The 72089-nt window shown below is 44.6% G+C and overlaps 1 protein-coding gene and 1 non-coding gene across 2 annotated transcripts; both read left to right on the top strand.

Moving 5' to 3' along the window:
- The first annotated feature begins 27364 nt into the window (after positions 1 to 27364).
- On the top strand, positions 27365 to 62384 carry BACE2 (beta-secretase 2). Its single transcript, XM_069946222.1, has 9 exons — positions 27365 to 27772; positions 48171 to 48259; positions 51660 to 51876; positions 52811 to 52939; positions 53247 to 53381; positions 53880 to 53981; positions 56025 to 56174; positions 57016 to 57184; positions 61065 to 62384. Exons 1-9 carry the CDS (start codon positions 27491 to 27493, stop codon positions 61310 to 61312), a joined length of 1521 nt encoding a protein of 506 aa, XP_069802323.1. The 5' UTR covers positions 27365 to 27490; the 3' UTR covers positions 61313 to 62384.
- Positions 62385 to 70555: 8171 nt separating this feature from the next.
- Positions 70556 to 70746, top strand: LOC138768223 (U2 spliceosomal RNA). The gene has a single exon (XR_011358954.1). It is a non-coding gene; the product is annotated as a U2 spliceosomal RNA (small nuclear RNA).
- The last annotated feature ends 1343 nt before the right edge of the window (positions 70747 to 72089 follow it).

Raw genomic sequence — 72089 nt, 5'->3', positions numbered from 1 at the left:
CACTAGGAGACAAACAGGGCGGTGCCTGTTTGTCTCCTAGCGTTCACCCTGTCCATGTCCGCACTATGTCCTATGTGTTTTTTCATCTGAGAAAATAAAGCTATGAAGACTACTCCGGTGAGTGCACTCCATTCTTCTTTCTGACTGTACTGTTGCAAAGTTGCTACTAGCCTACGTACTCTATCTCGCAGCACAGGTGTAACCAGGTAATTTGGCTCAACTCAGGTAACAAGGTCTGGGGCTTGTGTCACCCTAATAGGAGGGGTCACCCGACACTGTAGGGCAACAAGTGGTACAGCGGCAACAAAGTTTGAAACATGGGCACAAGTGTACTTCTATTTTCAAGTATTCTTCAGTAGTCTTCTTCTTCTTCTAAAGTTCTGGAAGAGCACACTTCTACCCTGGGTTCGGACTCTCAGCACAAACTCCTCTCGTCTACTCTGAACTTGCGGCACAAACTCCTCTCTACTGTTCTCAGCTCACTCTACTTCTCAGCACACACCAAGTCAGCTCTGCTCTTTTACTCTAAAGGCTCTTAGCGCAGATTCTGTTCTGTCATGTCTGTAGTCTATGATCAGCTGTTGTACAAAGTATTCTCACAGTAAATAAGATTTTATTTATGATAACAGGACTCAGCGATTATTGTTCCAGCACCTACACAGTCACTACTCCATCCTTGGGTCATCACCCCTTTCTGTGGGTGGAGGTACTGATAGTCCGGGTGGGTCACAGCTCCCCTCCAGACCACTGGGATAAGTACCCACGGGACCGCCTCACAGCCCGACAGGTCACCAACCACAGGGGAAAAGATATAGCCAGCCACCTTAAAATAAAAGCAGGTGTGGCTCCATACCTGTGTGCCCCACTGGCACTGGCGTCACGACAATTTACCACCTGTCTGCACTATATCGTGACCAACCACCACCGTAGTGGCGTCACTCAGCACCATCTGGCAAGTGACCGGTCGTCCACACGTGGGCACCACATATAGCTATAGTATACATACTTTATATATATTATACAGTATATACACTATATCTATACATACACCAGCCAGACCAGTGCTGTTAGAGCAGAGTAGTGGTAAGTAACCTAGACAACGAGCTGTCAATAAGAGAGAAAGTGCAGCATATCAGGAGAAGGAGACAAGTTTGCTGAATGATTATATGTGCAAAAATATTTGATTTGACGAGTCCTACAAGTATGAAATCTCTCCTAGGATTGAAGTTCCTATACAATCAACACTGCTTCTCTCCTAGGTCTAAGGGTGTCCCCCTGTCCACACAAAGCCTCTCCTTAAGGCCAAGGACACTTCACCACTGACATATTTCTCTGAACCCCCCATTTATTAGGCCCCCTCTTTGAGAATTCTGCTCAATTACAGGAAACCTCTGTTTGCCATGTGGATTCAGCCACACACTGATCCTCCTCTTATTACCAGCTTCTATACATAACATCCTACTTGTATCTGATATAACAGAGACATCTATTGGCAACAATTAGTATTACAGACAGTATGAATTTCACCTAGAATTAGGGACGGCCACAATAGACATGATGGTAAGGCTTACACCCCTTACACATAACTGAGCCAGAAATGCCCAATAAGCCCCCAACTACCATGTGTCCTGTGTAATGTGCTTGTTCTCATGTGTCCTGCACCTCCTATAGCTGATATATGGGGATTTATACCTAATACCTGGCTTTATGCTGTATAGTACACTACTATACATCTATAACATATAACACAATGTTCCCATATGATATAAGACATTATAATGTAGATCATGGGTTCAAAATGTATTCTGGTTCTGTAACTTCAGTAAGTAGCTTGCATGGCCCTCTTTCTGGTGTAAAAATCAGGTGGTCAGGGGATAGGAATACATGCAAGCAACCACCAGAGGACGTTATAATGTCCCAAGACCACACAGATCGGTATTGCATGTCCAATATATTCTGCAGGCCTCCGCCCCGTTTATTTGTGCTAGAATTACCAGACGGAGCATTGTCTGGAAGAAAATAATAAAAGAGTCATAAAGAAAATCATACTTCACTGGCAATTACCAGCGAGTGACGGTGCCACTCTGCCCACACATGTTCTGTACTGCGGAGCAATCAGTGGGCTGTGCTGCTATGAAGGGGAAGCAGTGCGGGTGTATAACGCTTATATAATTAACTTGTGCTTTCTTAACCCCGTAATGACCACCCTCTGTGCTTTGCTGGTGGTTAAGGTGCGTCCTCTGTCTTTTGGTATAGCTGCAGTAAAGGAGTCTCACTGTTCAACCTTGTCAACCAAAATCACTTTAAAGGTATGTTATTAAAAAATATAAATAAATATGTAGTGTTCTAGAGCAGGTGTACCACTACTGTTTTCTGCATACCTGTCATCAGGTCCCAGTATAAGGTATGCAAATATACATACCGTTCAAAAGTTTGGGGTCACCCAAACAATTTAGTGTTTTCCATGAAAAGTCACACTTATTCACCACCATAGGTTGTGAAATGAATAGAAAATAGAGTCGAGACATTAACAAGGTTAGAAATAATGATTTGTATTTAAAATAACATAGTTTTTACATCAAACTTTGCTTTCGTCAAAGAATCCTCCTTTTGCAGCAATTCCAGCATTGCACACCTTTGGCATTCTAGCTATTAATCTGTTGAGGTAAGCTGGAGAAATTGCACCCCACGCTTCTAGAAGCAGCTCCCACAAGTTGGATTGGTTGGATGGGCACTTCTGGCGTACCATACGGTCAAGCTGCTCCCACAACAGCTCAATGGGGTTCAGATCTGGTGACTGCGCTGGCCACTCCATTACCTATGATAGAATACCAGCTGCCTGCTTCTGCTGTAAATAGTTCTTGCACAATTTGGAGGTGTGTTTAGGGTCATTGTCCTGTTGTAGGAAGAAATTGGCTCCAATCAAGTGCTGTCCACTGGGTATGGCATGGCGGTGCAGAGTGATAGCCTTCCTTATTCAGAATCCCTTTTACCCTGTACAAATCTCCCACCTTACCAGCACCAAAGCAACCCCAGACCATCACATTACCTCCACCATGCTTAACCGATGGCGTCAGGCATTCTTCCAGCATCTTAACATTTGTTCTGCGTCTCACAAACGTTCTTCTTTGTGATCCAAACACCTCAAACTTGGATTCATCCGTCCACAAGACTTTTTTCCAGTCTTCCTCTGTCCAATGTCTGTGTTCTTTTGCCCATCTTAATCTTTTTCTTTTATTGGCCAGTCTCAGATATGGTTTTTTCTTTGCCACTCTGCCCTGAAGCCCAAAATCCTGCAGTCGCCTCTTCACTGTAGATGTTGACACTGGTGTTTTGGGGGTTCTATTTAATGAAGATGCCAGTTGGGGACCTGTGAGGCGTCTGTTTCTTATCTTCTTGCTTAGTTGTGCAACGCGGCCTCCCACTTCTTTTTCTACTCTGGTTAGAGCCTGTTTGTGCTGTCCTCTGAAGGGAGTATTACACACCTTTGTAGGAAATCTTCAATTTCTTAGCAATTTCTCGCATGGAATAGCCTTCATTTCTAAGAACAAGAATAGACTGTCGAGTTTCAGATGAAAGTTGTCTTTTATTGGCCATTTTGAGCGTTTAATTGACCCCACAAATGTGATGCTCCAGAAACACAATCTGCTCAAAGGAAGGTCAGTTTTGTAGCTTCTGTAACGAGCTAGACTGTTTTCAGATGTGTGAACATGATTGCACAAGGGTTTTCTCATCATCAATTAGCCTCTGAGCCAATGAGCAAACACATTGTACCATTAGAACACTGGAGTGATTGGAAATGGGCCTCTATACACCTATGTAGATATTGCACCAAAAACCAGACATTTGCAGCTAGAATAGTCATTTACCACATTAGCAATGTATAGAGTGTATTTGTTTAAAGTTAGGACTAGTTTAAAGTTATCTTCATTGAAATGTGACCCCAAACTTTTGAACGGTAGTGTAGGTGTGGAAAAGAATAAAAGTAAACCATGCTCACCTACCCCAGTCCCCTGCCACTCTCAGTCCCTCATGCCCTCTGCTTTTTCCTGTTTGAGCTCAGCCAATCATTGGCCACCACATTCCCTCCTTGTCAAACAGACATAGATCATAATGCAGTAACATACAGCAAGAATATAATATTGCACAATAAGTGTAAAAGGGCTAAACTAAAACTGTATAATCAAAATAAAATCCCCAGTTCTAGTATAATCCGAAAAGTTAATTCAATGTGAAACACAAACAGGATAAGAACGTGACAATGCAGAAGGTTGCATTTTTTATATTCACACCACAAACAAATTATTTAAATTGCACAGTAATTTACTTGTCTCCCCAAACTGTGCAAAAAAAGTAAAATTCCTGCCTCATAAAAAAGAGCCTCATGTAGTCAATGGAAAAAAAAAAAAAAGTTTTGACTGCCAAAAACCAGAGTTATTAAAAGGATAAAAAAAATTGTCTGGTCAAAATATTATAATCCCAGCACAAGAAATTGATCGCGCTGTAGACATATCAGTATTCAGCTGGTCAGCACTGTAGGCAATAAAGCAGGTTTAGTTTAAGTTTAGATTATTTTATTAACCGCTTCCAATTACATAGATTTTTGACTATGGTGTTTTCATCTTTTCCAGCTACAAAACCATTTGAGGGCTTGTTTTTTCGTGAGGCGAGTTTCATTTTTTTTTTATTGCATATTACCATATAGTATACAGAGAAACAAACTTTATTTACCTAGTTCTATTTTTTATTGGGTTTAACAGTTTCAGATAGGCAACATGGGACTTGGTGAGTGAGCAAATCAGAAATGACCAAGGTGTTGCAGGAAAGTAAACAATCTCTGCTTTGTCTCGATAGCCTCCTCTTTTTTGTGGCATGTACCTTTATGTGAAGCTGTTTATTATTGGCACGATGCACTACTGTGTTTCATCAGAGCGGATTAGTGGGGGATCTGTGAATAGCAGCGTACTATTAGACAAAAACAGGAAAAATACAGCAGGAAAAAAATCTTCTGTAAAATATAATTCATGGCATGTGATGCGAAATAACACGCAGTGGGTACTGCTTTATAATTTCCATTCTTATAATGAATTGAATGAAGCTTGGTAGATTATTTCAGAATACTGTATGTGGGAATTCTTCCCATGCGGGCTTCTCCAGTGAGAGGCTACAAAGAGTCTCACTCTGGAGGACCTTACATGTCCTTACATTACATGGACAGACACCAGTTTCTATCAGAATTGTGTAATGCTTAATTTCCCATTTGGGGTGGTGCTGCTGCAGGGGTTTTGAACAGTTGTCCAGCCCCCCAGTACTCCAGACTATACCAGGCCCAACAGTAGCCCAGACTATATCCAGTCCCCCAGTATTTTTAGACTATATCCAGTGCCCCAGCAGTCCAGACTATGTTCAGCCCCCCCAAGTAGTCCAGACTATCCATACAAACCCCCAGTAGTGCAGACTATATCCAGGCCTGTATTTGGAGTACATGCTGCCCTAGGCACCTTTGGGTGCTGACACCCCCGCATACATTGAGGGTGTGGTTTGTAGGGGTGTGGCCAATTAGGGGTGTGGTGTGGCTTGTCGCAGGGGGGAGGGGCGGAATTATCCCTATATTGTCCTATATTGTATAGACATTACAATTAGGACAATACAGAGGGAGCATTACACACACCAGTATCAGTGTCCCCAGTAGATTACCCCAGTATAGAGAGTGGTAACCCAGGTTCCCAACTGTGCCTACTCTTCAGCTCCCCCACCTCTGCTTATACTGAGGTGCCAATACCCTTGGGAAAGCTGGGTGACCTCCATCATACTTAGTATAAGATGCTGAGAAAGCTGGGTGACCACCATTGTACTGTCTACAGGATGCTGGGTAAGCTGGGTGACCTCCATCATACTGACTACAGGATACTGGGAAAGCTGGCTGACCTTCATTATACTGACTACAGGATGCTGGGAAAGCTGGGTGACCTCCAATATACTGACTACAAGATGCTGGGTGACCTCCATCAGGCTTACTACAGGATGTTGGGAAAGCTGGGTGACCACCATTATACTGACTACAAGATGCTGGGAAAGCTGGGTGACCACCATTATACTGACTACAAGATACTGGGAAAGCTGGGTGACCTCCATCATACTGACTACAGGATGCTAAGAAAACTGGGTGACCTCCATACTGAGTACCATACAAGATGCTGGAAAGCTGGGTGACCTCCATCATACTGACTACTATACAAGATGGTGGATGACCTCCATCATACTGACTACAGGATACTGGGAAAGCTGTGTGACCACCATTATACTGACTATAAGATGCTGGGAAAGCTAGGTGACCACCATTATACTGACTACAAGATGCTAGGAAAGCTGGGTGACCTCCATCATACTGACTACAGTATACTGGGAAACCTGGGTGACCACCATTATACTGACTACAAGATGCTGAGAAAGCTGGGTGACCTCCATCATACTGACTACAGGATACTGGGAAAGCTGGGTGACCTCCATCATACTGACTACAGGATGCTGGGAGAGCTGGGGGACCTCCATCAGACTGAGTACAAAATGCTGGGTAAGGATGCTGGGAAAGCTGGGTGACCTAAGTATACAGAGAGGGGGCAGGGGATCCTGTATAATATAGTACCCCCTTCACCCATGTACTGTTTAGGGCCTGGTGCCTATACAAAGCACCCCCTTCCCCCAGCCCCTGAACAGTACATGGGGGGTACAGGTACAGGATCCCTTCCCCCTCACCATACTGCTTACTAGGCCATGATGCAGATCCCACCCAGATTCTGCTCACGGCCTTGTGGATGCCCCGAACTCTGCGAGGCTCTGCCCCCGCAGCGTTTGCCCCGCCCCCTTACACCCGCGACCCCGCCCCCATTTTTCTCACCCAGGTAATGCCAGATGGTGGTGGTCTCCTTCAGGCCCAGGCAGGAGGCGGCGTCCATCTCCTCTTGCAGGGCAGGGGGAAGCTCTCACAGCTCCTTGCTTCAGTAGTGGAGCAGGTAAGCTATGAGTTGCACTCCCTGCTCCATCACTGAGGCAAGGAGCTGACACCATGGAGCGCTGCTCCACACCCTCTCCTGGCTATGACTGTGACTCCGCCTCCGCAATCAAGGCCCCGCCCACTCTCCCTAACGACCATGGACGGAAACGTTTTTTTCTCCCTTTTCTTTTTTTTTTTTTGCTCTTAACCGTGCCGCCCCCTGCAGGGTGCCGCCCTAGGCACCGGACCACGGGTGCCTAGTGGCAAATATGGCCCTGACTATATCCAGTCCCCTAGTAGTCTAGATTATACACAGACTCCCAGTTGTGTAATGTCCAGCCACCAGTATTGCAGACTATATTCAGCCCCAGTAATGCAGACTATACCCAGCCCTTCAGTAGTCCAGACTATACCCAACCCTCCAGCAGTGTAGACTATACCTAGACCCCAGTAGTGTAAACTATATCCAGTCCCCCAGTAGTGCAGACTATATCCAGTCTCCCAGTAGTCCAACTATACCCAGCCCTCCACTAGTGTACACTATACCCAGATGCCCAGTAGTCCAGACTATACCCAGCCCTCTTTCACAAGTGTAGACTATACCCAGCCCTCCACTAGTGTACACTATACCCAGATGCCCAGTAGTCCAGACTATACCCAGCCCTCCACTAGTGTACACTATACCCATATGCCCAGTAGTCCAGACTATACCCAGCCCTCCACTAGTGTACACTATACCCAGATGCCCAGTAGTCCAGACTATACCCAGCCCTCCACTAGTGTACACTATACCCAGATGCACAGTAGTCCAGACTATACCCAGCCCTCCACTAGTGTACACTATACCCAGATGCCCAGTAGTCCAGACTATACCCAGCCCTCCACTAGTGTACACTAGACCCAGATGCCAAGTAGTCCAGACTATACCCAGCCCTCCACTAGTGTACACTATACCCAGATGCCAAGTAGTCCAGACTATGTCCTGCCCCCCTGTTGCGCAGACTATATCTATCCCCTGTAGCCCAGACTATATCCAGCCCCCCTGAAGTGCAGACTATACCAAGCCCCCCAATAGTGCAGACTATAAGCAGCCCCCCAGTAGTGCAAACTGTTCTGGATTTTTAGAAGTTAAAAGGCAGATGATGGCAATGTTGTCCTTCAGGCCTTGCAGCAGGTGAGGATATAATGGTTGCGGGGGGGGATTGCTCTAATAACATAAGTATGCAGCCGCTGCTCTCAGTTGCTTAGTAACCAGAGGACCCATTCATATTTCCAAAGATCACGCAAATGTCAGAAAACAGATCTCAGTGACCTGGGAGCAGAGATGGGGGTGGGGGGTCACAGGCAGGCGGATGCTGGGTGCTGATTGACGACTGCCGGGCTCCTGTTTCACCTCTACCTTCAGAATATCCATCTTTGTATCTGTGACTCAGCACATAGATGTTATCTGCAAAAATAAACACCCCTTTACTCTTGGGCTGTGTTCACACATTCAGGTTTATAATTGCAATTACTGAATACAAAGCTGAAAACAGATCATAAGTAGGGGACAAGTATAAAGGATAGGCTTAGTATTGTCCCCTAAACTTCCTACAATCATCTACAGTATATAAATCAGAGCCAGGAAGCTCAGGATGAACAATGATATATGTTCCCCTTAGGCTGGGTTCACACTGTATTTTTGCAATCCGTTTTTTTCATCAGTTTTTTGCAAAAAACGGATTGCAAAAAACGGATGCATTTGTGTGCATCTGTTTTGATCCATTTTTCCATTGACTTCCAAAAAAAACCCGGATCCGTTTTTTTTGACGGACACAAAAACGTTGCTGACACAATTTTTTTGCCCGTTAAAAAAACACAGCCGTTAAACGTATGCTAAAAACGCAGTGTGAACCCACCCTTAGGCGGTTATTGTTAGGAAGCACAGAGTTACAGACCTGGGGGGTTATGGTAACATACATGTGTGCACTAAAGGATTTAGGTGGTTAGTCTGCATATTTGATGGTCTAATGGTGCGTTTACACAGAGAGATTTATCTGACAGATTTCAGAAGCCAAAGCCAGGAATGGATTCGGAAAGAGGAGATATCTTAATCTTTCCTTCATGACCTGTTCCCTGTTTATAGTCTATTCCTGGCTTTGGCTTTAAAAATCTGTCAGATAAATCTCTCTGTGTAAACACACCATAATGCTAAGTTTACACGAGGCGATTATTGGCCCGATCGCACGATTAACGATTTCGAAGTAACAATTTTTTTTATAACGATCAGCATTTAGACGGTATGATATATCATACGGAAAAAATCGTTTTGCGATCGCGCGCCCACAGCCCGGAGCGACGCGGAGCAGGTAACGTATGTTCTTGGCCGCCGCGGCGGGGGCGATCGGAGCGGCAGCGGCTGGCGGGCGCGCGGGGGGTGGCGATCGGAGCGCTGGTGGCGGGGGTGGCAATCGGAGCGCTGGCGGCGGGGGTGGCGATCGAGCCGGCACAGGGGGCTGCGGATGAGTGGAGGGCCGGGCTGCGGATGAGTGAAGGGCCGGGCTGCGGATGAGCGGGGGGCAGGGCTGCGAGCGGGGGTCCGGGCTTTTAGCGGTGGGACTTTCGCGCGACGACTGTTTACACAGAACGATCGGCGAATTTTTTGCGAACTAGATTTAAGAACAAGTTAAAAGTTCAAAATGAACGATTTCTCGCTCGTCGTGCGATCGTTCGCTGCGTTTACACGTACGATTATCGTTTGAATTCGATCGTTATCGTGCAAATTAGCACGATAATCGTTCCGTGTAAACCCAGCATAAGGGTACATTGACACAGAAAGATTATCTGACAGATTATCTGCCAAAGATTTGAAGCCAAAGCCAGGAATGGATTTAAAAAGAGGAGAAATCTCATGCTTTCCTTTATGACCTGATCTCTGATTATAGTCTGTTTCTGGCTTTGACTTCAAATCTTTGGCAGCTAATCTGTCAGATAATCTTTCTGTGTAAATGGACCCTAATGGTGTGTTCATACAGAGAGATTTATCTGACTGATTTTTAAAGCCAAAGCCAGGAACAGACTATAAACAGAGAACAGGTCATAAAGCTAAGACTGAGCTTTCTCCTCTTTTCAAATCGATTCCTGATTTTGGCTTCAAAAATCTGACTGACATATCTCTCAGTGTAAACACACCATAAGGCAGAGTAAGGGTTAATTTAACATTTCAGGACTCCTTGACTTCTGCAATTCCTGTCTGGACAGGAGGAGACAGAGGAGGCAAATCTGGATGAAAGTTGACTAGGAGCGACCACTAGGGAGCACTAGCCATCTATGCATTTATATTCCTCCTGGCACTCTAGCAGCAGTCTGGTAATAGTTACACTCTCCTGTCACTCTGTATAGGGGCACTCTGGGGCACTCTATTAGTACTGTTACTAGGGACATTCTCCTGTCACTGTGTATCTGGGGCACTCTATTAGTACTGTTACTAGGGACATTCTCCTGTCACTGTGTATCTGGGGCACTCTATTAGTACTGTTACTAGGGACATTCTTCTGGCACTCTGTATAGGGGCACTCTATTAGTACTGTTACTAGGGACATTCTCCTGTCACTGTGTATCTGGGGCACTCTATTAGTACTGTTACTAGGGACATTCTCCTGTCACTGTGTATCTGGGGCACTCTATTAGTACTGTTACTAGGGACATTCTCTTGTCACTGTGTATCTGGGGCACTCTATTAGTACTGTTACTAGGGACATTCTTCTGGCACTCTGTATAGGGGCACTCTATTAGTACTGTTACTAGGGACATTCTCCTGTCACTGTGTATCTGGGGCACTCTGTTAGTACTGTTACTAGGGACATTCTCCTGTCACTGTGTATCTGGGGCACTCTATTAGTACTGTTACTAGGGACATTCTCCTGTCACTGTGTATCTGGGGCACTCTATTAGTACTGTTACTAGGGACATTCTCCTGTCACTGTGTATCTGGGGCACTCTATTAGTACTGTTACTAGGGACATTCTTCTGGCACTCTGTATAGGGGCACTCTATTAGTACTGTTACTAGGGACATTCTCCTGTCACTGTGTATCTGGGGCACTCTATTAGTACTGTTACTAGGGACATTCTTCTGGCACTCTGTATAGGGGCACTCTATTAGTACTGTTACTAGGGACATTCTTCTGTCACTCTGTATAGGGGCACTTTATTAGTACTGTTACTAGGGACATTCTTCTGGCACTCTGTATAGGGGCACTCTACTAGAACTCCCCTTAGGTACATTCACCTAGCACTCTGTATAGGGGCACTCTAGCAGCATTCTGGTAATAGTTACATTCGGGGGGGAGGTGCAGGTGCCAAGTGGAGTTCGCATCCACGACGGTGGTTGTGGTGACACCTCAGACTCCCAAAGTCCCATAGTGTATAGTTAAAGTCACTGCACATACAGGTTTCCCCTTTTTTTGCAGTTCTTTTGAGGGTGTTGTCTTACAGTGTTGGTACTTTGTTATAGGCTCATTGCCCATCCTGCTTGTGATGCCAGAAATTAAACTTGCAGTGTGCTAGGGTGCGTGCTAGACCTCCCTCTCCCTTGTGTAGTGCTGAGCTCTGGAATGAGGCTATGCACTGACATTTGCAGAGTAAAAGTAGTGTTGTTACCTGCAGGGTGGCTGGGCCTTGTGGTGCATCACAGCCTTACTGACTCATCACGATCTCAGGTGGGCACGAGGGCTTCTGCAGGAGCAGACTGCTGTTATTGCACCTGGGTAACTTGTTATTGCACCTGGGTAAAGTAACTCGGTTCACGTTCTTACAGTGGGATATGGTCAGAGGTGCTCTGTGTTTTTTCCCATAGGTGGCACTATTGTGTTTTTGTATGCCTCGTTCCCTGAACAGCTGAAGGAAACACTGGGTTAAACTGTTTAAGTTACATGTTGTTCTTATGTCCTCTTACAGGTGCAGGTCTGTTTTCTCTCTTTTTCTGCCCTATCCTCATGCTATTCTTTTCTGCCTACCCAGCCACACCAGTCAAAGGGAGACTTAGCTGCCCCTATAAAAGGAGGTTAGTTCCTTGTGGGAGGGTCTTCTAGTTCCAGTCACTGGAGAGGAGCCACACAAGAGACAGTTCTTGCTGCAGTGAAGCCAGGGCCTGGCTTAGGCCAGGACCCTAATAAGGGACCAATAGACTCAAATAGATTTCTTAAGCAAGCATTCACCACTAGCATGCACTGCTAGACCCCTCAGGAGGAAAGGACTTCCTCTGAGAATCACCTTGTCTGAGCCAGGGATACTCTCAACACAGTACAGGGCAGTGACAGTTAGGCACTGCCCCAAAAGAACAAAGCTTTAACTAGCCTACGTATTTTACTGTGCAATGCACGGGTCTCCTGAAAGGATTCCAGAAGTCTGCTTCACCCAGGGCAGTGACCTGGGGCCTCGTACAACCCTTATAGGATGGGTAACCCGACACTGAAGGGCATAAGGCTATCAGAAACGCAAGTATGAGTTTACTTCAAAGCTACATAGCTACATTGGACAGGTCCCTCAAGACGCTCCTCTACTCTCAACTCTGTTGTTACCACTTCTTCTACCTTATTCTGTATTTGCACTGGAATAGTATCTCAGGAAACAAGCTATTATGGTTAAGCTACTGGACATTTTTTGCACCTACACAACAGGTTACACTTGGGTTATCCAAACCTATGGAATCAGCTCTTGTTTGACCCAAGTTTGGGTATCTACACCACTCTAGGCTATCGTGACAAGTGCCCAAGTGACCCACACCCACCTAGCAGCCACAACAGTGCAACTGCAGAACGCTGCTGGCTCTCATCCTGGAGGCTGCCGCTCAACAGAACAGATGCAGAAGAATCAACTACTGTGGTTAGTGCAGAAGAGAGGCTGCACCAGACACTCCCACCCAGTACCACCGCACAATGAGATTCCTACCAGCTGAGGGGCCGGCACAGCTAGCAGGCACAGCCACCACTTGAGGTTCCCAGGAAAGGGGGTCTCTCTGTGTGGTGCCAGACGCAGGGAAAGGCCATGGGATTCAGGCGCACCTGTGGATGGGAGTGCTGGGCACTAAACCTGGCTACAAGCAGTGCCAGGGAGTGGGCAGCGTGTCAGACCGGGGTCCCCAGCTAAAGCCGGCTACAGGGCATGCTGTATCCACTCCTCCCCACTCTCCAGGGCCACAGCCCGGACCGAAGCCAGAAGAGCTTTTGGTCCTCTCAAAAGAAAAAAAGCATATGCACAAAAAAATGGTAGCACATCACGAAAATCTTTATTATAACACTGACATAGATACAAAATACCACATAAATAAATGAATGTACAGGAGTAGTAAAATGCGGGAAACAACACCCCAAATACTGCTCTACATTAAAAACACTAAAATGTCACCATAAGTCCTGCTGGTGTTCCAGCCAGGGCTAATCTACCACTCTGACTCTGGACTGTATGTACAATAGCAATAATCCAACATCTCTACCTAGACAGAGACCCAGTAAAGCAAAATATAACCACAAATAATGGAGCATAGGGAAAAAAATTGGAAAAGATCACCATATGCAGTCCAACAGAATGAGAGTCAGATGGGATAAGAAATCACCCCACGCGTTAAGCCGTCTAGCGACTTCCTCTGGGGTGTTGTCTCCCTCATTTTACTACTCCTGTACATTCATTTATTTATGTGGTATTTTGTATCTATGTCAGTGTTATAATAAAGATTTTCGCGATGTGCTACCATTTTTTTGTGCATATGCTTTTTTTCTTTTGAGAGGATGATGTACTACTTATATGCATTGGTTTGGCACTCCATGATTATTAGTGGTGCCCACTAGCTTTATATATATAACAGAAGAGCTTTTGGGGCAAGAAGAGCAGTAGGTGAAGAAAAACGGAGGGGGGAGGGAGAGAAACTGTCCCTACTTTCTTTTGTTACTGGGCTGAAATAGCTTACTTCCTTCCGCCTAAGTCTTTATACCCCTATAGCTCCTCCCGTAAAAACAGGGATACAGCCTAGGTAATTTGCTGTATCCCTGTTTTCCAGGCGGTACTCAGGATTTCCACACCTTCCCCGTGGAACGGGAAGGCAGCGGAAGTCAAATGCCAATGGTTCGGGTTTGTACGAACCTGAACCTTGGCCCTGTTTGATCATCTTTACTCCTATGGCACACGCACGACAGCTCGCTGAGATTTAAGGGAGCAGTACACCCTTAATTGATCACCTCCCTATAAATCCCAGCATGCCCTATCCCTTGAGTTGGAGCCTCTGCATGCTTCTTATGGTGAGGGTCCCAGCTCACTGGGTTTCCTGCCTGTGTATCATGCTCTTTGGTCCCAGCCATTCCTTGTTCCAGCTATCTGTCTGCTGTCCTGGTTCCAGACCAGAATCCTGCTGAGCCATAGCCTACCTGTCTCCTGCGGCACCTCGCCTGCCACCACTAGCAAGCCTAGCCAGGGGCAGCGACCTGGGGGTCGTCTGCCACAGCACTTCCATCCCCCCTTGCGGCGGGGCCTGTTCAAGACCAATGGCTCCATAGACTCCGCTCCCTGGTGCGGCTTATGTCATCGCTAGTGGTGGTGATCACGTCAGTGTATGCTCGACTCATGTCGTTACAGTAGGCCCCAACCATGGATCCTGGCAGGGTGCCTGACGTCCACGAGATTGTGCGAGTACTCACTAAGCAGTCACAGCAGGTGGTCCCTTTTCTTCTCCCGTTTTAACTTTGTTATTCATTTTCTTCCAGTGGAGGAGAACCTGAAAGCCGATGCTTTTTTGTGGGCTTCTGATGTCCTTGGACAAGAGAACATCACACCACCAGAACGTCCGATGCCGGTCGCCACCTACGTTTTTCAGAATGTTCCTTTCGGGAAAACATATGTTTGCCCAGCACTCCGAAGGAGAATTCTGAAATGGGGGCACTCTTCTTTGATCGCTGGGCATCCTGGAGCCCATAAGACAGGGCAGCTGATCTCCTGCCACTACTGGTGGCCAAGTCTATTGAAAGACGTCAAGGACTTTGTGGCTTCCTGCACCACCTGTGCCCAAAATAAGTCCCTTCTTCAAAGACCAGCCGGCCTACTTAAGCTTTTGCCAATTCCAAACCATCCTTGGACACATTTAGCCATGGACTTTGTCAACGATCTTCCTCCCTCTCAAGGTAACACGGTCATCTGGGTGGTTACAGATCGGTTCTCCATAATGTCCCACTTTGTAACTGTCCCCGGCTTACCCTCTGCTTCTCATCTGGCTAGCCTCTTCTTCCAGCACATTTTTCATCTGCACTGTCTGCCTCAATATATTATCTCAGACAGAGGTTCTCAGTTTGTCTCCAGGTTTTGGCGTGCTCTTTGTTTCCACCTCCAGGTTAAGTTGGACTTCTCTTCGGCCTATCACCCTGAGACCAATGGACAAGTGGAGAGAATCAACCTGGTTCTGCAGAACTACCTCCGCCATTTTGTTTCTGCTAGTCAGGACAACTGGTCCAGTCTTCTTCCCTGGGCAGAGTTCTCTTACAATCATCTGGACTCTAGTTCCACTGGCAGATCACCATTCTTCATTGTTCATGGGTGACACCCTGTTCCCTCGCTGCCTCTAAGAACATCTTCTGAGGTATCAGTCATGGATGAATTGGTAAAAGACTTCAAGTCCATCTGGAAACAGATGCGCCAATCCCTAGTATGTGCTACTGGTTGGATGAAGGTACAGGCAGACAAGAAGAGGGGGCATGCCATAACTTTCGCCTCAGGAGATAAAGTTTGGTTATTGGCTATGTACAGCTGAAAATCCCTAGTTACAAGCCGGACACGGTCGCCACCGCTCTGCAGATACCGCGTCTCCGATGTGGAGACGCGCGGTCCGCTCGTGTCTCAGCCCCCCCAGTGTTCCCCCTTACCCGTCTACGCTCCTGCTTGCTCTCCTCGGCGCCAGCACGTGAGTCCCCGCTTCCTAGGGTGCGCTGGCTTGCTGAGATTTAAAGGGGCAGTATTCCCTTAATTGATCATGTGCACCAATCACCTTACTATAAATCACAGCATGCCCTGTCTTTTGTATTGGATCCTCTGCTTCCCATAGTGTGTGGTCCCAGCTCACCGTGTTTCCTGCCCATGTATCCTGCTCTGTGGTCCCAGCCATCTGTCTGCTGTCTCGGTTTCAGCCCAGAATCCTGCTGAGTCCCAGCCTGTCTCCTGCTGGCTGCACCTCGCCCTCCGCCACTATCAAGCCTAGCCAGGGGTAGTCGCCTGCCACAGCTAGTACATCCCACCTTGCGGCGGGTCCTGGTGAAGATCTGCTCCCTGGTGCGGCTTATGTCATTGCTAGTGGTGGTACAGCGGATCCATGACTCCAGTCGTTACAGGTACTTTCTCCTGGAACTCTGTATAGGTGCACTCTACTACCATGTTTCTTTGAAAATAAGTCTTTATATAAGTTCTTTATATATTTTTTTGCTCCCAAAGCACTACGGAGGAAATTTATCAAGGGCTTTGAGCCTGTTTTAGGTGAGTAATTTGATTTTTCACCCATTTTTGGTCTAAGTTCTATTAATGAACCACTATTCGACAGACTAATATTTTTTAGATGCTACTTTTTTACCCAAAAGTTCACATAATCTGGGAATTGCACACATTATACTCCCTAGTAAATGTCCCCCTATGTCTTATTCTCTCGGGATGTCTTATTTTTCTCCCCCTGCCTCCCATCGTCACTTTCCCCTGGTCTCCCCTCGGCTCTTCCCCCGGCTCTCAGCCCCCCCCCCCCCCCCAGCTTTCAACCCGGCTCAGCCCCCAGCTCCTCTTCAACTCGGCTCTCAACGGTCTCGGCTCTCACCCCCCCCGGCTTTTAACCCCTCTGGCTCCCAACCCCCCCCCCCCCCCCCCCCCGACTCCTCAGCCCAGGGCAGTTTCTAGGGCATTTTGGCAACAGGTTGAATCTTGATAAAAGCGCCCCCTCCCGGATGGTGCACTAAAGTCAGTAAGTACCTCCTTTGATTCTCCCATTTTACCTGCAGGAGCAATGGTGAGAGGTAACAACTTGTTCACCTTTGTGTTGCTTGTCGGTAGCTTTCTCCGCCGGCGGTGGAGGCTGCAGGCTTTGGGAGGACCTTGGGGTTTGGTCCTGTGACATTGGGGTTGCAGGGCCATTCTGTGGTCCCCCTTCCCTGCTTGCGCTCGCTTTGCGGGGTTTGTGTCCACTGCCCGACACAGTATTGTTTGGTTAGGGGCTCATGTGTATCAGGGACCTGCACATAGTACATGAGGCAATATGGTTTGATCAAATTATATACTAACTTCTGATGTTGGTTTTTAATGTAGCTGAACAAGCTTTCGTGTCAACCATGGGTGCGATGTGCAGCCATTTCTGTCCTTTAGGCTTGTGCATATACATATAATAGTAACATCTTGTGGTAAAACTTAGGTACTACTTCATTACTATGTTTACTTGAAGTACAGACTTTTGTGAGGGGTGTAAAAACTAATAACACTCGCGGTGGGACACCACATTAATAGTTAAATTCTCCTGGTTTAGGGGCACTCTAATAGCAATGTTATTAGGTACATTCTCCTGGCACTCTGTATAGGGGCACTCTACTAGCCCTGTTATTAGGCACTCTGCTAGTACTCTTACTACGGACACTATCCTTGTTCTCTGTATGGCGTGTTAACTGTGATTTTAGGAGTGTGTCTGGTGATTGTAAGTGGGGTATATATTACTAGTAGTACTAGTACTAGTAGTAGATGCCTGGAAGAAACTTCTAGCAGATGTGGTTGCAGAAAGTGATTGTAAATCTGCCTGGGATAAACATATCTCTATCCTAAGATAATAAGAAAGGAAATAGTGGATGGATCGGGGGCTTTCTGCTAACAATCTTCTATGTTTTTATGGGCTAAATAGCAGGAATATTTTATGATTCAGCATTTTGAGTCTTCCTTGAAACAATACTTGGCCACCTGTGATGTGTGGACGAGCCCTTTAAATATGAGGAACTGTAAATTTTCTCTGTGTCCATTAGCCAAGAATTGGTGTCTGGACCGGCATGTAATGTGGAGGACTGCAGAGCGGGGTATGCAGCATCTCCCCCCTCCGTACAGCAGACGCCTCCATCGTCATCACACTGACCGTACGCCGTGCAGCCTCACAGTTGCCAGGGCAACCCCGGCTGGTCCAGCAGCTGATGAGAATACCAAGCCCTTGTGTGCCGACAGATCATAGCCTGAAATATACAAGACTGTCCTCTGGGCCACATTTCTATCAATAGAAGACAAGCTGCTGTCAGCCACATCCACACTGCACTGAGGTGGCTGATAACAGAGAACAACAACAAAAGCAAATGTACGTGATGGAGAAAAATTGTTGCACTAGGAAAAAAAACAAGAACAGTGCCACTCCTGTCCTCAGGTAATATGTTTTGTTGCATTCCAGCCCCATTGACGTAAATGGGGTTGAGCTGCAATACCATACACAACCTGTGGACAGGAGTGGCACTTCCTAATCCTGTACAACCACGACTAGATCATGCAATTGCTATAATCGTTTAAATTTTCCTTCATATGATTCATATAGTAAAAAATTCCTTTAATCCAGCATTGATGGGCTAGGTGCCAGATTATCAGATATTATACAATATAGTAGAAAAATCTATACAATTTACTTTCTTTTTGGTTGTTGCTGTTAACCCTTCAGCCTTATTCACATTAAACATCAGTGTAAAAAAGTGTACAACCAAAGCTTTGCATGATGGGAATTGTAGTCTTGCAACAGCTAGCGGGTCACGGGTTAGTCATGCATGTAACCTTTGCCTTGATATAATAATGTCCCCTACCTGTCAGTCACTATAATGGGAAGGGGGTGCTGTCTCTGTGGCACGTCCTCTATAACTGATCCTTAGCGGCTGCGGATGTTTTTATACGCATGGCAAATTCTGATTGTATAGCGCCCTCTGCTGTCACAACTTTGTGTCCTAATTTTCCAGCAAAGGTCAGAATCACCGCATAACAAGGCAGGTTTACTATTCAGGAGGCTAGGAAAGCTGAGTGACAATTCCAGTGAGAGCTGGCAGCCATACAACTTGGCATCCAGCTTTCCCAGACACATCAATCACAGCATGTCTGCAACAGTGGGAGCTGTGGGTCAGAGTGCTTGTTGGCCATCTTTCCCAGACTCCTCAAATCTCCCAGAATAGCAGAAGAGTCTGGAAACACATTCAGGTATCAGGAAAAGCTGAGTGCCAAGCACTGTAGATTTGCAATTCAGGATCCTGGAAAAGATCAGACTCAGGAAGTATTCAGTTTTACCAGACTCCTGAATCTGCTTAGCATAACAAAGAAAAAAAAACAGAGTACCAATACCTAGCTAGATGAATTTACCATTCAGGGGCCTGAGAAAGCTCAAAGACAACCCCAGAATTCTGAGTAGCACCATATAGGCCATTTTAACATATAGGAAACTGGAAAAGGGGGATTGTAAGTTGGTGGACATACTGGTTGTCACTCAGCTTTCCCAGTCTCTTAACTATTCCCAGAGGAGCAAAAGGAGAGCATAACTGCACGATTGGTCATTTACACGTCTGGGAAGACTGGGTGACAACTAATATGGGAACTGGTGGATGAACTGATTGTCACTCGACCTTCCAAGACTTCCAAATCTGCCTAACAAAGTGAATGGGAGAGCTTAACTCCAGAAAACTGCCAAAAGACTGGTAAAGCTGGGTGACTTCCCTCCTGGGAACTGGTGATCATACACATGGAATTTATGGGGCACCTATCTACTGTGGGGGAAGTATCCACACTGAGGGACACTATCTACCTACTGGGGGCTCCTATCTACACTGAGAATAGCTATATATTTACTGGTGGGCACCAATCAACACAGGGGGAACTATCTAACTAAGGAGGAGCACCTACCTTGCTGCTTGGGGGGGGTCTATCCACCAAGGGGGACATTATTATTATTTGGGGGCACTATAGGTGGGAAAAAGAAGGAGCCATATATTTATCTTCCAGGTGCCACATGGATCATGGCAGGTAAGTGGAGACATGGCATCATCTGTCTTATTTGCTGAAGACCCCAAATTACCTAGTTTAAGCTTCTAAGTTCACTTGTGTATCCAACATCTCTCTTCTCCAAAATAGCTGAGGGTGGAGTTCACATGAGCCATCTGAATTTACCAGTGACCTATTAGGGCCTAGACAACCAGGAAATTTACAGTTAAAGGGGTACTCGTTCAAATCAGCCGGTGTCAGAAAGTTAAACAGATTTGTAAATTACTTCCAGTACTTATCAGCTGCTGTATGTCCTGTCGGAAGTAGTAAATTCTTTCCAGTCTGACACAGTGCTCTCTGCTGCCACCCTTGTCCATGTCAGGAACTGTCCAGCTTAGTAGCAACTTCCCATTGAAAACCTCCCCTGCACTGGACAGTTCTATATAACTTTCTGACACCCGTTGATTTGAAAGAAAAAAAAATCACAGAGGCTTAGTGAAAGGATACTAAATACTTTCACTTACCTGTAACACCACCTGGGAATATAAAATGAACCCCTTCACTACTCTAGACCACCAGGGTCCAAAGTAATTGTATTTGAATATACAACTGGACTCTTGGCTGCTAATATAGATAGTGTATACATATTGTGTAATATATATTAACATGTATACTCTATCTATCTATCTATCTATCTATCTACCTATCTATCTATCTATCTATCTATCTATCCATCCATCCATCCATCCATCCATCCATATGAGCTGGATCACTGCTTTTAGAGCAGAGTGGTGGTCGGTAACCTAGACAACGAGCTGTCACCAATGGGAGGGAAAGAGCAGCATATCAGAAGGAGACAAGTTTGGTAAATGATTGTATTCCACCCATGAGCTAAAAAAAAATAAATTGCTCTCAAACCTAGCTGGTCTTACTCCCCAAGTCTTCCTGAGTATTTTGAGCCGTTTCCTGTCTTTCTAGCTGCTGCTTTTCCATAGTTAAAAGCCGATCTATATCTAACATGGCGCTGGCCAGAAAACTACATCTCCCATCATGCAAAGCTTATGCCTGATTGGTCCATGATGTTGCAGAGCTGATATCCATAAGATTTGGCAGAGTTGAGGTTAGGTAGTGACATAGCACAGGGGGGGGGAGCCGCGGGTGAGTGCGAGGGCTTGGTGCTGCGGGTGAGCAGGGGGGCTTGGTGCCGCAGGTAAGCATGGGGGGCTTGGTTCCGCGGGTGAGCACAGGGGGGGTACCGTGGGGGGGGGGGGGGGGGGTGAGCGCTGGGGCCACGGGTGAGCACGGCGGGAGCACACAGTGTTAGGAGGAAAACGGTGATCAGCAGCAGCCACCCCCGTCAGTGTCTCCTGCACTTCAGTGGGCAGGATGCTAACCAAACCCATTAAAGAGACGGAGGACACGAGATCCTGACACAGAGGGTGGGGGCCAGGAGCAGGGAGCGGTGTCGGAGTGGTTGGGGGTGAATGCATCTAGATAACAGCAAAACTGTGCAGAATCCATAATAAATTGATATTGGAAAGATGTAAAGCTATGGGTGGGCAACATATTAATGCAAACATAACTTTGGAGGGAATACCCCTTTAACTTGGTGAATGCTACATGTATAACTACATTAGCAGAGATGGGAATACCCCTTTAATTCCTGGCTTGTCATACTCTCTATCATCTGCCTAATATTCTTCCTCTTCCTTCCTTTTGTCGTGCTCCAGTGTTCTCATCCGTCCTGTGTAACAAGCCGTCAGTATTTCACAGTTTACACAAGGCTGACATCCTTCCAGCTGTAGCCCAAGGCTTTGTCACAGCTATCCTATGCAATCTCTGCCAACTGGAGGTCGGCCAACCTACCCTGGCCAGCGGTGATGGCGGGGGTTAATAAATTATATCAAATGGAAAAATCTGTTGCAGTCGGCATGGGAACTATGTGAACATATTTGCAGATTCTGGAACTGTGATCTCTTCCTATTAGCAGCAGAGCAGATGATTCCAGAAATGCGTTGGTGTGCACCTTCCCCTCGGCACCACCTGCGTCAGTGTCAAAGGGAAATGTACAATGGAATTCCCGAAGGAGCATGAATGGGTTAGAGAAGGTCAGATGAGGCCAACGCCACATCCTTAAAGGGGTTATCCAGCGCTACAAAAAGATGGCCACTTTCTTCCAGAGACAGCCCCACTCTTGTCTCCAGGTTGGGTGGGGTTTTGCTGCTCAGTTCCATTGAAGTGAATGGAGCTTACTTGCAAACCGCACCTGAACTGGAGACAAGAGTCATGCTGTCTCTGAAAGAAAGTGACCATTTACGCCCTCGCGCCCTGGTACTTAACGCATCAGGGCGTAAATTTATGCCCGATGTTTCCCCGATCGCTGTGTGTTCGCACACAGCGATCGGGGAAGATGGCCTGCTATAAATCATAGCAGGCCATCTTAGCTTACGATCGCCGCTATTGGCTGATCAATTCAGATCAGCCAATAGCGGTGATCGGAACCTTTCCGGGTCATCGGTGACCCGACGACCCGGAAAAAATGGCGGTCGGTGCTGTCTGAGGAAACACCCCCCCCCCCCCATCCTCCGAGTTAGTGGGAAGATCGTTCGGGAACTGATCTTCTCACTGCTGGATAATGGTTACCACCCGTATCGGGGATATCTTTTATACCAGCACCCCCCTCTTCTGGTCCCTGGCTGCCCGAGCTACTGTAGCTTGCGGCACGATCTGAAAATATCAGAAGTAGTAATAGCGCCCTAATATTTAGCAGCCATGGAGCGGACCCAGCGCTTCTGGATATAAAGGACCCCGTATCGCACCAGGGCAACATTTTCCAGGTGACGTCCCCCACACTGGAGAACGGGAGACCCCAGAAGAAGTGTAGAGTGTGGGGTAATAGGGGTATCAGGAAGGACACCATTTTCCCGTGTGACACCGGTCCTGATCACCCCGGCTTCTGCATACTGGATCGCTTCAAGGCGCACCACACGTCACTGGGGTTCTACATTATCTAAATTCTGTCCCTTATTCCTATTTCAGGGGTCACATTGATCCGGGGATTATTCTGATCGCCATTATGGAGTCGGGAAGGAATTTTTCCCCTGTGATGAGGCTACTGTCGTCTGCCTTACGAGGGTTTTTTGCCTTCCTCTGGATCAACACAGATTGAGTTTGATGGACACCTGCCATTTTTAACCTTATAAACCAATAATTGGCCTAATACCCCCAAATAAATTAGAATTGTCCCTTTTCCCCAGCTAAATAGGTATGGCCGCCATTCCCATTAGAGACTTGCCATGATGTAATTACAAAGCCTCTGTGCGGCCAGAACAGTAGAAACCCCCCACAAGTGACCCCATTCTGGAAACTACACCCCATAAGGAATCTAACAAGGGGGGCAGCGGGGATATGGACGTGAAAATGAAAAAAATTGTATTTTTTATTTTCTCGGCACATGTTCTACATAAGTGCCCATCACCAGTGGGGTCCATATGCTCACTGCACCCCTTGTTAGATTCCTTATGGGGTGTAGTTTCCAGAATGGGGTCACTTGTCAGGGGTTTCTACTGTCCTGGCAGCACAGGAGCTTTGTAATTGCGACATGGCCTCCATCCTCCATTCCAGCCTCTAAATGGCGCTCTGTCCCTTTGGTGGCTTGCCCTGTGCCCATATGGCACATTATGCCCACATGTGGGGTATTTTCGTACTCAAGGGAAACTACCCTACACGTTTTGTGTTCTTTTTTTTTTTTAACCCCTTGTGGAAATGAAAAAAATCAAAGCTAGAACAACATTTAGTGTAATTTTTGTAAAATTTTTACTCTAAATCATTAATCTTGTCATGATTTTTTCATTTTCACAAGGGGATAAAAGATAAAAAAAACACTAAATGTGTAGCGCAATTTCCCCTGAGTACGGAAATACCCCACATGTGGACATAAAGTGCCATGCGGGTGCAGGGTAAGCCTCCGAAGGGAAGGAGCGCCATTTGGTTTTTGAAGGCTGGATTTGGATGGAATGGATTTCGAGGGGCCATGTTGCATTCAAAAGGCCTCTGTGTTGCCAAGACAGTTGAAACCCCCCACAAGTGACCCCATTATGGAAACTGCACCCCTCAGGGAATGTAACAAGAGGTGTAGTGAGCATATGGACCCTACTGGTGACGGGCACAAATGTGGAACAATGTGGCGTGAAAATGAAATATTAAATGTTTTACACTATAATGTTGGTTTAGCCTTGAATTTATCATTTTCACAAGGGATTAAAAGAGGAAAAAAAAAAAATGTGTAGAGCAATTCCCCCTGAGTCCCCACATGTGGACAAAAAGCGCCATGTGGGTGCAGGGCAAGCCTCCGAAGGGAAGGAGCGCCATTTGGATTTTGGAGGTTGGATTTGGCTAGAATGGATGATGAACGCCATGTTGCATTTACAGAGCCCTCGTGCTGCCAAAACACTGGAAACCCCCCACAAGTGACCCCATTCTGGAAACTACACCCCTGAAGGAATCTAACAAGGGGTGCAGTGAGGATATGGACCCCTTGATGACGGGCACATTTGTGCCATGAAAGTGAAAAAATGAAAATATTCCCTTTCACGTCACATTGTTCCACATTTGTGCCCGTCACCAGTGGGGTCCATATCCTCACTGAACCCCTTGTTAGATTCCTTGAGGGGTGTAGTTTCCAGAATGGGGTCACTTGTGGGGGGTTTCCAGTGTCTTGGCAGCACGAGGGCTCTGTAAATGCGACATGGCCCTTGAAATCCTTTCCAGTGAAATCCAGCTTCCAAAAGCCAATTGGCGCTCCTCCCCTTTGGAGGCTCGTCCTGCGCCCCCTTGGCGCTTTAGCGCCACATGTGGGGTATTTCCGTACTCGGGAGAAACTGCGCTACACATTTTGTGTCTTTTTTTTCCTCTTATCCCTTTAAGAAAATGAAAAATTTGAAGGCTAGAACAACGTTTTAGTGTAAAAAATACATTTTTCTTTTTTCACGCCATATTGTTCGGAAAATCTGTGAAGCACCTGTGGGGTCCAGATGCTCACCGCACCCCTTGTTACATTCCTTGAGGGGTGTAGTTTTCTAAATGGTGTCCCTTTAGGGGTGTATTTTAGGTTTTGGCACCCCAGAGCCTCTGCCAACCTGAAGTGGTGGGGTCAAAAATGACCAAATATAACGGAGGCGTTGAAATTCACTAGGCGCTCCCTTATATCTGAGGCTTGTGGTTGCGTCAAATAGCGCAATAGGGCCACATATGGGGTATTTCTATAAACTGCAGAAATGGGGCAATAATTATTGGGGTGCATTTCTCTGGTAATAGGTTTATAATTATGAAAAATATTGGATTACAATAAAATCTCTGCACAGAAAATTAACATTTTCAAATTTCTTACACACTTAGCTTTTATTTCTGTGACTCCCCTAAAGGGTTAAAAAACTTTCTGGATCTGCTTTTGCAGAGTTTGGGGGGTGCAGTTTCTGAAATGGGGTGCTTTGTGGGGCTTTCTAACACACAGTCCCCTCAAATACACTTCAAACCTGAACAGGTCCCTAAAAATATCTGATTTTGAAATTTTACTGAAAATTTGGAAATTTTCTGCTAATGTTTTAAGCTTCCTATTGTCTAAAAAAAATGAAAGATCGTTTAATAAATGCCGCCAACATAAAGTAGACATGTTGCTAATGCTATTTAATATATAATTTATGTGGTATAACCACTTTCTGTATAAGCAAAAAAGTTTCAAAGTTGGAAAAATGCATTTTTTCAAATTTTTTCACGTTATTTGTTTTTTTTTCATAAAGATTCGTTATGAGTATCGACTCCAATTTACCAGAAATGTAAAGTACAATATGTCACGAGAAAACAATCTCAGAATCAGCCGGATAGGTAAAAGCATCCCGACGTTATTAATGAATAAAGTGACACTGGTCAAATTCATAAAATTTGTCTCTATCATTAAGGCCATTTCAGGCTCTGTCCTTAAGGGGTTAATCAAATGACCCAGTCACAGGGCTACATCATGCTTGGACTCTCACTAGACACACAGCATGGAAGCCCTCTGAACAAATATGTGGCTATGTCATAGACTTGACATCCAATTAACTATTTTAACCTCCAGCTGTCTACAGAATAACATCTACCCAGACCCTCAGTTACAGGCACTTCTATTTAGAAATCTCCAGTCTTCCAGTACTTATCAGATGCTGTATGTCCTGCAGGAAGTGGTGCATTTTCTCAAGTCTGACACAGTGCTCTCTGCTGCCACCTCTGTCCATGTCAGGAACTGTCCAGAGCAGGAGAGTTTTCTAAGAGGATATTTTACTGCTCTGGACAGTTCCTGACATGGACAGAGGTGGCAGCAGAGAGCGCTGTGTGAGACTGGAAAGAATACACCACTTCCTGCAGGACATACAGCAGCGAGTTAGTACTGGAAGACTGGAGTTTTTTTTATATAACTTTCTGCACTAGCTTAAATCATTGTTAGAAGCTGCATAAACTGGAGATGTGCAGCTGTCAATGATGAAATTAAAGAGTTCAACGTGTAGATTAAGTCGTGTGATCGATCACTGTAGGACTCCCTATGGTAAGGTATTCAAATGCCGGACGATCGGACTCAAGCATTTTCGAGTTGTGCTCATCTCTATACTGGGTTTATGGGGGGGTTCACTATAGCTAATATTTCTAAGGGCATTGACTATAGACTATGAAAACTGTCAGACTGCATTGGCTTTCTCTGTATTTAATATGGTGGCACTGTGGTTGTCACTGTTGTGCAGGAGTGTAGCTACCAGGATCATGGGGGTTATAGAAGTCACTTTGCCCAGGCCAGGGTATTATCCTGACCGTGATTCTAATGCTAAGTTTTTTTCTTTCTGCCCTACACCATCTGATACATCAATAATAATAATAATAATAATAATAATAATAATAATAATAATAATAATAATAATTATTATTATTATTATTATTATTATTATTATCGTAAGTATTTTCATCGTCTAATACATTAATAATAATAACAGTAACAATTTATCATAATGATTATTATTATCATTATAAATATCATCACCTGATACATGAAACATGAATAATAACAATAATAATAACACCAGTAACATTTTATTATAAGGATTATTATTATCATTATAAATATCATCATCACCTGATACATGAGTAATAATAACAGTAGCAAATAATAATAATAATAATAATAATAATAATAATAATAATAATAATAATAATAATAATGATCTGATACATTGCAACATCATGTAATCTTTGTAGAAGCGATAAGTGCAGTACCTGTGAGCGGCCAGCAGGGGTCAGGCAGGCTCCTCTCTCGCTCTCGCTTTGTACTTTGTAACTTTAAGAGAAGTTTCGCAAAACTTGTGGGCTCGCTCCTCCCTGCTATATCCGTTTGTGTAGCCCCGGGGCAGAGCTGCAGCTGAGCAGGGACGGGGTGCTGCATGCTGCAGGACAGGACCCTGGGACGATGCGGCCAGTGGAGAGTCAGCTCTTGTGACCAGACAGCATGGCTATGAGGACGGGGAGGAGGGGGCAGAGCCTGGCTCTTGCCCTGGTGCTGGGGGCATTGTGTGTCTCTGCTAGGATCTCCCTCCCTCTGAAGATCTCCTCGGCTATGGTCAACCAGCCCCGGCCAGTGTCTCCAGCCAACCCGAAGGATATAGTGGGGTTGTCCTTGGCCTCAGACCCCAGCGGCAAGATCAACTTCATGGCAATGGTGGATAATCTGGAGGGGGACTCTGGCAGAGGGTACTACCTGGAGATGTGGATAGGTACCCCCGCACAGATGGTGAGTGCCCTGGGGGGGAAGGGGGTACATAGTCCTCTGCCCATATACAAGCAGTATATAACCTGCACTATGTGATCCTTCATTGGGGAATTGTATGTTCAGCAGTTGTCTGATCAGTGAAGGGGGGTTAAGGGACCACCCTGCTTACAAAGGAGCAACTCCAACTTTAAGCCTTTAGTGTCCAACTCATTGCTGTCCATCTGTTTCAAAACTAGATCTTCCAGCATGGGCTGTCAGGGCATACTGGGAGTTGTAGTTTCGCAACAGCGGGGCAGACACAGGGTAAAAAGCACTGATAAACTGCCTGTCTGAGCATGATGGGAGTTGTAGTTTCGCAACAGCGGGGCAGACACAGGGTAAAAAGCACTGATAAACTGCCTGTCTGAGCATGCTGGGAGTTGTAGTTTTGCAACAGCGGGGCAGACACAGGGTAAAAACCACTGATAAACTGCCTGTCTGAGCATGCTGGGGGTTGTAGTTTTGCAGCAGCTGGGCAGACACAGGGTGAATGAACTGATAAACTTCCTGTTTGAGCATGCTGGGGGTTGTAGTCCTGCAATAATGTGAGACCTGGGTTTGGACTGTGCAGATTGTTACCTCAGGAATTCTGCAGAAACCCTCTTGTTGCCCCCTATAGTTAGATAATCACGAGGGCTCTGAGTATGTAGAGCACTACCTCCCCTCCCCCCTTGTCGGTGGGTTGTCAATGTGAGATCAAGCAGGGGGCCGCTGCTGTTTACTGCATAGGAAATTGTAGTGGCCAGTAGAGGTGGCCCCTTATTCTGGGGTGGCCAAACATGCTTCATCTACACAACTGCGATATAGGGCACACTCACATGGGTTATAACCGCAGGGCAGAGTATACTTCAGTGCACATGTTTTTGGGACCTGTCTTGGGCCAGTTTTACACTCACATTTTCAAGCTTATTTCGCCACTGCAAGTCCCAGCCAGATCGGGGGGTCTATAGGCTTGAATTAGAGGGATCTACAGAGCCAGGCGGTTGTCTAATGGCCCTATTCCACGGAACGATTATCGTTCATAAACTCGCTCAAACGACCGCTCGTTAACGATCAATAAACGACTATTTTTTGCGAACGATTACACATTCAATCTAGTGGGAATGTGAACGATAACGATTATTTTGCGGTCGTTACATGATCGTTAAAACGTTCGCCGGGATGATAATGTAGGCGGGGAATAGAAGTTTTTAGACACATTTTACGAACGATTTAACGATTTCTAATTCAACAAAACGATTAGCGAATTATCGTTGGAAGACAAACGATTTTTTTTCGACATGTTAAAAAACTTTTGAGAACGATTCAACGACCATTTTGCTCGAGTCGTTCGATCGTTTTCATCAATTCAACGGAACGATTATCGTTAACGAGCGGTCGTTTGAGCGAGTTTATGAACGATAATCGTTCCGTGGAATAGGGCCATTAGTCTGTGTTCACACTGGTTGCAGTTATATTTCAATACTTTTATGGTACTGAAGCATTTTCACTGAAATGACACAATACAACGACAGTACTGTAATAGTACCGCAGTGCGTGACTACAAACCTATGTTCACACACAGTATTTTGGTCAGTATTTTGCCAGGAGTGGGTTGAAAACACAGAAAGGCTGTGTTCACACACTGGAAATTTAGTGGATCGCCGCCATTTAATGGCAAAGTAATTACTGTTATTTTAAAACGACCATTATTTGCCATTAAATGGCGGCCAATCACTAAATTTACAGTGTGTGAACATAGCCTTTCTGTGTTTTCAACCCACTCCTGGTTTTGGTTGAAAAATACTGAGCAAAAATACTGTGTGGGAACATAGCCTAAACAGGCACTAATCTTTTAGATTAGTGCTCATTTACAAAACCTAGTATCTGGCTGGGGGGGCTGCATGAACCATTGCAGGATCATATGTCTGGTCCTTGGCTGCAGTTGATTGTCAGCTGCACATCTCCCCGATTACAAGGTGCAGCTGACACCTGATAATTTTTTTTTTTTTTGACCAGTCATAATGAAGTGATCAGCTGATCATTGGTCTTACTACATAGGACAATATCAGTTTGTCCAGCCAAAAATTGGCCTGTGCAATACATCTTAAAGTGACTGTACCACCAGGCCCAGGCTGAAACACTGTAGGCGGGCTGACCCACCCTTAGTGGGAAGAAACTCCAGCCCCTCCATGACATGACTCCATTAGAATCAATGGAACCCTATCATAGAGGGGCTGGGGTTTCTTCCCACTAAGGGTGGGTCGGCCCGCCTCCTGTGCTTCAGCCTGGGCCTGGTGGTACAGTCACTTTAAAGGAGAAGCCCAGCGAAAAATTTATATTGCCCCCCAAAAGTTATACAAATCCCCAATATACACTTATTATGGGAAATGCTTATAAAGTGTTTTTTTCCCCTGCACTTACTACTGCATCAAGGCTTCACTTCCTGGATAACATGGTGATGTCACGACCCGACTCCCCGAGCTGTGGCTGCTGGAGAGGATAATGGCAGTGGGATGCTCAGTGTCCCTCCAGTGCCCTGTGTCCCTCAGTGTCCCCCTACCATCATCCTCTCCAGCAGCCACAGCCCGCACAGCTCTGGGAGTCAGGTCGTGACATCACCATTTTATCCAGGAAGTGACATCACCATTTTATCCAGGAAGTGAAGCCCTGATGCAGTAGTAAGTGCAGGGAAAGGGGGTTATCCAGGACTAGAAAAAAAAAAAAAAACAGCACCACCCCTGTCCTCAGCCTAATTAATTTTAATGTATCTGAATTTCAAAACCCAGACTGAGTTTCTAAATCTTGGATAACCCCTTAAAGCAGCTGCCGGACACCTCTAGTGGCAGCTTATCTCAGGTAGATGAGATCCAGCATGCCCTATCCTGCATCACTAGTCTGCCACTTTTCATTCTTCTACATGGGGGTGACATTGGTGTTCTGTAGGGAGAGGGGTCTGATACCATCCCTAGTATGCAGTCATGCCAGCAATGTAACCCAGAGAAGGTGTGTACCCTGTGAGGGACAAGTCAAGTAATCCCTTCCTAATGGCCATTTGAAAAAAGAAAACAAAAAACTCTGAACACCATATGTGATGTTTTGTTTCTAGTAACTGTGTTGGATACAATTGTTCTGATTACATTGTTCTCTCTGCTTTATTGTTCTGGGGCCTGGTGGCCGAAGGGCTACAATGTGGTTAGTGACCCCCGTTTTTTCCCATCTTTGATATCTATTGCAGCCTGTATCTGACCAGCCCTGCTTCTGCCCAGATATACAGTATATAGAAGCTATGGATGTTTCTTGCATATGTGAAGCAGCTGGGGCAGGTCTATTGGTCACATGATGCTATGTTTGCTTGTTGTACAGGAATGTCCCATCACTCTGTGTATGAGATTTTCTGATACATTGCACAACTATTTATTACTAACAATGTATCAGTCTGGAAAATATGACTGTAGCAAACCCTCAGCTGTGAGAACAAGGTGGACAGATTTTCACCATCTGGGTCTCAACGTGAATATAGTAATGATCTTCAATAATCCACCTGTTGCAAAACTACAAATGCTGGGAGTTGTAGTTTTTCAGCTGCTAGATGAGGGTCACTGTTCCTGTCTCATTGTATCTAGACCAGTGCTTCTCAGTATCAGTCCTCATGGCCACCACAGGTTATGCTTGAGGATATCCCATACAAAGAACACCTTCAAACATGACCTGTTGGTGGGCCGTCCTGCTGTTACTAAACTACAATTCCCATCATGGACAGCCAAAGCTTTGGCTCAGGCGTGATGGGTATTGTAGTTGATGTGATTATAGTGAGGGTTATGGCTTCCACCAATCCTACCTCTCAGATCTGGCATAAGAAGTGCCTGCCCTGATTATTGGGGGTCTAACCTTTGGAACCCCCGCCAATCTGGGGCCAGTGTTTGTCTCTCTTTGGCAGCTCCTTCTAGTAGATAGAGCTGCATACCCTGTACGCTCAGCACTGTGGCGTGTTCAAGTCCTGGTCACAGCAGCCATCTACAACATCATTCTGGATTATTGGATGCTGGATTAAAAGAATTTTACTTTACTTTGTAATGAGAGGGATGTATAAAGAGACAAGCCCTACATTGTGCACACATGAGACGTGCTATAGCATGCTGTGTTTTTGTTGTTTTTTGCATAGTGCCCTACCCCTAGAGTGCAGCCATTCGGTTTTAGAGAATGTTGCCAAATTCAAACAGCTTAGCAAGTTTGCTTAACATGACATGTCCCGGATAAGAAAAAACATGGCTGCTTTCTACTAAAAATAGTCTCGCCTATCCACAGGTGCCGTGTCTCCATTTACTTCAACAGAGCTGAGCTGCAGTACCAGATACTGACATGGACAGGGGTGGTGCTGTTTGTTGAATAATTTAAATCGTCTTTTCGGACACATTAATCCTGACTAACCACGAAACCCTGATCTATGTTGTGACTTGTGTTGTCTTGTATTCTTTTATTGTCTCTAGTATGGACAAACTTTCAAAGTCTTTTCACAGGGTCTTATCAGGTAATAATGGTGATGGTAGCTCCAGGGCCCACACTCCAGTAGACCTGTCAGATGTTGGATAAGGAAGAGTCTTAGATCTGTGTGTTATCAGATGGAAACAACAAGTTCCTCTAACCTCCCCTGCCTGGTTGTAACCGTTGTGTAGCTTTCTCAATTACCACCTGCCTTTCTTGCACCAACCAATTCTCTGACTCTGCGGTGACACCTTTCACTCACATGACAACTGCTGGCTGTACAAGAGTGTGGACCCACCGGAGCATTGACCCCTGAATCCTTATAATGCACATTCAGGAGTCATTGTTGGTTTCCCATAAATGTCTCTTAATAACTCTTTTAAAGGGGTTCTCTACTTGGGACAGTCCTTGTTAGGAGACTGGGATCAGCTGTAATCTGTAGTGAAACCTGTCAGTAAAAGCCTATTACATGACACCATATAAGGGGGAAGCGAGCGCCGAACTGTGAGCTCCGCGCTCGATTCCCCTTCGTTTCCTGCTCACTGCCTGTACTATCACATACAGAGAACAGTGGGAGGGGCTGCCCATTGAAGTCAGCTGCGATCTGCTGCCTCCTCTCCTATTACACTGAGCGACGTCACTATCATTGTCATTTTAATAGAACATGTTTTAGGGTACAAACACACACACCGTATACGCAGCGTATTTACTGCTGCGATACGCAGCAGATACGCAGCAGATTAGATCTTAATAACTGAACACAGCATCAAATCTGCACCATCAAATCTGCTGCAGATCTGCTGCGTAAACGGTGTGTGTGTTTGTACCCTTAAGACCACTGTCAGCCGACATGCACAATGTCGGCTGATCATTGCTTTTTAACATGACCTACTACACCAAGTACAGCCAATAATTAGTTTGGTGTAATGGGGCCCTTTTGTTTATTGCTGTGTACTATCTAACAATGTGGCCCCCAGGCCTGGAAAGATTTTGCACCCTACTGTTAATGAAAATTAGAAGTCCTGAGGTGTCCTTTTTCTTTGAAGCCATTACAGGAAAGATCTGAAAGTCTCCAATAAACAGATTTGTTATTCAGTAGTTTGGTCGACAACTGGTGCCGCCATATGCTTGCCCACACCCGTCTGACTTTAACTATGAGGTGTGTTGGGATTCAGATTGTCCTTGCTGATATTGGTATTGATAGTATATCAATACCAAGTTGTGGTGTATGTCACTGATTTTTATTATTATTTTTTTTTTTTGTGACCTATAAAAAGGGGTAGTATCCTATTTCTTGTAACTGCACAGGTCTCACACTGATCTTGTGGTTGTGTAAACCTGTTCTTGTGAGATGATGGAGGTGTGTGCTGTGTATAGGTGAAAGGCCGCTCTCCTACACATGAGATTTCAGCCAGCGGCAGTCTCCTATTCCTACAGCAAAGAGAAAGAGCGAGTATGTGGAAGATCTGAGCCGGAGGGGTGCGGGACTGGTTCAGCCTGTACTGTACAATCCTGTAACCCTAACCTGTGATGCACTGTGACTGGTTTAACAAGCAAGGGCTGTTTGTCAGTGTTTTTTTTTGTTTTTGTTTTTTTCTGTGGTTTTCCAATAAGAGTTTAAAAAAAAAATCAAGATTTTTTTAAAGCAGTACTCTGGAGAAAAATAATGTCAGAAAGTTATATAGATTTGTGATTTAAAAATCAGCTGCTGTATGTCTTGCATGGAGTGGTGTATTATTTCCAGTCTGCTCTCTGCTGCCACCTCTGTCTATACCAGCACCTTTTACTGATATATGGAGGGAACTAAATGTTTGTAAGAAAGTATTTTTCTGGTTTTAATAAATAAGGGTCTTAGCTTGATAGAACGTAAAATATTTTGATAAACATTTATGAGAATGCAATTAATCAGTTATTACTAAGGGTACAAACACACACAGCGTATACGCAGCAGATTTGATGGTGCAGATTTGATGCTGTGTTCAGTTATTTAGATCAAATCTGCTGCGTATTTGCTGCGTATCGCAGCAGTACATACGCAGCGTATATGCCGTGTGTGTTTGTACCCTAAAGCTGGATTCGGTACATTTTTTTTTCTGACTCCAGACAAAACTAGCTTTGACTTCCTAGCCCTGCTGCTCTGGACAGTTCCTGGCATGGACAGAGGTGGCAGTAGAGAGCACTGTCAGACTACAAAGAATACACCACTTCCCACAGAACATACAGCAGTTGATAAGTACTGGACGATGAAGATTTTTAAATAGAAGTAATTTACAAATCTGTATAACTTTCTGACACTAGTTGATTTGCCTTTACCCCTTTTTGTTAAATGAAACTTTTAAAAGACACAATGGATAGCACCGATCACCGACGCTTCAAAGTGGTATTTTATTGAGCAAAGTGCAGCATAATATCCAGCATATCGCTATACAGGCGAGGACACTAAAAACACATTCACAGGTAGCAGCTGTTGCGCACACATGCACACTTCGTTAGACTTGAGAGCAGGGCCGTATTTACCACTAGGCACCTGTGGTCCGGTGCTTAAGGGTGCCTTCACACCTACCGGATCCACAGCGGATCTGACTTCTGCGGATTCGAAGGGAGAACCGCTGCGGATCTGGTATAAATTCACCCCTATGATAGCACATATTCGCAGCGGGATTAACATCCCGCTGTGAATGTGTTTTAACTTCCTGGTGCCCGCAGCCCCGCCATCGCATCCCCGCATCCCCCCCATCCCGGCCACATTCCCCCTCATCAGCCCAGCCGGCTGCCGCCCGCATCCCGCCGCCGAGATCATACAGTACCTGCTCTGTGGCGAGGCTGCCGGCTCCGGTCCCGCTCAGATCAGCTAAGCGGGACCGGAGCCGGGAGCCTCACTGCAGCCGCGCTGCCGAGCAGGTAATGTATGCTCGCGGCGGCGGGCCAGAGATGGGCTGATGGGGGGATGTGGCGGGGATGGGGGGGGATGTGCCGCCGCCGGGGTTGGGGGATGCGACGTCAGGGCTGCGGGCACCAGGGAGTTAAAGCACATATTCACATCCCGCTGCGAATATGTGCTATCATAGGGGTGAATTGATACCGGATCCGCAGCGGTTCTCGCTTCGAATCCGCAGAAGTGAGATCTGCTATGGATCTGGTAGGTGTGAAGGCACCCTTAGGCAGCACCTTTCAGGGGGGCAGCACCAGGGAGCAGGGGGAAGGAAACAACTTTTTTTATTGTGTTTATTTTTTTTTAATCTCTCACCTCCCATTCAGACTTGCCAGTAAATCTGGTGTCTTTTCGAGAGGATGTGGGGGGGGGGGGGGGGGGGGTTTGTTATGGTGGAATTATTTAGGTCTGGTGTTTTGGTAAATGTGATGTCTACAGCTATTATCTACCAACCTGTGGTGAGAATTCCTTCAGACAATATGCAGACTGCTCTAATCAATAATTCAATGTGGAAATTTTTTTACATCCTCTTTAACCTAAACCCACTGATCGAATGGCGCCGGCACGGGGTAGCCGGTGCCGCGATCCTTAGAATGAATGGAGCCGCGTCATAGAGGGAAGGGAATTCCCTCCCACTGGGGGCGGCCCGGCCTACCTCCAGTGCTTGAGCACCTGCCGGTTCCAGTGCATAGAATGGCACCGTGCACGGGAACGGGGCCTCGGTCCAAAAAACGGACCGCGGCATCGGCTTCCCCGTGCCAGCGCCGTTCGATCAGTGAGTTTAGGTTAAAGAGGATGTACCAGGTGGTACATCCTCTTTAAATAAAGTAGCTAAAAACCATGAAAAACGCAATTCTGAAATCACGCTCCCAAAGATGGGGCGTCTTCAGGTTTAGTGCCTAGTGCGATAGCAGCTGTTAATACGGCCCTGCTTGAGAGGTCTGAGGAAGCACACATGGGCGCGAAATGGCTGCTACCTGCAAATAAATGCGTTTCCAGTATCCTTATCTGCATAGTGATATGCTGGATAAGGGTATACACAACAGAGCATATACCCATACTACTGGAAAAAGGTGCACCACCCGAGTGACTTGAGAGCTTGCTCTGCTACCCAATCAGGAGTATATCTGAGCATTCAGAGGGAGGGGAGTTGTGCTGAATGGTGTGTCTTGTGTTTCTGCCCTTTTGTTAAATGATAGTAATGCTTCCTCTATAGGTCGGTGAGAGATGGTATCGCCTGATGTTGGAGGTCCCAGGCCTGGACCATAGGTTGTTTCTATCATACATCTCCCATTGTAGCAGTAGTTTTTTTGCAGATTAAAATAATGCGATCACTTATGGCCTGTGGCTGTCCAGCTGTTGTGAAACTACAACTCCCAGCAATGTTCTAGAATACACTGACGTTAAGACACATGATGGTGTCTCTGCGGTGTTTTGGTTGATCTCCCTGAGGTCAACCAGCGTCCTTTTGCATGCACTTACTAGTCATTGCTCCCACTAGCCAGAAACCTACTCCACACTGATGAGGGGCAAAAACCCCAAAACAGCTGTCTGTGGATGGATACCTTGCTGAGGTGGTTTCCTTGACTGGAGAACGCCTTTGGCTTGGTTGTTCCTTCCCGGAGGGAAGGTCTGGCTAGTTCACTGACGTCGAGACATGTGATGGTGTCTCTGCAGTGTTCTTTTGCATATTTACTTTACATCAGCTGTTGTGAAACTACAACTCCCAGCATGCCATAGCCATAGACTGTACTGACTGCATTTCTCTCCGTGGTGTAGGCGTTGTCCGGAGATCAGCAGAGACCTGGGATTCTGCAGGAAAGTAAATGACGTTCTTTCACTAAACAAATATTGAACAATATTGACTCATTGATTTGCTCAGTGACAGTGATCTGTTCTGTGTCATATGGAAATGTGCTGTGAGAGGAGGAGGATCCACGTCAGGACAGTGATAGATCTGTAATGTAGTGCCCATAGACTGCCAGGGACCTTGTGCCTCTAACTATGCAGGGGCAAAGCTTTGTGAATGGGATGCCATATACCCAGGGTTGTGTAAAGCAGCTTGTGCCCCCCTAGGCATATGGGAGTATACCTCATTAGTTATTCCACGTGCATCAGAATTTTATAAATAATAATACAACGTAAAAAACACTTGCATATATTGTTATAAAATGACATAGAATGTCATCCCTATGCACAGAAAGTGGTGAAATCAATCACAAAGCCACATTGTAATGAGCGGCTGCAAATCTGCCGGAAAATTTAGCATTAGTTCCAACCTAGGTGGATTGATCCAAAAGTATTTATAATATTATTTTTATATATTTTTTTTTTTACACCTAGGTGCTCCCTCAGACTGACAGAATTGTATTTCCGTCATAGCTGGAGGGCTGCAGGTTTGCCAGCCGTGTCGTAGAAGTAGGTCTTCAGTGGTCTGTGATGCCAAACCTGCTGCCAGAGAGGTGGTCATGTGACCAAGTTCTTTACATGTGACCAACCACACTACTAGAGACCAGTAAAAAGCAGTGTTAGCCCTTATATTTCCATAATACTTTATTGTATGCAGTCTTGGTAGTGGTTGTGTTTAGCAGGTTGACCAGCAAAATAAGTATATACAAGTATCTGCCATATGGCCCCGGTAGATCATGGGTGCATACTGTGCCTCCATGTTCCTTTAATCTCATAGAGGGTTTTCTTCCCCATGAACTCATATGGCATGTCGTATTACGGAGGACCACAGGCATGTCACAAGACTGATTCCTTACTGATGAGACAGAATCAATCTGTTAATATTTTGCTCCATCATGTTGGTTATTATAAAACACTCAGAGTCTGCATGGTGGCATCTGCCAAACACCATTGACCCATGCAGGACTTTGTCCAGAATAATTGTGTGACTTTTTTTTTTTTTTTTTTTTTGGCACAATTTCCACACTAAAGAAAACCATGATGATACCGGGGTAGAGATCCTGCTGGCAACAAACAGTCCAGATTTATGGAGCACTTAATTCTTCACATTTTTGTAGACCTTGATCTTGTCACATGTCAAGTCTTAGTGGGCAGATTGCTTGTATTCTATGAATTGTAAAAGCTATTGTCATGTGATCCCATGTGATGGTTAGGAATCTCTCAGCTGATGAAGTGGGTGGAGGGGGGTGAATACATTGGTCACTGTAGGAGTCGTATGACACATGCCTGGCGGCAGTTTCTCTGTGGTTGGACAAAGTCCTTTAAAATTTAGCGCATGACCTGGTGAGGTGTCATAAGATGCCTTGTCGGGTGTCCTGGGTGCTTGGTGCTGGAGTTTATTCCTCCCCTTAAAAAAAAAAAAAAAAAAGTAATATTACAGCAAAACATTCTTCACACATAGGCAGCACAACCACATAGCCGGCAGAGCCTGGCAGCTGGACTGGAGGAGATGTGCTGGATCTCAAGTGGCACAGATAGTGTGTTGTTTTTTTTCCAGACCTCAATATATATATCTAGATTATTACAAGGATCGTTTGTGCAGCCCAAGCTCCTTGATTTGTCATGCTGTGTAAAGGCACTTCAAACGAGCACAGAGCAGCCGGCAAATCGTCACATCTAAAAGGACCCATAGGACCCTATTACACCAACAGATTAGCTGACAGATTTTTTTTTTTTTTTTTTTTTAAGCCAAAGCCAGGAATGGATTTGAAAATAAAAGCATTCTCAATCTTTCCTTTATTATCTGTTCTCTGTTTATAGCCAATTCCTGGCTTTGGCTCAAAAAAATCTGTCAGATAATCTGTTGGTGTAATAGGGCCCTTAGGGCCCTATTCCACCGGACGATTATCGTTCGCATAATCGTTAATGATTAACGATCTCAAACTACCGCTATTGCGAAAGACCTGAAAACGTTCACTCATTTCCATGGAACGATAATAGGTTACTTATGATCGTATTTGCGATCCTTTTTTGTTCGCTATTACTTCGCTATTACGTTCGTATTTACTGTGAACGTCCAAACGACGTCTTATTCAATGCGAACGATTTGCGAACGAGCAACGATAAAAATAGGTCCAGGTCTTATAAAGCGATCAACGATTTCTCGTTCGGTTGTTAATCCTTAATTGCATTTCAACCGAACGATTATTGTTTAGATTCGAACAATTTAAGGATTATCTGAACGATAATCGTCCAGTGGAATAGGGCCCTTACTCTGGGGAACGGCCTGGCTTTTTTTCTGTACTGCTTTCCGTACTACCCTAATTCAACCAATTCCTACTACCATATCCATAGATTTTACGATATTCATGGACAGAATTATCGAGGTCACATCACAGGTCCTGTTACATACTGTACACCAGTCTTCCTGAGCCTCTGTTGTAGCCTACATGGCTTATGACTCTTAATACCCAACCTATATTGGTTTCTGGGCTCATGACTGTTCTAGCCTAAGCCACAGGCTCTTATTTTCTGCCTGCAACTTCTTTTATAACCTTTTAATTTCTGCAACATCTAGTTTCCGGCCATGTTCACATGCTGTAATACAGCGGCCGCTAAGTGACGCGGCTGCTGTCTGTCATATTCTGCAGTACTACAGTACCAGCCGGGTGAACATCACTTCCTTTTAATTGGAAAGCGGGTACATTCGGGTGTGCCCACGCTCCAATTAGCCATAGCAGACAATGTAAAGAACGTCCTGAACCGCACTTTACATTGTCTGCTCGGTCTATTTCGTGCGGCTGCACAAAATAGACATGGCAGTTTTCTGTGCGGCCACATGGAATACCGGCCCCTGCGATTTAAACAATGTCAATTGTTGCAAGCCTGCAACAACGGCTGTGGTTTAATCAAAAAATGCAGTGCAAACAAGGCCTCATAGTAATAAAGTTGAAAAAGACAAGTTCAACCTAACCCTAGTGACAACCATTATACTGGTACATGCAAATAGCGCCACATTTTGTTTGTATGTAATTCAATTACCTATCAGATGTACTGAAGCATAAAAGAACAATTAATAAGAAGCCAATTTGGATATAGATGTAGTTTGTTTTTTGTTTTGTTTTTTTTATACCCATCCTATAGCTTTTTTACCCTATCCAGAATTGATGTCTTTGGCAGCATTTTCCTGTTAGATTACAATGCATTGCCTCTTGTGCTGTCACATGGAAGCTATGGCTAAATATTATAAAGCCAAAGGTACTCTATATACTCATACAGATCAGTACACACAGCTATTACATAATAAAGTATTAGAGCATCATGTTGGTGTCCATTTACTAGAACAGGCCTGCAGTGCCGTCAGTCACTAATGCTGTAGCTCTGGTCGTCATGGTAACATGTGGCGCTCTGACTTTTGTACACTGCTTCCCTGCGCGGGACATAGGCCTGTAGTCTACACTTTGCCGCCATAGATTGTGCTGATGCTACATATGTAGTGAATGAGGGGGTGAGCAGAGGAATGTATTGTCAGCCACCAGTGTCTGCCAGTTTGCTCCAGTCTACGGCACCGAGGTGGGGGGGGGGGAGATACGACTGGTTATGGTAATTGTGGAGGAAGCTCAAGACTCCTTTCCAAGACAATGGAATTCTGCTTAAAGGCATTATACATTATATACATTATACAGCCTCTAACGTATATAGAAAGGGATACACACAGCAACCAGTCTAATTCAATGTCCCTGATGTTATTTTAAAGAGACTGGTTTCTATGGGTGATGCTGACAGCGGGAATCAAACCTTGTTCATAAAAACAGTAGAGCAGTTGCTATAGTAACTGATCAGATCCCTGCTTAAAGGGGTTTCCCATCCAGGTTTAGAAAAAGATGTTTGCTTTCTTACAGAAACAGCACTACATTTGTCCTCCGTTTGGGTTTAACAACTCTGTTCCATTGAAATTAATGGAGCTGAATTGTAATACCACACACAACCTGAGGACAGGGGGTCGCACTGTTTTTGCAAAAAAAAAATAAAAATATCTGTGGGTTTTCTTATTCTGGATAACCCCTTTAAAAATTAGGCAATTTGGTTGCAATGGGAAACTGACCCACCATTCTGTTCTTCTGCAGTCTTACCCCATGTTTTAAAGCTGTTTTATACATAGGCCTTTCTATTTGCATTTCTCTTTAAGATCCCAGTGAATAGAACCATTTTACCTTATATCTAAGACCTACCTGGATCTATAACTTCTTGCCCAAAAAAAAACCAGAAGGTGCAACGGCAACCTACAGGTGCAAGTACTTACCGTACATACTATGTAGTACTATGCACTTGCAACTGTAGGTTGCTGGTGCACCTTCTGTTTTTTTTTTGTCTGTACTTAAAGGGGTAGTCCACCAAAAAATTTTTTCTTTCAAATCAACTGGTGCCATAAAGTGCCAGAGATTTGTAATTCACTTCTATTAAAAAATCTTAAGTCTTCCAGTACTTATCAGCTGCTGTGTGTCCAGCAGGAAGTGGTGTTTTCTTTCCTCTCTGACCCAGTGCTCTCTGTTGCCTCCTGTGTCCATGTCAGGAACTGTCCAAAGCAGGAGCAAATCCCCATAGAAAACCTCTCCTGCTCTCCAGACTAGAAATAATACAACTTCCTGTTGGGCATACAGCAGCTGATAAGTACTGGAAGGCTTGAGATTTTTTAATAGAAGTAAATTACAAATCTCTGGCACTTCATGGTAGCAGTTGATTTGAAAGAAAATTTTTTTTGGTGGACTACCCCTTTAAGCCACATGCAGCGTGCAACCTACAGTGTAAACAGAGGCATAGGGGTGCTGCCAATTTTTGCTTTTTTTTCTTCAACTAGATTTCACCCTTACAATAGAAATCTAGTGGATTCTCCTCACTCTGTGTCTCACTGTTCTATAGCATGGGAATACATCACAGGACAACATCATGGGTAAAGGATGTTATGGGGAAATATGATACGGGATTATCTAACAAAGTAGTTTACTTAAGGTAAACCTTTAATGAATTGGATATATTATGAGGCCAAAAGCCCTTAATGGTGTAATCCACCCCGTCAGATGCCTGTACTTATTCCTCACATGAATTACATAGCATGAAAATCCATCAGGACATGTTCCATTCACACTGATACTGCATGATAGTTGCGGGGTATTACTGTATGGCACTGTTTGCTGTGTTGGAGCTGGTAAACCATTGTTTCATTGCTGTTGCCATTCCCTTTGTCAGTCAATGACACTAGGAACAGTGTTTCTGGATGTTGTCCTGCAGGAGATGCTGGCCAATGGGGCCATTGTCCTGGTAACACAATTTTCTTCTTTCAATTAGCTCAGGAAATTAGAAGTGTTGTGCTGTATGTCTAGGCCCAACTAGCTGTAATGGCAGCGTATATAGTATCTGGTGGCAGCATTTGGTGGCAAGCTCTCTATTCATTGCAGGGATGAATGCATCAGTTTTCTCAGATCTAAAACTAACAACTTATCCCCTTTCCTGTGGATGCAATTAGCTCGGGCAAGGGCTTGTGTTTTGAATAGAAAGAGGGATAAGTCGCAACTAGACAGATGCATATTAACAGTACAAAGGAGTCGCTTCATTAGCTCGCACGTCTCTAGTCGCAAGCAGACCCACTGGCAGCCACTTATCTCTCCAAGGCCAAGAGGATGGAGTACTTGAAATCCAACACTTTCGATCAGTTGCCATCTCCAACTTTTTCCGATGTATATAGTGGCCTTTTGTTAGAGAGTGAGAGAGGATGACTGAAGCCTGAGGCATCCCATGTAACTACCCTGTAGAGAGATAGAGAGAGAGAGAGAGACTGCTTTTGAGGTTGGAAGTCCTCCAAGTGGTTGGTTTTGAAAGAGAGGGTGCCATCAAGGCTGGGGATTCTGAGAGGTGCTTGTCCAAGGGGGCCAGTGGCTGCTTTTTTGCATCTGGAGCATCTTGTTGGCCCGAAGCAATGTCATTGTGTTGAAGCTTAACTATAGGCCCCATACACACTGGAAAACATTCGCCTGAACCTGCTGATTTTGGTGTCGACTAGCCGACCATCGACCCCGCTGCCCCTCCCGCACTCACCCGCTCGCTGCTGCCGCGTTGAGTAGCAACGGCAGCAAGCAGGGAACGAGGAGCAAACGAGCACTGAGAGCGCTCGTTTGCTCCTCTAAACGACCCGTGAAATAGGGCCATTACCCTTCTAATCAGCCGAGGGATCATGAGAGATAGCTGTTGCCCAAACAGTCGCTTAGCCATTAGCCATCCTGTGTTGTGTAAGTGACGGTAACCATTAAGCTTTATGGCTTGTCATGGGAAGCATAATAAACTTTGCTATGTCTGTCATTTTTAGTGGGGTGTATTCTTTTTGTTACAGAAAATTAAAGTAAATTCCATATTCCAGCTGCAGATCAGGATGTTCCGATCAGTTCTGATCTAAAAGGAGATATTATATCCTCAGGAGACAAATTGCCAATTCCACCTTAGAAGAATTTTTTAGCCTGACTCTTTATTTGGCAGAGATATTGAATTATTCCAGAAAGTTGTCTGGCCTAAAAAATCTTGCATTTTTTTCTTTCTTTCACGCAATTAGAGATGGCAGAATTAATAGAGAGTTCAGTATTCCCTAATCTTTGGCCAGATACAAAGAACATAGTTCATTGATGTTTTTGGACACTGTGTGCAATGCTTGTTTTTGCCTGTGGGGGGCACTGCAGGGAAACCTATTACACAAAGCATTTATCGGACGTGTAATCTCAACGGCAGCGGGCGCGGGATGTCGCTTGCTCTCTACATCGCCCCGGGACTTTACTGTCTTGCTTTTGCTACATATGTCACCAGGGTCTAGCATGGAGGCCACTTTGTGATCAGCTCAAAGGACTTTTCTAGCAAGTAGGGGAGGGAAACCAATAGCTTAATCCAACTTCTTAGATTTTTCTTTGTTATAAATTGACTTTTTTGTTGTTGTTTTTGTGACCATCCACTAAACAAGGATTTTTCATAAACCAGCACGGATGACAAGGCAATATCACACTGGAGGGATAGTGGTCATGATGCTTTAGGAGAGCAGTGACGGGCAGCTGGCGACCCAGAGACTGAATTCTGCCCACAAGTGGTCACTCTGTAGCCCCTAGCTAGCCCCTTCATTCTGTACATTCAGCTCCATTCACTTCAATGGAATTGAGCTGCAAAACACAACAAAACGAAGCACAGGAGTGATGCTGTTTCTGGAAGAAAGCAGCTGTGTATTTCTAAGCTTGGATAACCCCTTTTTCAGAACTGTTTTAATGATGTCCTACCCTGCGGATACCTGATTGGTAGCAGTCTACTTGCTAGTGCTGAGGCATCCACATATATAGGTCTGGAAAACAGACAGTTTTTAGTTGTTGAGCCCCAGTAATCAGATATCGATGACCTATCTTTATTATAGACCATCAATATAAGCCAGTTCACACAGGTGTATTAACAATGCAGTTTTGGTTCCATATTACAGCTCCCCCACTGGGGGCATTCACACGTTTTTGTGAGTTCATTGCAGTGTGTCAGTATGGTAACACAAAAATTTAATTAGTAAACTTCAAATTCTGTTCCATAGCACGTGTCTGTGTTTATGGAACGTGTGGATACCCCCAGACTGGTATCTGTTTGGACCATTAGACCCAGGGCTTGCAGCTGGATGCAAAAATCTAGCAATAAGCTTGCACATCTATAATAATAAAAAAAAGTAAACTAGCAAATATAAAACTGGAAAACCCCTTAAAATGTGGAGGATTCCTCCAGCAGCCGGCGGCATCTCTAGTGGGGACGTGATGCATGACTCCGCGCAGCGCCAGCTCCTTTCAGGAAACATATGTTTAAGCAGATGAGATGCTTTGCTAGTTATAAAGTGCCAACCGAACATGATTAACAAAATGAGCGCCAATAATAACATGTAATAATGGCATGCAAACCCAGCCGAGCCCGGCCAGGAAGCGATTTAGTGCGCGGCGCTCGCAAGGAGTTGCAGCAGATGGGCTTGTAATGTAATTAGGAATCTTTGTGGTAAATGAGGCATTATATAAATTGGCTGCTAATTTTCACATCTATTAACCCAGCGAATAGAAAGAGCCGCAAATACTTATTTTAAGGTGTGTTTTTTTTTTCTTTCTTCCTCTTTGGTTATTGAGCAATAAAGAAGTATTGAATTTTTCCCCCATTATATATATTCAGCTGGGTTGGGATGGATGCCAGCAAACTAAGTGGTCAGGCGGTATAAGAGGATGTGTATTCTACATGGGGTCAAACTACAACTCCCAGCATGCATTGAAGAGTTTGCAGTCTCTGTATGTCAAACTGGCAGCCCTCCAGCTGTTGTATAACTGCAAGCGTTGGGGTACTTTTACACCAAGCAATTTTCCGACGATAAACGATCTTAAACGACTGCTAAGGCAAACGACCCGAAATCGTTCGCCCAAGTACACGAAACGATCGTTATTTATGATCGTTCTTGCAGTCGTTTAATCGTCGCTATTGCGTACGTTTCAGCTGTAAATTCTTATTCCACCGAACGATGTGCGAACGATAAAAATAGGTCCGGATCCTATTAAACGATCAACAATTTCTCGTTGGTCGTTTATCGTTGCCTGCTATTAAACAAAATGATTATCGTTCAAATCCGAACGATTTAACGATTTTTCGAACGATAATCGTTCCGTGTAATACCACCCTTAGCCTTGGCTGTCCAGGCATAATGGGAGTTGTAGCTTTGCAACAGCTGGGGGCCCGCCAGTTTGACCCCCCCCCACTGTATGTGAGCAAGAATGATGATCTAAGCTGGCAGCAAGCAGAGATCTTGACACCAAGGTAAGTTGCAAAACTTGTCTTTATGCAACAACAAAGCTTTTGTTTAGATGCGGATTGGTCCTTGTGTAAGCAACTAACTTCTTGGATTGAAGAAATAAAGTTTATTCAAGGACAATCAGGACATGCTACCCTGTGTATCTGACATGGTTACGGTTACTGAATAGGATTCTTCTATGCATTCCTATGGCATGTTGTTGCCCATGCCAGTTTGGCACAATTAGCTGATTGGCTCCAGCCTAGGAATTTGACGTTACCGAGCCGTGAAATGCGCTGTCGCACTTTTTTTTTTTTTTTGTCTGTTGTGGTTTGGTTTCCTGTGAGTTTTTGATGGTTGTGAACAGCATAGACTCTTATGTTCATGCACTGTAAAGGTGTTCAGTTGTGCGGTGTGGCCGGTAAACTTGCAGTATTCTGTTATAAGGGCATAAAAATGCTTCTCTTGTTTTAGCTGGGAGTTGTCTTACGCTGAGAGCAGTTCTGAATGCAAAAATATAATACTGCCCGTATATACAAGAGAATAACCACTATAATACTGCCTCCTATATACAAGAGAATAACCACTATAATACTCCTCCTATATACAAGAATATAACTACTATAATACTGCTCCTATATACAAGAATATAACTACTATAATACTGCTCCTATATACAAGAATATAACTACTATATTACTGCCTCCTATATACAAGAATATAACTACTATAATACTGCTCCTATATACAAGAATATAACTGCCGTAATACTGCTCCTATATACAAGAATATAACTACTATAATACTGCTCCTATATACAAGAATATAACTACTATAATACTACTCCTATATACAAGAATATAACTCTTATAATACTGCCTCCTGTGTATAATAATGTAAATGTGTATTTTAGCACATGGCTGTGGCTCTGCATCTTGCAGTCTGGGTTATACTATAGATGTAAATGTTCTCTGCACTGCAGATATGTGAGATGAAGCTGTGATCATGGGGTCAGGAGTTTCTCTGGTCATCTGCCAGCAGTCTTGGTGCAGAACACTCGGTCTCCTCCCCTCAGGATGTTTAGGCTGATAACAGGGAACACTACATAAGTCTGAAGACCATAGATAGGCGCTGCTCTATAAAGGACCTAGGTGCAGTGTTCCTTTAATTACTGACACATGTGGGTTGCTGTTTTGTACCATTAGTAATAATGGCGGCACAGTCTCCCTGTTGTGTACAATGCCCTCAGTGTGCCCGTGTTGCTCGGTTGGGGTGGTAGACCCATGAATACCCGGTGCTGTACTGTGGAGGAGGGCACTGCCGCTGCTTGTTACATTCCTCAGCTACACACGAGTCCTTGGCACATTTCTCAGTTACTTGGGAAGAGCCGCCTTCTGGAGACACAAGGGCGCCCCCTATGGTCCTCTATTAGCATAGTTTCCTCTTACTCAGCACTATTATATATGGCATCTATCACACCCCTGGCTCCCTGACAACTCCCCCATTAATACATTTAGCTTTTTATGTACATCTTTTTCCCAACATTTTTAACCCTTTATATACTGTGTTCTAAAGCGTTTGGTACTGTGTATCAGCGCACCAGTACATGTAGCTTCCAATAGCCTGGATCCATTTGCAGCAAACCCTGGTCACACAGTCTGATGGAAATGTGCGCTGAGAACCTCAAATCTTGGTGTGTCTTTTTACATAGGCAGAGTTTGTTAAATTAACTTTTGGGATAGTAATTCCTAGGGGAAAAGATGTTTAGGGGGTTAGCGCCACCTCTGTCCTCAGGCAGCGTGTAGTATTACAACTCTGCTCTGTTCGGTGTGCGTGGTGCTTTTCCTGGGATAAAGCTGCCATGTTTTTGTAATCCTGGATAACCCTTTTAACCAGGGTGAGAAGTCAGCCAGCGACATAGCTTGGACATGTATAGAAGGTCTGTGCTGCCAGATTTCTACAAGAACAGGAGACGTCTCGACTGGCTGACAAATGGGTAATTTACTGAGTGTTTTTATTAAGTTTACAGTCATTGTGTGTTCTCTCACAATTGCTTGACTTTCTATTTGTGAACCAGGAAGCTCAGGATGAACGTTAGCCTGGAAGAGGGGTGATGCTGAGTGAATTGTCATATTACAGATGTATGCTTATAAAAAAAAAAAAAAAAAAAAGAAATAGCTGAGATTTGCATAACCTTTTTTTTTTTTTTTTAAGTGGACATGTCTTTAATAATAAAAAATTTTCTTTTACAGTTGAATATATTAGTGGATACGGGAAGCAGCAATTTTGCAGTCGCCGGGGCCCCAAATCCTGATATTACCAAATTCTTCCATTCAGATTGGTGAGTGTCCCCTCTCATGATGTATTTGTATCTTCCAGGTTTCTCAGTTTCTGGAGGAATGGTCACTATTACTCTCATACTCAGTGAGAGGTTTGGGGTTACTGTACCGTCCCGTGGAGGCACTGGGTGTACATATGTGACTGTTATACAGATCTGGAGGAAGCTTGTTATACAGATCTGGAGGAAGTTTCTCTTGTCCTATCAGGAGGTTCTGTACATGGTTCCCCATACTCAGTGCAGAGCTGCCTGGGGCATCGGGGCAGGCCCCCCGAGCTGTTCAGGCCATCGAGGCAGTATCCAAAGCCGTTTGGGGCATAGTCTGTAGACTGCAGCATTTATTGTCATGGTCCTCAGCCATCGGCATGTCTCAGGATTTCTCCCGTTCTTAGCAAAATCTCCCAGACATTCCCAGTAGACTTGGTAACTATACAGGTTCATGACGTCCCCAACAACATTTACTTTTCCAAAATGGGGAGCCTTTAAGCGGCAAAAAGTCTGATGCTTTGATAAAACCAAGGCCTTCTTTTCTGGTAGTTTTTTAAGCAGAGAACCCTGTAAATACTTCTGATGGCTCTCGTTTCCCTAGATACAAGAAGGCAAAATGGCCGCTGTATAGAAAGCTACCACCAGCTTTGCAGAGTAATAAAACAGTTTTCTTCTGAGGATAAAGGTGTGAGCCTCAGGCTGTTAGGTCTGTGTCGGCTCATGTGGCAGCCATACTGGGTGTTACCCAACGTTTCCAGGAACAGACAGAAGTGAATGGCCCGGTGGGAGCTGTACATGGAGTATGATCGGCCACATTACAGCCCTGCAGGGATGGGATGTGTCGCTGTGGACACGTACAGGGTGTGAGTCAGCCCTTTGTGTGTGAAGGTGATAAGATCGGAGGATTCTACTTTAAGCCAAGGGATCTGCTCAGGTTTACATATCCCTAATCCCTTACACAGTGAAACAAAACCTCTACGGACATGATTACTCATCGGGAAGGTCAGTGACATGTGTATATCCAGGTCTATGCCGGACGCTGACAGGTGACTGCGACCGATCATCAGGCTCCATACATTGCAATCCCTTCTCACTGTCACTCACCTCCTAATTCATGAAGGGGAAGCTTCCCCCTCCTACATAGACAGAGCGGAAGAATGTTTATAAACTAGAAGGTTTGGTGATTCAGCATCTACTGGTGCATGGTACACACTGCCGCAATATGGTGTAAGAGCTGCATGTCTTATGTGCCATCATATACCAGTATTTTGTAGCATGTAATGGTGGTTTAAAGTTATAAACCCTCGTCAAATATGGGACTCCTCAATAGGACTTAAGTGCCCAGCACATTTTGAAGGGTTGTCACATCCTAGTCAGTACTACAGAAGATGCCCTCACACTATTGAGGGTGTGGGCACAACTTCTGATATTACTACTGTTTCTCATTAAGGGTACATGCACACGACGGAATCCCGATGGAAAACCCGCTGCGGATTCTGCAGCTCGCACCCGCTCACGGACGTTTCCCCCATGCCGCAGACTCCATTCTATGCACGGGTGGATTCCGCCATCCACCCAAAGAATGAACAGGTTCATTCTTTGGACGGACGTCTGAATCTGCCCGACCATAGAATGGAGTCTATGGCATGGATGGAGACATGCGCGGCCGTGAGCTCCGGATTCCGTAGTGTTCACGTACCCTTAAGGGGTTATCCTGGCTTACAAAAACTTCCCGGAGCAGCACTATTCTTGTCTTCTGTTTGGGTGCGGGTTTTGCATCTCCGTTCCATTAAAGTGAATGGAGGACAGGTGGCACCATTTTTTTTGTTTGATTACCTCCTATTCCTGAATAACCCCTGTAAGCTACTTAGTATACTTGCTAACAGTCCCAATTTTGCCAAATCAATATGGTTTATGTTAAAACCACAAAAAAGCTGTGAGAATAGGAGGATTGGGGGTGGGGGGGTTAAAGGTGTATTTCAGGGAAATTTGAAAAAATAACAATGGGAAAACTTAAACCAAGGTTAACCTTTTGCTAATATACTTAGCCTTTCTTTGTGGGCTGTCCTGGGAGATTGCTGGTTTGTTCATGTGATGCTCCAGGTGGTGACAGCAGGAATACAGTCTCTGGCTTTACTTATTAGGTAAGGAAGGCGTAGGCAGTGGTGGCAAGGCAGCTACTTAGAGGGGCACTATCCATTAGGTATTAGACTCTGCTGGTGAGGGTCTTGACACCTCTTGTTTGGTTTCAGTTACAAAGTTGAGCGAGAAACCAGTGCTCGCACAGAATCTGACCGCACTGTGATGTGACTTGTGAGGCATATCCAGGAGTTCTTGGCACCAGTGGTAAGCTGGAAGGAGCAGACCTTGGCATTGGGCAGAAACAGGACTCTGCAAAAGCAGGGGTACCCAATTGGCAAGATGTAACTTCCTCAACCCCTGGCAAACTCGAGGAACACTGCAGAATGGAGGACTTGACTTGGATGACCCTCTCAGTGTGGACAGTCTGGTTCCCTCTATGGTAGTCACACCTCTGGTGCTTGGCAAACCATGTTACAGGAAAGATGAGGTCCACTGGTCAGTGGCCAAGGCCCCTGGTAGCAGACTTCTTGGCTCTGGATACAGCTAATTTAGACTCTGGTACAGAACATCAAGGTCTGCTCTAACCACCCTCACACAACAAAATATGAACTTGGTAGTTATAGTGAATCTGTGTGGCATGACATGTCAAAAGTTTTTTTTTTTTTCTTTCCTCGTTTAAAGTGACAGTGCCCATTTAAATACTTGAGTATCACAAAGACAACCACAGTGTTACCTAATGAACTACCGAGAGGTGAAGTGATATAGTTGTTTTTTTTTCATTTATATAGTCTTGGGGGTTGTCAGCTGACCATAGCAACCAGTCAGATCCCGGCATTTACATTCCCGAGGAGGTGTTGGTGGTTCAGGTTTTCAAACTAAATTTATGTGAAAGTGGAAAATGGTTCCAGGGAAACAATTAACTGGAATGTGACAACACAGGTTGCACCGGTTGCTGCCATCACATGACTATATTGACCTAATGGCCCCAGTGCGCAGTGTATTTGTTGAGTGTACTTCCAGTACCTTCTCTGGCCCATAAGGGCATGGCACAGATTCCTTTTGATACAGGAAGAGGCAGGTTACACTGCAGCACAGTGGACATAAAGCAGTAGATACATTGCTGTTTAACACAAGGAACAGCTGCCTAGAACGTTATGAGAAGGAAGACTTGATTTACCTTTCAGGAACAGTGTTGCTCCTCTAGGAGGCACAGTGGCCCAGCTTGGAGGTACATAGCCTAAGCTTTTTCCGGCTCTAACACTACCCCTTACAGAGCACAAACAGTTAAGCATATTTATTTATTTATTTATCATATCCTGCCTTTGTTTTGTAGGTCCAGCACGTATAAGACTCTCGGACTTGACGTGTCAGTCCGGTACACCCAGGGAAGCTGGAGCGGAATCCTGGGAACAGATATCATTCGCATCCCTAAAGGAGTCAATGACACCTTTGTGGTAAACATTGCCACAATCCTGGAGTCTGAGAGCTTCTTTATGCCCCAGATCAACTGGCAAGGGATTCTGGGACTGGCCTACAAGAGCCTGGCTAAGGTAAGTCGTCCAGGACAGTCCTTCAGGATGTTTCCTAGGCCCTCCGACCACTATAGGCGAATGGATGATCACAGGAGCAATGGTGTAAAATCACTGGTCATTGAGTATTGCTATTCCTTTCACATGCTGCCATCTAGTGGACAAACACACACATGATGTGCAGCAAGTAGACCACTGGATGTACACATGAATGTGTCATTGCTTACATACTTCCGTAATAGACGTTTCTCAGTTTTCATTAAACTCCTTAGCTCGATAACAAATTTTCTAAGGTCCCTATTACACGGGACTATAGTGCGAAAAAATTGTTCAAATTTAACCAATAATCATTTCGTGTGAAAGCAGGGAACGGTCGAAAAATTGTTTGTGTATCATTGATCGCATCTTTTGAGCTGAACCTAAAATTGTTAATCATTCGCTGTCATTCCACATTCATTCACTGATCGTACGAAGTAAGGGTCCATTTACACAGAAAGATCATCTGCCAAAGATTTGAAGCCAAAGCCAGAAACAGACTATTAAGAGAGATCAGGTCATAAAGGAAAACCTGACATTTCTCCTCTTTAAATCCATTCCTGGCTTTGGCTTCAAATCTGTGTAATATAGTGGTGGATTTTTGGTAGCTCTTGTTTGCAATCATCAATTGTTAAAAATTGCTTTGTCTAATCTGACCCTTAATTATATCTGAGACTGGGTGACAAAGTAAAGTTACCAGTATAGCTTCCACCAGTGGCCATCCTGCTTTTCCAGACTCCTGAATGGCAAATTTTCTCTAGTTATGTAGCAATACAGAATCTTCTGTTGCATTATGTTTTGAGTAGCCAGATTTGCTATTCTGGTGCTCCTACGGCACCAACTTGTCCAGAGTGCCATCAGACCCACTGTTAAAGATAAGTGTTATTACGTGTCGTGTCTAAACTTTTTTTTCTTCCAGCCTTCAAGTGCTGTGGAAACTTTCTTTGACTCGCTTGTTCAACAGCAGAAGATTCCTGATATCTTCTCCATGCAGATGTGTGGAGCTGGTCTGCCCACTACTGGTGTGGGCAACAATGGCGGCAGCCTGGCAAGTATCTGTTACAGCTTATCATAATCAGTGGCAGCATTGTCTACACTGGATACATCTGTATTACTTCTCAGCTGAGGGCAGGACTAGCTATGTACAATGTATCAGTCTGGAGTCCAGGCTGTAGAGCTCACAGAGCATTGTCTACACTGGATACATCTGTATTACTTCTCAGCTGAGAGCAGGACTAGCTATGTACAATGTATCAGTCTGGAGTCCAGGCTGTAGAGCTCACAGAGCATTGTCTAGGCTGGGTACATTGAATGATCATATGAACCAATTTTCATGATGTGTTTTCCTCCTTCAGGTCATGGGGGGTATTGAGCCGACTCTATACACTGGTGATATCTGGTACACGCCGATCACTGAGGAGTGGTATTATCAAGTAGAGGTTCTGAAGTTCGAAGTCGGAGGTCTCAACCTAAACCTGGACTGTAGAGAGGTAAATGGGAAAACTAAATGCAGCTCATTCCATTCATTTGAGACCCCAATAATATGTATTACATTTCCTTGAAGGGGAAACCTCTTTTGAAGGAGTATGTTCATCTTGTAAGGTTTTGGTCATCAAGGATTAGGGGGGGGGGGGAGAGAACAGCTGCCTTCTTGCAAAAACTGCACCATCCCTGGTTGTGTGTGGTATTACAATTCATCTCCATTCTCTTCAATGGAACTGAGCTGTAAAACCCACACCCAACCTGAGGACAGGGGTGGTGCTGTTTCTGGGGAAAAAAGGCCAAGTTTTTCTAAGCCTTGAGAAACCCTTTAAGTGATTTACAAGGTCATTAAATTGAGAAGTTCACTTTTCCCCCCCTGCATTGTGGATGTTTACTCATTGTATCTCTATAAGACATGAACAGAACTGTATGTGTGCTATTAGTTTAGTTGCATTGTGTTTATCTATAATGATGACTAATAATAATTTTTGTTTCTTTCCTTTTAGTATAACGCTGATAAAGCCATTGTGGACAGCGGCACCACCCTTCTGCGTCTTCCTGAGAAAGTTTTCAATGCAGTAGTAGAGGGGATCATTCAGACCTCTCTGGTGAGTCTTATGGGGGCACCACTTTAGCCCTTTGTAGAAAACATCTCCATCTTTCAACTTTTTAATTGTTTTTAATCTAAAAGTTGAAAAAAAAAGAATGAAAAGTCATGGATGAAGACTTTGTTCCGTCCTGTTTAGTCAGCGCTCTCCTTGTGTGATTGTGGTGTTTGCTGTCCTGTCAGGAGGTGGTGTGTACCTCCTCTCCTTTACCAAACAGAAAATGTGTAGTTCCATAGAGGGAAATGGGCCGCTCCAACCTCTGCCTAGCTGGATCATTTCTAGATCAATATACACTGCGCATACCCAGGGCGGACACAGACTGCTTAGGGCCCCTGTGGATGTGCTTGGTACCCCAATAAGTGAACCAAACCACCATACACAGGTGTATACAAATAAAGTACTTACTGCCGCTTGTGTACCCCCCCCCCCCCAGTCCTTTTAGTTTGTAAGTTCTTCTTTCACCCCCAGTCGTCATAGTGTGTAAGCTCTTGTATCACCCCTAAAGAGTAGTGCAAGTACTGTGACCAACAACACTGTATAGCATAGAATTATTATGTGTACCCCATATAGCAGGAGAGAGGAGTTAGATGAACAGATAGAATCTAAAGAACCAACAGGGGCACAGATAGGCATGGAGGGAGGCAGAGGATCCTAGAACTGCCGAGGGAGGATGCACACAGGCCACCACACTGATGCAGAGGTCACAGGTCACCACACTGATGGAGAAGCACAGCCTGTGTTACAGATAACACGGCAGCTGCCACCACACACAGATGACCCCCTTTTATTTCCCCCTTTCCCCCCACACCAACTGTACAGGACACAGACCTGACAGAAATGTTTTTGTCAAACTGTAATTTTTATTAGAATTTTGTCAATGTAAACAACACAGAGTATACAAAAAGGAAAAACAATAATCAAAATTGTAGCTGCTTCCATAGTCCAGATGGGATTATAGCAATATTAAGGACTTATCAAGCTATGTAGCACGTCATGTATTAAACTGTGGTCAATCAAGAGCAAATCACATCTAAGTTCTTGTCAGGGGACGGGACCAAAATTGAATTCACTGTTCGGCCCCTCTCCCAGTCTGGACACCTGTGCAGCTGAACCGATATGCGGTATGTCCTCCACCGGCGTATACCTCCATGAGAGAATTATAAGGAGGAACGATGAGTCCGTCTATATAGAAGCTTCATAGATCTCAGTCACTGTGCCTACAAATATTATTATTAATGTTTTTACCAGTTAATGGCCTTAGTGATTTTCATTGTGAGTGGAGTTTTTTTGTGTGTTTTCACTCCAGCTGTTGTGAAACTCTGGAAGGGCTTGTTTGGAGTTACATTGATTGAATACATAGAATCAGTAGCCGCTGTTCACAATGTGTTTGTGTTTTTACATTTCACTAGTTTCCATTTAATGAAATTTATAAATAATGATAAATATCTCCTCCCCTCGGTGACGCACCAGGCAGGGGGCAGACTTCATTCTGAAGGCGAGGTGTCCAGAGGGGAGGAGATAGTGGTGCACTAGGGGTGCTGAGCCCGCCTCCACACCACCAGGCTAGTACATTTGCATAGATACAAACCGGAGATCTCAGGAATCAGATGGCGGAGTGAGGAAAGGGTGGCACTGTTACAGTGTGCGTGGTAGTACCGATTAGGTTCTATGGAAATTTTTATTGACTTAATTTAGTGCTACATTCACTTGAGGTATAGAATAACATTGGATAGTCTGCTCTTGTGTCGACAAAAACGCAGGCTCTACACTTGGTGCAGGCTCCGTAGACTTTAGACACCTTCACAAATACATAGCCTGTGATTGTAGGTGGTCATCGGAGTATCCTCTACAGCCCACCACCCCCTAGTATGTAGTGTCCACTACAGTGACATTCCCTTTATATATAATGCAGGATATTTGTGCTTTGTTGGCAGCATGCCACAGCAAAACTAAAACCGCAGTTGAATAAAACTCCTTGTTCTCCCTGGAAATTGCTTCTGATAACTTGATTTATTCTTCTTCCTCCTTCATTGATTTTTGTAGATCGAGAATTTCAATAATGAGTTCTGGACGGGCCAGCAACTGGCATGCTGGGAGAAGACTGAGGAGCCGTGGGGGTATTTTCCAGACCTCTCCATCTATCTGCGGGATGTGAATTCCAGCCTGTCCTTCCGCCTCACTATAAAGCCTCAGGTCCATAGAACCTTTTTATTTATATTTTTTTCTTCACTTGATGTATTTGCATGTTATTCCTTGCTGTCCTTGATATCTTGGCTTTGTACATATACACTTGGGATATGACACTGATATCTGCAGTACATATACTCATATCTATAAGGTCATCATGTGGATTTACTGTGAATGTTGAGATGGTATTAAATGGGGCACTGTCACTTTAAAAAAAATTAACCTAGAGACACGTCAAAAGTTTTGGTTGTGGTCTGAATGTTGAGAACCCCAATGATTGCTAAATAGAGCCGGATTGATGTCTTTTCTGACTATCTGCAGGAAACAGTCTCTATTGTACGTCTATGAAGACTGCCTCCTGCAGCGCGTCTGAGACTGGAGCAAGCCAGGGAGAGAAGTGCTCGGTTGAATACTTCTATATCTAATAAACATCCAGACTAAGACCAGTTAAAACTTTATAAGACATTTAAAGTGATAGGGAGTGTTTGTAATTATACTGTACAAGACAGATGTGTATGATCCTTTATCTGCCATAAAATGTATACTGAAAGACTGATATCAATATCAGCTGATCACAAAAAATTCATAGAAATTGTAATTTGTGAGCCGTAGAAATGACTATAGTAATGTAAAGATCTGTAGACAGACGTCTCTTGTCGCTCAAACCTGAACACTCGCCAGTGATGCCGTTCACAGGGTGGAGCACGATCTGCGTCACGTTCATCTTGACATATACCAGAAATAGTCTGAAGGCTGTTCTGTCCTCTTGTGTTCTTGAACCACAAATTATGGAAATTAGAAGTACAATTATTTTTTTTAAATGTAACTTTATTTTTCCCTCTTCCAGTTATACATTCAGTCTGTGACAACAACGCGTCTGGATTTGAATTGTTTCCGTTTCGGCATCTCGCCATCATCCAACGCTCTGGTTATCGGAGCCACAGTGATGGAAGGATTCTATGTCATCTTTGACAGGGAACAGAAGTGGGTCGGTTTTGCCACCAGTAATTGCGCAGGTGAGATGCTGAACAAAATGGCAGCTAAGACTGCTAGTCATTAACCCATAGTTTTTTTTTTTTTTTTTTTTTTTATTCAGTTTTCATATATTGGGGGTAACTAATCAGGACTTTATGTAAAGTCTTACATAACCCATGACAGATTTACTAGTAGGCGAATTTACAGATGTGCATTAAAGGGGTTATCTAGCGCTACAAAAACATGGCCACTTGCCCCCCTACTTTTGTCTCCAGTTCAGGTGGGGTTTGCAATTAAAGCGGCACAATCAGCAGGTTCTTCCCAGAGTTCTGCCGCAGTAGCAGGGGACCTCAGTAGTATATTGCAGTTGCACCCCTCTTGGCCCCTGCATTATTTGTAAAATTACTTGCATAAGAGCATTTAGGGCGTTGCTCGGGGCCGGAGAGCATTGCCGCGCCCGCCCCCTCCCGTCCCGCCCACTATGCATATTCATAACTGCATAGTGGGCTCTATACACGCCGGCTGCGCAGGGAAGCAGTCCTGTCAGAGACAGGCTGCTTCCCGCGCATGCGTGAATCCCTTGGGCCGTCGTATAAGTCTATCTTATACATATGTCCTGAGGGACCATCGGGAGGTTCGACAGCGGCCCGGGGGATTCTGTCCGACGGGACTGCTTCCCTGCACAGCCACCGTGTATAGAGCCCACTATGCAGTTCTTAATATGCATAGTGGGCGGAGAGGCGGGGGGCGGGCTGCGGCGATGCTCTCCGGCCCTGAGCAACGCCCTAAATGGAGCATTTAGCGATTTTTACAAACAATGCTGGGGCCGAGAGGGGTGCAACAAACTGCATTATACTACTGAGGTCCTCTGCTACTGCAGCATATCGACAGGTTCTCTGGGAACGGAGTTTCAAAACCCCACCCAAACTGCAAAAGTATCCATGTTTTTGTAGCGCTGGATAACACCTTTAATGTGTAATAAGTATCCATTGGCACCGGAGATTGTTGTCTGGAAGCCAATGTGTAAATACTATGCACTATACTCTTTTTACAGGTTGCGGTCACAATCTGACCCCAAAAGTACAGGGTTGATCTACCAGGAAGTGAGGTTTCTCTGTTCTTGGTAGATGCAGCGAGGGCCTGGCTGTCTGTATGACATAGACCAGCACCACCAATCTAATACAACATACAGTACACTTCAGCTACAGTGTGTATTTCCAGTGTCATAGCAGTGCCTGAACCTGCTGCAGCAATTTGCCACGGCTGACTAAAGTATAAGGTGTATGGGGACCTTAAGTGGGAGAGTAATGGCGCTATCTCATAGTAATATATTTTTTTTTTTCTGGTGGCCATAGCAACCAATCACAGATCCCATAGCAACCAGTCACAGCTCAGCTTTCATTTTACCAGAGAAATCTGACAAACAAAAACTGAGCTGCGACTGGTTGCTACAGGCAACAGACACTGTTGCCCATAGCGACCAATCAAGTCCCAGCTTTCACTTTTACAGTGCAGTGTGACCGAAAGGCGATATGTAATGGCAACTTCTAGGGGCAATGGCTACATCCATATTGCGAAGGCTGGGTTCACACTGCGTTTTTGCAGTCCGATTAACGTACACATTTTATGGAAAAAAATGGATGCAGTTGTGTGTCATACGTTTTTCCATTGACTTCCATTTAAAAAACTGATTGAAACGGGTGCGTTTTTTTTTTTTTTCTTTTTTCTTTTACAGACACAAAAGTAGTGTTGACTACTTTTTTCTGCTGTGCTCCCCCTTGTTTAAAGGGAAAAAAAACGTGCCATCCCATCCTATGGGTTCAGCATGATCACTTTAATATTTGAAAAAAAATTAAAGGTTATAAGTTAGTGGCCCTTTTAAGCAGAGTGCAGAGCGGAGCTGTCATCATGGCTTCATTACTGGCTTGTTACCATTGTTTACGTTGGCTTTTACTTGTGTCAAGTCTCGATCATCACTGCAGGAACTGGATGACAAGGTTTTTGGCCGGCGATGTTTTCACAGTGACATCCTTATTAATCACACAGGGACAGAGACACAATAATCCAGTATATAGTGCAGTGCTCCACCACCCCGCCTCTATAGCTGTTGCAGAACTACAACTCCTAGCATTCTCTGAAATCTGTAGAGAGTCCACAGGCTTGGGAACACTGATCTACTTATTCCAGGTTTTAGGAATGTTGTTGTATAGAGTTATAATACTTTGCAGAGATTATAAACAGATGTGTATCTCTGAGGATCTTCCATGCCATCTAGTGGCTAAGTTGTGAAACGTTCTATTTACTATCATTTTTGCTTAAAATGTCACTGTCGTTTAAATTATTTTTGCAGAAGTCAATAGTACAGGCGATTTTTAAGAAACTTTGTACAGTGGTACCTTGGTTCAAGAGCTCACAGTTTTTCAAAATTGTGACTTTAAGAGCTCCCTGTACTGGGTGGGAGCGGGAGTTGGGAGGGGCATGACCCAGAAAGTCTCCCTTACCTTCCAAATTATATAAGATCTAGAGATGAGCGAACTGGGTTCGAGTCGATCCGAACCCGAACGTTCGGTATTTGATTAGCTGGGGCTGCTGAACTTGGATAAAGCTCAAAGGTTGTGTGGAAAACATGGATACAGCCAATGACTATATCCATGATTTCCACATAGCCTTAGGGCTTTATCCAACTTCAGCAGCCACCGCTAATCAAATGCCGAAAGCTTGGGTTCGGATCGATTCGAGCATGCTCGAGGTTTGCTCATCTCTAATAAGATCCCCTTCAGGCTGGGGCTTACATCCGGGGACAGGACTGTGGAGGTGATCTCTTCATAGCTGTAACCCCTCTCTCCCTGGACAGAGAGTGCTGCATGTATGTGCCCACATCTGCCCTGCTCATTCCTTCCTGCTCCCTCAGCCTCTGTCAGCTCTTGTGTTTCCCATCCTCTCCATTACTGTACAGTAAATTATAATATGACATATTCAGCTGTTTCTGAATGTTTCATCTGTTTTACATGTTCAGAATAAAAACATTGTGTTTGGGGTGTGGAACCAGTAGTCTGCATTTCTATGATTTCTTATGGGAAAATTTGCTTTGGTTTAAGAGTGGCTTTGGATTACAAGCACGGTCATGGAACGAATTATGCTTGTAATCCAAGGCACCATTGTAATTGGGTTTATTAGCTGAAAAATGCATTTTTATCATGAAAAAGCAGTTTTAAGCTCTTTCCCCTGTCTTCATGATTCTGTTATAGAGAGGGGTGGGGTTGAGGGAGATGAGGCACCAAAACAGGACAGTCAGCACTGACCTCTCTGACCTCTTAATATGGGCTTTCACACAGGTCCCGCTGTGTAATCCTTTGTTCTCTGCTGCCAACTTAGCTCCCTCTTCCCTCTCCCCTCTCCAAAGATCACACAGGGCTGGACTGTTGAAAAAGAGTCGAAAGTTTTTGTGAACGCAGATAATGGCATATTTGCCTAATAAACCCAATTACGAAGTTTCTTAAAATCGCCTGTATTTTTGTCTTCCCAAAAAAAAAAAAAACGACAGTGACACTTTAAAGGGTTTCCAGGATTAGGAAGACTAAGCTGCCTTTTTTTATTTTATTTTTTTTACAAAAACAGCACCACCCCTGTCTTAAGGCTGTGTGTTATATTACAGCTCTACTATTCACTTCAATGGCACTGAGCCGCAACACCACACACAACCTGAGGACAGGAGTGGTTCTGTTTCTGGAAGAAAGCAGCTATGTTCTAATATTGGACATTTTAAACAAAGCAGAACAATGTTAAAATTGCTGTAATCTAGCAAAACAAGATATAGCAAGCGATATATATATAACATATATAATATATAATATATATATATATATATATATATATATATATATATATATATAAATTATCTATTTTTTTTTTTTCTTTCAGTTGTCAACGGCGTAAGAGTGTCCGAGATCTCCGGCCCATTCAGTACTGTGGATGTATCTAGCAACTGCATCGCCAGCAACCCCCTCAGGGAGCCAATCATGTGGATTATATCTTATACGCTCATGACCTTCTGCGGCATAGTCCTGCTGGTCCTTGTGGTGCTTCTGCTAATTCCCAACAGACGTAACAGCAATGGCCCTGAAGTTGTGAATGATGAATCCTCTTTGGTGCGCCATCGCTGGAAATAAACTTCTTAGGGGCAGCGAGAGGGGACTGGACCTGGTTATATTTCCCATGATTCATCACGGGCTGCTGGGAACTATCGGGTTACGAGCCCGTCACTACCAAAGCTGTTTGTTGGACGGGATGCCGTCTAAATAACTTATTGTCTTCCCTTTCCTTGCAAAGTTCAAAGTATGCCAGTATTGGCAAAGTCTTAATACTACTAGTCTATCTGGATGCACTGTATCTATTTTCCGTTAATTTGTCCTCAAAGCCATAGGCCATGACCACTCATCCGCTGAATCTTAAAGGGGTTCTCCAACTTGGAAAACTGTTTTTTATATAAGTGAATATGGGGGCGCTATTCAAATCCTGGACTGTCTTTTGCTCTGGAGGACCTGATCTGTAATGGGAACTGTGTAATGCATCATTTCACCTGTAGTCGTTTCAGATCACAGCTAGGGGACACCTTTTTAATCGTCTTGTTGTCAAGGTACCCTTCTAAAATGTAGGGATTACCCAAGATGGAGAAATACCAGGCACCTGTGATCATTTTAAGTCATCAGGGCGGTCCCTTGCGTCTTTTCCCCACCCCACAGGCTTTGATTGTTTGGCTCTCTTCTTGTACCCAAACAGGGAAACCTCTATCAAGTAAGACTGGCTGGGCAGGGAGAAGCCGTTAGAGACCACCTCAGTTACTCTTGATGACAGGCCCCCATATGGGCTTTTTTTTTTTTTTTTTTTTTTTTTTGCATTAAAGGGATTATCCAGAAAGCAAAAAAGGTCCTACCTCTTCTGCTGTTGGGCACTCCGTTTCCTCCATCTGTTTGTGTGCTGATAATACCTCAGCCAAGAGAGTGTTGAGAGAATGTTGTGGATGCTGTGAGCATTGCATGCTGGGATGGTTTCACCTGCACGCAGTGTTCATAGGTCATTGCCTATGGTCATTGCCCTCAGCTTGGTCCTGCCCCCCTCATGTCTGACGTTATCAGTAGAGATGAGTGAACCTGGAGCATGCTCGAGTCGATCCGAACCCGAACTTTCGGCATTTGATTAGCGGTGGCTGCTGACCTTGGATAAAGCCCTAAGGCTATGTGGAAAACATGGATATAGTCATTGGCTGTATCCATGTTTTCCAGACAACCTTAGAGCTTTATCCAACTTCAGCAGCCCCAGCTAATCAAATGCTGAATGTTCGGGTTAGGATCGACTCGAACTTGAACCCGGTTTGCTCATCTCTAGTTATCAGCAAAGACTGATAGAGGGAGGAAGTGGAGCGCTGGAGAGCAGTAGAGGAAGGACCCTTTCTGCTCTCTGGATAATCCCTTTAAGGTCTGACCCTGGGTCGGGGGTTCTATCTACATTCCACATGGAAATTACGGTTTTCTTTGTTTCTGATTAGGGATACATGTTCATCAGACTGTAAATACCCATAATCCACAATGTAATCCCTAATCCCTGTTTTATTGATGATGTGATTGATAACTTGACCTTCTTATAAGCACAATCAGCACTTGGATTAAAAGTTTTATCACAAAATTTGTCTTTATTAAAATTTGGAGGAAGCCATTTAGTTACAGAACATAAAACAAACCACAACCAGTCATTGGGATTGTGCTTTATTGATGGGAGTTGTAGTGTCAAGTAGTTGGTACGAATTGTGCAATTGATAAGCAATAATCTGTTTTACCCTGTAATCTTGCTGCTGTCCTGTCCTTATTTTTATTTTTCTGCCAAGTCCCCCTAGTGGCCAAGAACCGTAAAAAGATATATTTTTTTCAATATTTTCTGTTAATTCTTCAACCTGCTTTCTGATTTTTCACTACAACCCGATGTTTACTTCATGTTGTATTTATAAGACTGTAAATGAGACTGAACACACGATTAAACCAAAATTTATATCTATTCAATGTCTCATAGTATGATTCTTTTTTTTTTTAGCATTTCATTAGTCTTCTATTACTGTAGTAGTTAGTAGAAATGTGACACCAGTGTGAACAGAACAGTTGCCTCATATATCAGAAAGTGATCGTCAACCTATTCCTGATATCCTGATTTTAAACCCTTTTACATGGGTCAGTAATTGGCCCCATATTGGGCCATGTAAAAGGGGGGTTTGTCTTTATGCCGTTGACTCTGTGGTAAAACAGTTCCTCAAGACTGTACGATTACAATGATAGGCAATTTATATAACTTTTACTGCTTTTAAAAAATGTTAACTTGGTGTGTTCAACCCTGTCCCGCATAAGGACGTGCAAGCACGTCCTTTGGCGGGAGGGGGAGTGGCCCAATCTGCAGCATGTGGCTCGCCCCGCCTGGCTAGTAAGCCATTTATATGCAGTTGTCAAAGCTGACAGCTGCATTAAAATGGCTATAAGAAGCCATCTCTGGTGTCTAGTGGGGCGGATCCTTTCATCACAATGAAGCTGATCCCGGCTCGGTGATGGATTGCAGGGGGCTTCAGCAGCCCATTATAATCCAGCACTCATCTCATCGATTAGCTTTCAGCAGCCTTCTCATGAGCCCTTTCTTTACCACCTTAGGCCCCGTGCACACGGAGCAAAAGTGGCAGAATGCCACCAGCCTCCCTGTCATAATGACAGTCTATGGTAGGCTCTCGCGCTTCCTCTCCCCGTGCTGAAGAATGAACATGTTTATTCTTCAGCACGGAAAGATGAGGCGCGAGAGCCTCCCATAGACTGTCATTATGACAGGGAGGCTGGTGGCATTCCGCCACTTTTGCTCTGTGTGCACGTAACCTTAGCGGTGACATGACCTACATTTAAGTCATGAGTTGTTAAGGGCTTAAACCAACTTGTGTCAGAAAGTTATACAGATTAACTTTTATTTAAAAATCTCTTCCAGTACTTATCAGCTGCTGTATGTCCTGCAGAAAGTGGTGTATTCTTTCCAGTCTGACTCATTTCTCTATAATGCCACCTCTGTCCGTGACAGGCACTAGGCAAAAAGGCCTACAGAGCTTCAATTACGAGTCTCAAAACTCAGGACTAGCCAGAAATCCCTCCACGGAAGGACCTAGCAAAGAGTGGCTCCTGTATGGAGACCACCAAAACCACCATATTAAGTGGTCCCTTTAGTTAATATCAGACTCAGGAGACTGAGGATAGGACCAGGGAAAACCAAGGCCAGGTATCCATCCACAGCAACATTTCGGGGTGTTGCCCCTCATCAGTGTGGAGCAGGATTCTGGCTACATGGGAGCAATGCCCAGTAGAGCCAAATGGAAAACAGATCACTGATCTCAGGGAGACCAGCCAAAGAAGACACTCTCTGCTGCAGGATAAAGCGCTCAATACAATGAAATCCTAGGTGCATTGCCTCCTGGGAAACGTCAATATGCAAAAAGATCTGCAGAAGTCCCAGGGGGCAATGCTCCTAGGATATAAATGAGCACTTTAACCAGTAGCCGATAGTGTCGTCTTTGGCTGGTCTCCCTGAGATCAGTGATCTGTTTGCTGTACATGTCAGGAACTGCCCAGAGCAGCAGCGATCACCATAGAAAACCTCTGTACAGCAAACAGATCACTGATCTAAGGGAGACCAGCCAAGAGAGGACAAGTCAGAGACGACCTCAACCCACGCCGTGGACTAGGAGAGTGACAGAGTGGGACAGTATCCACAGACAGCAGTAAGCTAGGAACTGATCCTGATAGGGCAAAGTTGCTAAGGCCTATGAACTGTATCTCTGTATCTCAGCACATCGAGTGTAACCTATCTTGTCAAAGTAAAGCTGTATAACTTGCTGCACACAAGTACCTTCCAAGTAAAACAAATGTATTTATGTTAGAGATTCTGTGATTCTTCACCCCACACCGACACAGTACACACCGCAACATTGGGACGTTTCCCCTCTCTGTGGGTGGCAGTTCCGATAGTCCGGGAGGGTCACTACACCACTGGCCATTCGTGACTACTCTAAGCCAATAAACCTCGAAGCAGCCTGGCAGGACACTGACCTCAGGGGAACAAGGTACAATCGGCCTTATAAAATAAAAGCAGGCATGCCATCACACCTCTGTGCCCAACTGGCACTGGCGTCACGAAGTAACATCCTAAGGTCAGACTATATGTTGGCCCATCACCAACAGAGTGGAGTCACACTTCACCACCTAGCAACTGACTAGCAAACCTAGCAAACTTCACCACCTAGCAAATTCATTCTGTTCTGGGGGGAAACAGGTGACCTATTCTAACATTAGCCACTAGATGGCGGCAGCTGTCAACAAAACAAGTTCATTCTCTTTACTATTAGGCATGTAAGAGGAAGCAAAGAGGAAGAAGCAGCAGTCCATGTATAGTAGTTTGGCTTGATGAATGGAGCCCGCTGGCTGTATCCATGTTTTTTTGGGCTGCATCCAACGCCTTCAGCAAACGTTTATAAAATGGACTCGAGTATGCATTAGTTATTCATCTTTGACGGAGAATAACTTTTAATCCTTGGTAAATTGGTCTTTATAGTATGTGTTATTGCAGTTACAGCCAGCAGGGGGCGCAAAGTTCCAAATACAGTAATAGATAAGCTGCTCTGTTATAGCAATGTAAATGTAATGGCAAGTAAAGTGAAGTTCCCCAGTCAGCAAGATGTGGGTCCCCATGAGGAGGATGAGGGCCACACAATGATTCACACTGTTACCTGTAAGACTCCCCAGTGCCTTTCATACAGCATACTGATACTGAAAGCTCAGGGTGCAACGCCATGAGACAAAGCCATTTATTAATGAAATACAGACTTCCCCAACTTGACTTCAACTTTAACATTTGACAATTCTTTCGGCGGAATGCGAAATCCGCCCGTGCATAGAATGGTGTCTATGGCACAGGCGGAGAGGTGCGCGGCCCTAAACGGGTACGAGCTACGGAATCCGTCGGAAATTCTCTGCTCGGGTGCCGTAGTATGAACCTACCCTCAGGAGGAATTAAGGTCCAGGTTATAGCTAGAGATCGGCTATTCTGAGGCCTGGATGGCCCTCCCAATATGAATGGGACCACCCACTGGACTCCTAAACCCAGAATGAGCACATGAATGAATTATTGGGTCGGCAGGTATATCTTTTGGCATTACAGCAGTAGAGGGGGGTCTTTGGTCCTGGAGCTGTCACTTATAATGCGGGTTATATGATATTCTCTGGAGGACTGATGGGATGAGAAACACCTTCTTTACTGCCCATTTAATCCTTTGATTGTCATAGTCCATGACAAAGTATGATCTGAGGGTTTCCCTGCTCCCATTATGTCACTGGGTTTCCCAGTAAGCCAGAGTCTGGGGAAAAGCTCCACAGTCATCCCTGGGGGCCTTTCTGTGTTTGTTTATTGTGCCTGCTGCTAGGGTATAGTGAAGGGATTATAGCAGAAGACTGTGTTATAGAGACATATAGAAACATAGAAGATTGTCGACAGAAAAAAAATACTTAGTTCATCTAGTCGTAGGCAGGTTTACATTCTGTTATTGTAGATTTACCACCAACCACATCTGCTGGAAGTTTGTTCCAAGCATCTACTACTCTTTCAGTAAAGTAATATTTTCTCATGTTGCTTCTGATCTTTCCCCCAACTAACCTCTCGCTGTGTCCTCTTATTCTTGAGTTCAGTTTTTTCTAAAAAGACTTCCCTCCTGAACCTTATTTAGTCCTTTAACATATGTAAAGGTTTATTTTCGTGTCAACTATGCCCCCTTTCCCCCCTTCTCTTCTTTTCTTCCGTCTATAAAGATTGAAATCCTTAACTTTTTCCTGATATGTTTTATGCCTGACACGTTTTTAAAAGATCATGTAGTGTAAAAAGTCTAAAAAAAAACCACTTAAAACACTTAAAAAATAAATAGAATAAAACACCAGCTTCAGTTTTAAATAATAAGTAAGTCATAGGCCATGTTTACATGATGGAATTTCATGCAGATTTTGGTGCAGAATTCACCATGGAATCAACCAAAGTGGCCCTGTAGTGTCAACAATATCGGAGCTAATACGCTTCCAAGGTTAGGAGCATACTGTGTTTCCCCGAAAATAAGACGCCCTCCTAAAATAAGACATCCCAACTACCCAACCAACTACTTTTTGTATATTAGTAGTAGGCTCTCTAGCAAACCTCCTTGTAACAACTAAAAAACGAGTTGCAACTCATTACTGAGGAAGGAATAGAGTATTATTCTGAAACGCGTCTAGGAGTTGCAACAAGTGGTGAATACAGTGACATACTGTGCCCTTCTCTAACACTAGTCCCCAGTACAAACTTGATCTGTACACTGGATGTTCTACGAACACCCCCTCCACTGCATCAACCACGGGAGGAATGCCCAGCAAGGGGTGAATACCTTGTCATACTGGGAGAGACCGCTGGACATCAAACACACCTCTCCGAATCCAATGGCCTCCAATGTAAAAACTTTGCTGCCAAAACAAAGGAAAGTATCCACTGAGACGCTGTATACCAGCAAGGGAAGCTATGATCCAACTCATATGTTCTTCATTTTCTACGGCTGTAGATACCGCGACTTTATAGCTACAGGATCGGTGAGAGGTGGACATCCACCAACTTTCCATACCATTTACCTATAAATTTTTATTGGCAACGGGGACCATCACTAACAAGTGACATATATCTTACCATAACGCACAATTAGAAGACAAACTCCTCAATTCTTGTAAAGCACAGTTGTCCAATATGGACATTATCAGCCACTTACAAGGTCGCTGCAAAGCCGCTAATGGACAATAGCATGTACCTTTAACAATCACCACAAGACTTACACTTAAATACTTTTAAGTTACACGTTTTATTTTTATTGTTACTTTATATGCTTATTTTTGCATTTATATGTTGTTATAATAGTTTTATATATTTTATATGTGTCAAACGTTTTAGTAAACATTTATTGTTTATCCACTACCAATCAATATCACTTGTTTAGTTGTTACAAGAAGGTTTGCTAGAGAGTCTACTACTAATATACAAAAATTACCGGGTGCATAGGTGCGAACCAAGTAGTGCACTCGCAATACACCTGTATATTACCATTTGTGTTATTAGGTAGAGTTCTTACTATATCAGAAACATTTATCCTACCAACTAGCCTAAAGTAAGGCACCCTTACTCTAAAATAGGGCACCCCCCGAAAGTAAGGCACCACCCACCGCCACCTAGAACTCACCTAAATCCGTTGTGGACCTTCATATGTCTCGTCGCACAACGCTAGCACATCCTGCTGCTGATGCCCTCTTAGGTGTATTCCATGGAGGTTCTGAGGGGATGTCTTATTTCTCTCCCCCTGGCCGCTTACTTTCACTACACCTTCTTAACTAACACCCCCCCTTTACAACCACAAAAGCCCACATTGTGGGATGACAGAGTTGGCTGAATATCAAGCTGGAGTGTACAGCAGGAAGAGAAAGTCAATTACAGGTTGTGCACTAGAGAGAAAATATTGGAATTAAGACAGCAGGGGAAAGTTGGCATCAGAAGCAGAAGGAAAGAATGAAGGCCCACAGCTATGCCCTGTATCAGAGCATCCATAGTGAACCCATAGCAGTGCCAACCACAGTACCAAGAACACAAAGCCCACTCAGCAGTGCCAGCTACATTTCCTCAATAACTGATTTAGTCACCACCGCAGTGCCATCACTAGGGCCCCTATAACAACATCACTAAAAAGAATCCGACATGGAGAGAGAGGAGCGGCTGCACATCACACCTATGGCTGATACTAATGCTGCTAAGCCTATTTTAAAAAACCAACTACAGGATGTTGAAATATGAATTGATCAACCCATATCGCCCCGTGTACCACGTGCAGGTCTCCTGGTTCACACAGGTCCCTACGCTAACTCCACACCGTGTCGGTCAGTGACCGCCACCCCCGCAAAGCGTGCACATGCAGGGAAGGGAGGCCATGGAGTGGCCCTGCAACCCCCATGTCACAGGACAGTGCCCCCCAAAAAAGTCCCAGCCAGAACCACCGGCGAGGAAGGCTGCCCCCAAACAACACAAGTATGGACTTGGTCACATGGGTCTTTTAAAGGGGAGTGCCAGCTGCCCAGAAAGGGGAGAAAAATACAAAATCTGACATGGAGATAGAGGAGCGGCTGCACATCACATCTATGGCTGATACTAATGCTGCTAAGCCTATTTTAAAAAAAACAACTTCAGGATGTTGTAATATGAATTGATCAAGCCATATCGCCCCGTGTACCGATGTGCAGGTCTCCTGGTTCACACGGGTCCCTACACTAACTCCACACCTTGTCGTATTCTTATATTCTTGCCCTCATCCTTACTCTATTATCCTCCACTCAGAAATAGATGGAAGTCCAGACCTGGTGTTGTGATAGTAAGCAAGTGCAATGTCACATGGTATCTGTAGCTTTGTTACATCATCTAGTCCACCCTATTTTTAGGCATTTATACAATGACAGGGTTTCCCTTGTTATGGACATTTATGACCTGTCACATTACTTATTCACTATAATGAAGAATTCATTCATTCTTTTTTTCACCCCCCACCCCCACCCCCCTTACTCAGGATGCTTGGGGTACATTTTTATGCTGTACAGGGGAAAGTACCAAGTTGATTAACAAGGAAAAATTGGAACAATAGATCTGAACGTTGAGTGGAAGCAAAGTATCTGACTTGATTGTTCACCCTATTGTGCTTGTGGCAATGTATGTGTAGTGTCCCAGCACAGGAGTGCCACTAAGCTTTATTACACCTCAGCAAAGTACCTCTGTAACATATCGCACAAAGGAGATGAAGGAGATGTCATGTATGTTTTCCCCACTAGGTGTCCCCACTGTCTTTATTACTGTTATGTATTGTGTCCAGAGCACACCTGAAGGAAGCAATGGTTTAACTGTTTTGTACCACATGCTGATCTTGTCCAATCACAGATGCAGGTGCTTTCCCTCACTTTTCTCTCCTATCCTGCCTCTTCTCTTTTCACACTGTAAAAGGGAGGTTAGTTCCTGTCGGGAGGTCTTTGTCTTTTGTCAATAGAGGTGGGGAGAGAGAGTTCCTGCCGCAGTGAAGCCGGGCCTGGCCCAGGCCAGGACTCATGTCTGGGACCACAGAAGCAAGCACAGATTTCTATTTATGCAAGTAACCTGCTACAGCTTGAGAAAGGCTACACATTGAGCCAAAACGCTGCATCTGGTGTGAATAAAAGTGTGAACTTTTTTGGAAGTGCGGTCTCCATCTTCTTCTTGGATCTGCTACAGGATGCAGCGCTAGAACCTTAAGAGGGAAAAGACGTCCTCTGATTGCTTCTCGGCCTTTTGGCTAAGATCAAGTGTAGTATCTGTTCTTATCAGTTTAATATCTGATACGTCCCCTATCAGGGGACCTTATATTAAATGGATTTTTAGAACAGGGAGATGGAAAAAGAGCTTGCTCTGTCCTCTCTAGGCATTGACTTGGTATTGCAGTGCCTCCAGGTTCAGTGCAAAAAAAGAAAAAAATAAATAAATAAAAAAGACATCGTCTGAAGATAACCTTGTCCATGCCTGGGATCCGTCTCAAAATAAAGGGGAGTAACCTCACAGATAGGTAATGACCCGAGTAGGACAAATAGTGGGAAAAGGCTGAAGTGTCCTACTGCAATGCAAGGCTCTTGTGGGAAGTCTTGGAAAGTCTGCTGCTTCTAGTGAAAAAGGCCTAGGGCTCATTCTACCCCAACGTGGCACTCCTTGAACTAGTTAGGGCATATGGCGGTCAGATGTCCATGCATATCTAAACATGAGTAGAAGTATTCTCTTCTTCTATTTCTTCTACATGCTATCCCTGGTAGAGCATACTTCTGGACAATGCCACCTAGCTTTGTACTACAACTTCTAACCACTCATTACCTGCATTACAGTAATGTGTACTCCTAATGAAGTGCACAATAAACCAGCGCTGCACTGCAGAAAAAAACGCTACTATGCTGCTAATGAGTTATCGGGGACTCCGTATCCCCGGTTATTGAGTGCTTAGTTAGATATGAAATAATACAGAGATGACGAGGGCGGACGCAATTCGCTGAAACACGTTAGATGTTTGATCCACAATGGCCTCTGTATCCGCTATAGTGACGTCACTACTACTAGATGGACTCCTTGGAACTTACTCCATCACGCCGTGTGTTTGGTAGTAGTGAAACCGCTGGCTGGGGCCCGCTCCCAACCATGATACTAAGAACATTCTCTTCAACATTAGCATTGGAATCCTGAATAGCAATATAGCAACAGACTGACATCTACCTGATGATAGCATGGCGGGAAACAGGTATTGAATATCATTACGGACTGCATAGCTGAGTAGCAGCTTCTGTTTCTATTATATGCGTGCTCATTTAATGGTGTACCCTACATGTAACTACTATATGCCGCAGTACTAGCGCAGCATACTATATGACACAACAGATTCAGGGAACTTCATATTTAATATAACTTTTTCTCACTATATCTCATTTTTGCATATACAGACAATATATGTGCTCATTTATTACATGATTTTGGGGCACAGTAATTCATCCGTTTTTATCCTCTGAGCAAGCTACAGCGCTAGAGATTATTTCTAGAGATGAGCGAACCTGCTGAGGTTCGGGGTTCGTATGAACCTGAACTCTTGGCGTCTGATTCCCGCTGTCTTCAGCCTCCGTGAAGAGGGTGGATACAGCCAGAGGACTGCCTGGAAAACTGGGATACAGCCTATGGCTATAGCTGTATCCCAGTTTTCCAGGCGGTCATCCGGCCGTATCCACCCTCTTCACGGAGGCTGAAGACAGCGGGAATCAGACGCCGAGAGTTCAGGTT

This window comes from Dendropsophus ebraccatus, chromosome 11, assembly GCF_027789765.1.
Source record: "Dendropsophus ebraccatus isolate aDenEbr1 chromosome 11, aDenEbr1.pat, whole genome shotgun sequence".
In the NCBI taxonomy this organism is placed as follows: domain Eukaryota; kingdom Metazoa; phylum Chordata; class Amphibia; order Anura; family Hylidae; genus Dendropsophus; species Dendropsophus ebraccatus.
This window is presented reverse-complemented; position numbering and strand designations above follow the sequence as displayed.

Bases quoted from the DNA above. Each gene is read 5' to 3' on its own strand.
- BACE2 (XM_069946222.1), top strand. From the start codon at position 27,491: ATGGCTATGAGGACGGGGAGGAGGGGGCAGAGCCTGGCTCTTGCCCTG. The intron at 53,982-56,024 runs GTGAGTCTTATG...TGATTTTTGTAG, and splicing joins GGATCATTCAGACCTCTCTG to ATCGAGAATTTCAATAATGA. The intron at 56,175-57,015 runs GTCCATAGAACC...TCCCTCTTCCAG, and splicing joins GCCTCACTATAAAGCCTCAG to TTATACATTCAGTCTGTGAC.